The 68719-nt window shown below is 42.1% G+C and overlaps 3 protein-coding genes across 4 annotated transcripts; 2 read left to right on the top strand and 1 right to left on the bottom strand.

Moving 5' to 3' along the window:
• Positions 1–8829: 8829 nt before the first annotated feature.
• On the bottom strand, positions 8830–17538 carry LOC120063555 (low-density lipoprotein receptor-related protein 1B-like). Its single transcript, XM_039013912.1, has 23 exons — positions 17493–17538; positions 16860–17018; positions 16475–16690; positions 16100–16333; positions 15428–15643; positions 15069–15305; positions 14569–14784; positions 14205–14431; positions 13800–13929; positions 13454–13644; positions 13167–13353; positions 12776–12988; positions 12480–12666; positions 12012–12213; positions 11716–11880; positions 11358–11558; positions 10568–11108; positions 10366–10485; positions 10092–10199; positions 9775–10008; positions 9176–9536; positions 8936–9038; positions 8830–8853 (listed from the first exon to the last, which is right to left on the bottom strand). The coding sequence occupies exons 1-23, from the start codon at positions 17536–17538 to the stop codon at positions 8830–8832; spliced, it is 4518 nt and encodes a 1505-aa protein (XP_038869840.1).
• A 4328-nt stretch (positions 17539–21866) lies between these two features.
• LOC120063104 (mothers against decapentaplegic homolog 2-like) lies at positions 21867–42703 on the top strand. 2 transcript variants are annotated; one of them, XM_039013271.1, is made up of 11 exons: positions 21867–22031; positions 29673–30081; positions 35550–35639; positions 35923–36116; positions 36314–36448; positions 36550–36624; positions 36789–36842; positions 37032–37244; positions 39658–39795; positions 40020–40164; positions 40532–42703. In XM_039013271.1, the coding sequence occupies exons 2-11, from the start codon at positions 29846–29848 to the stop codon at positions 40653–40655; spliced, it is 1404 nt and encodes a 467-aa protein (XP_038869199.1). In that variant the 5' UTR covers positions 21867–22031; positions 29673–29845; the 3' UTR covers positions 40656–42703. The 2 variants fall into 2 exon arrangements, with proteins under 2 accessions (XP_038869199.1, XP_038869200.1); XM_039013272.1 differs by having other exon boundaries at positions 36550–36612.
• A 384-nt stretch (positions 42704–43087) lies between these two features.
• LOC120062692 (immediate early response 3-interacting protein 1-like) lies at positions 43088–48032 on the top strand. Its single transcript, XM_039012750.1, has 3 exons — positions 43088–43247; positions 43409–43510; positions 47264–48032. Exons 1-3 carry the CDS (start codon positions 43157–43159, stop codon positions 47317–47319), a joined length of 249 nt encoding a protein of 82 aa, XP_038868678.1. The 5' UTR covers positions 43088–43156; the 3' UTR covers positions 47320–48032.
• The last annotated feature ends 20687 nt before the right edge of the window (positions 48033–68719 follow it).

The raw sequence follows: 68719 nt of genomic DNA on the forward strand, positions 1-68719 counted from the left end.
TGCAATAGAGTTATATTAGAAGTGCCCATCCAAGAAGGCTCAAGGTCATTGGCCACAGATAAAAGATACTATTCAGTGGAGTGGGTGTGTGGTCCAAGTCTGCGTTTAAGGGTCTCTTTTCCGAGCTTAAAAGGTTAAACACATAGGCCATGCTATAAATCCAGCATGACTTCTGCTGTGTTCAAAACAACTGGAAACTTGTAACTGGGAAATCTCAGACTTCAGTGAGTTCAAGACAACTGGGAACTCAGGGGAAAAAAATAGCTCCGACTGGGAAAATACGCTTTGAACAGTCATCCAACTCCGAATTCCAAGTTGATCTCGGGCCTCTTTTTAGAGCTCCAACCTGAAGATCACTGACGTCATGATCCGACTTTGTTTTTTTCCAAGTTCCCAGTTGTCTTGAAAGCACCATAAATCCAGAGAATGCCAGACTTTGATGACAAAGTTTGATGACAAAATTTGCCCACAAAGGACCACTGCGCTGCCTTCCTGTTCAAGTGAGCACTGCACAACAACGTGAGTCCAAAAATGTCTTGTATGCTGCTGCATAAATTATGTAATATGCCAGGGAGATATGTATACTGTAGCTAAGAAGGTAATACTAAGTGTAGGTTGTGTAGTAAGCTGTTAATAGCCTATGTGCCTCACCCTAATAATTTGGTCCCTTTCCCTCTTCTAACTTAGCCTACTGTCTTCCCAGACAACTGGGAACTCGGGAAAAAAAACTATCTCCGACTGGGGGGGGGGGGGGGGGGACGTTTTGAACAGTCATCCAAATCTGAATTCCAAGTCGGGAACTCGGGCCTCTTTCTAGTCCTCCAACTTTCTGATTTGCAGATCACTGACGCATTGATTTGACCAAATTTTTTCCCTGAGATCCCAGTTGTCTTGAAAGCGCCATGTGTCCTGTCCCTGTCATTCTGGTTGTGCATAATAAGACGTCGGCCGCCCCCAGTGCGCGTAGAAATACAGTCGTGGCCAAAAGTTGAGAATGACACAAATATTAATTTTCACAAAGTCTGCTGCCTCAGTGTCTTTAGATATTTTTGTCAGATGTTACTATGGAATACTGAAGTATAACTACAAGCATTTCATAAGTGTCAAAGGCTTTTATTGACAATTACATGAAGTTGATGCAAAGAGTCAATATTTTCAGTGTTGACCCTTCTTTTTCAAGACCTCTGCAATCTCCCCTGGCATGCTGTCAATTAACTTCTGGGCCACATCCTAACTGATGGCAGCCCGTTCTTGCATAATCAATGCTTGGAGTTTGTCAGAATTTGTGGGTTTTTGTTTGTCCACCCGCCTCTTGAGGATTGACCACAAGTTGTCAATGGTATTAAGGTCTGGGGAGTTTTCTGGCCATGGACCCAAAATATTGATGTTTTGTTCCCCGAGGCACTTAGTTATCACTTTTGCCTTATGGCAAGATGCTCCATCATGCTGGAAAAGGCATTGTTTGTCACCAAACTGTTCCTGGATGGTTGGGAGAAGTTGCTCTCGGAGGATGTGTTGGTACCATTTCTTTATTCATGGCTGTGTTCTTAGGCAAAATTGTGAGTGAGCCCACTCCCTTGGCTGAGAAGCAACCCCACACATGAATGGTCTCAGGATGCTTTACTGTTGGCATGACACAGGACTGATGGTAGCGCTCACGGTCTTCTCTGGACAAGCTTTTTTCCGGATGCCCCAAACAATCGGAAAGGGGATTCATCAGAGAAAATTACTTTACCCCAGTCCTCAGCAGTCCAATCCCTGTACCTTTTGCAGAATATCCATCTGTCCCTAACGTTTTTCCTGGAGAGAAGTGGCTTCTTTGCTGCCCTTCTTGACACCAGGCCATCCTCCAAAAGTCTTCGCCTCACTGTGCGTGCAGATGCACTCACACCTGCCTGCTGCCATTCCTGAGCAAGCACTGTACTGGTGGTGCCCTGATCCCGCAGCTGAATCAACTTTAGGAGACGGTCCTGGCGCTTGCTGGAATTTCTTGGGCGCCCTGAAGCCTTCTTCACAACAATTGAACCGCTCTCCTTGAAGTTCTTGGTGATCCGAGAAATGGTTGATTTACGTGCAATCTTACTGGCAACAATATCCTTGCCTGTGAAGCCCTTTTTGTGCAAAGCAATGATGACGGAATGTGTTTCCTTGCAGGTAAGCATGTTTGACAGAGGAAGAACAATGATTCCAAGCACCACCCTCCTTTTGAAGCTTCCAGTCTGTTATTCTAACTCAATCAGCATGACAGCGTGATCTCCAGCCTTGTCCGTGTCAACACTCACACCTGTGTTAACGAGAGAATCACTGATATGATGTCAGCTGGGCCTTTTGTGGCAGGGCCGAAATGCAGTGGAATTTTTTTGGGGGGGATTCAGTTCATTTGCATGGCTAAGAGGGACTTTGCAATTAATTGCAATTCATCTGATCACTCTTCATAACATTCTGGTGTATATGCAAATTGCCATCATACAAACTAAGGCAGCAGACTTTGTGAAAATATATAGTTGTGTCATTCTCAAAACTTTTGGCCACGACTGTAGGCTACATGGCCTGTAAGAGAAAATTATTGCTCAATGTATTAACAGTGGTGGAAAAAGTACTCAATTGTCATATTTGAGTAAAAGATACCTTAAAAGAAAATGACTCAAGTGAAAGTTACCCAGTAAAATACTACATGAGTAAAAGTATCTAGTTTTAAATGTAGTGGTTAAAAAAATTACTCAATTTGTCATACTTGAGGAGAAGTACAAAGTAAAAGTAACACATCAAATTCCTTATATTAAGCAAACCAGATGGAACGATTTTCGACCACACTCAGACATAATTTACAAACACAGTAGTTGTGTTTCGTGAGTCCGCCAGATCAGAGGTAGTAGGGGTTACGTTATATTGATAGGTGCCATAATTCTGTCCTGCCTGAGCATTCTAGATGTAATGAGTACTTTCAGGTGTCAGGGAAAGTGCATGCAGTAAAAATAACATTTTATTATTTAGGAATGTAGTGGAGTAAAAGTAAAAGTTGTCAAAAAATATAAATAGTAAAGTACATATAAGTACTACTTAAGTCGTTTTTTGGGGTATAAGTATTTTTACTTAAGTACTTTACACCACTGTGTATTAATGTTGATGAAATATTAATAATCATTAAGTCTTATTAAGAAAAATCTACCAATGTATGTGGAAATTTCCTTTGTAGAACCAGTTTATTGGTTGTAATTGTCAATTGGGTAATTGTATGGTCCCGGAAGAGGCAGTGCTTACATGTACCTGTTTGAGCTCCTTTTAGGCTGCGTTTAGACAGGCAGCCTAATTCCGATATTTTTCCCCACTAATTGGTCTTTTGACCAATCACGTCAGATATTTTTCAGAGCTGATCTGATTGTTCAAAATACAAATTGGGGGGGGGGGGGGAATATCAGAATTAGTCTACCTGTGTACGCAGCTTTAGACAGAAACGATTTCTCAACGGTGGGAGGCTGTGCAGTTTTGCTCTCTACCTGTGTCCCTCAGAACAGGTTAAGCCAGATGCAATGTCTTTTGGGCTATTTCCCATGCATATTTGGTCAATCTTCTTGCATGATATGGCACTTTCACCATTGGACATCCAAGACTTGTAAATAAATCTACACTCTAAAAATAAAAGGTTCGCTGCAGGATCCTTCAGGTTAATTTAAGCACCTATACCTCTGCCATCAGTTCGTTTCTGAACCTTTGTCGACTTAAGGGGTGCTTTGAAGAACACTTTTCAGAAGAGAAGTTCGTTTTGGAACCAGCAGTGGACTCGTTCATATAATTAAAATTGAGAACGTTGCTCAAAAGAGGAAGCCTGAAGCGCGCGGTTGGTTGGAGAGACGGGACGGGAAAAGATGACTTGCAACAGATCGACGTGAAAGGTGGGTGAACCTTATAAGATAATAATTAATCAAACTACTATCAAATAATTAAAAGCAATACATGTAATATTTATTTTTCATCAGCTAGCCAAGCTACATTGCCTGTAATGTTAGCTGGTAATTGTAGAACGTTAAGTGTTGGTACGTTGTAGCTAACGTTAGCTAGCTAGATTCAATATTGACAAATGTTAGTCCTCATTTAAACCCATGATACTCTCACCGTCTCATCATTGTGTGTGTGAGAGCCTGAGCCTGTCTCCATACTCTCCTTCTCAATGTGTGCAAAGCTCTTATTCAAAAGTACCCCTTGTTGAGAGGGCTATGTAATAATTCTTCAGTGTTCTTACTTATTAATTCACACTAATAACCTTTTACCACCATTGTGCCTATCCAGACCATAATGTGCTAGCTTGAATTTTTTTCTTCTCACTGCTCCTCTGACCTCGGTCCCAATAATATGTCATGACATTTCTCCTCTCTACATTTTATTTTAAGGAGGCAAGGCATGATAGAGAATAAATACAAAAAAGAACGTCAGCCGCTTGCTCACGTTGCAAAAGTACAGGAAATGCAGAAGAGGTTTGGGAGGTAAGGGGAAAAAAATAAGCCCAGATGACACTGAAAATGAAGACCCAAGGAAATTGCATATAAATAATTGCCAATATTTAGTGTGTCAAAGTCGAACTGCTGATCCCAGATCAGTTTTTAAGAGCATAAATAAGATTGTATGAACAGGTGGAGACCTGATATGGGACATTTAGCCTTTGTTTGATGCTGTATGTATCAATATTTATATTTGATTTTCAGATTGAGACTGGTGAGGATTCATTCAGTCAGAAGTTACATGTTGAAAAGATGCAGGTGGAGTGCCAAAAGAGACCTAAGTTCCCTACAAGGCAAAAATGAAAAGGACTGAAAAATATAAATTTTTCTGAAACAAGGCACCAAGGACATCTTAAAACAGTAACCCGCACTCTATTTTTTTTAGCCATTGTAAGTAGTCAAAAAGTCTGACAGAAATGGTCAAAACTAATGTAACATAGCCAAGTACTGTCATCTGAATCCAAGATATATGATGCATTATAAACAAATTGACTTAAGATTTTCTCAGATGAGAATCAAATCCGGTATGGATGTGGACTGAAAGATTCTGTTTGGATTCTGCACAATGGCTGACAATCATTGCAGAAACTGAGAAGAGGGGTGTGGCTATGGAGTTGCTGAATCTCTACAAGAAGACACTTCACACGGAGGAGGCTCACAATGGTAATTTTTAAAAATCAATGTTACTGCATGTAAAATGTACCCTTAACAGTATGCAGCCGTTCTAATTCTATTGATTGTAATCCAGCCTTTTTATTACACACCTAATTTAAGGTTTGAAGGTCACTGCAGCCATTTTGTGCCTCTTACAGCCACTTGGATCTTCTTTGAAGAGGTATGTCAGACAGGGTATGTATTTCCCAGCAGACAAATAAATAAATGCAAAGTTAGTGCTGTGCTCAATTAAGTTACTGTTTGAAATATGACTTGAGTAACCTTTGACTTTTATTTTTTACTTCTTGCAATATGTAAAATGTCCTATCACTTACCAGAACAATAGAGGGGAATCCCTGTTCAGATGAAAGCCACATCAAGCTCTTCCTGGATGGAGAAAAGCTGGAGGACATCTCCATGGGATTGGGAGTGGCAATGGGGGTCATTTCCTTCATATTGAGTATGCAGCATCAGTAAAAAGCACTAGGCTGTTAATTCTGGGAATTGAGGGGTTAAATTACCAACAATTGTATGAATGGCAAACTTTTTGCTATAGAAGGATAAGGGAAATGAGATTTGATGTTTGCAAGTGAGATGTGACTTTAGTCAATAAAATTAATTGATTAAGTTTGCCACTCAATGTAATTTGTATTTTGTTACAATTCATAAGATTACATAGGACAGGTTCCTACAGGAACCTTAACACCCTAAAAAGGTGCTTTGAGGAAACTTTAAAAGGTTCCTCAGGGAAAAGGTTCCTGGAAGCACCATAAGGGGATCTGCTGGTATTGCAAGCTGAGGAACCTTTTTTTAGAATGTACACTAAGCACATCAACCTGCCTTCTGATTTCATGCCCTATTTTACATCAGTGTTGTAGACCAAATATTGAAAAGAGCGGTCTGGTTGCCTCAGACATTTGTAGTTGAACAAGTCATTACATTTATTTTACTTGAATTGACTTGTGCTTAGAATACCCGACTTGCTTGTGACTGTCCCACCTTCGCACGGCTGTAACAAGACTCTCAGAATGTATTGGTCGGATTTGAGGGTGAGGTATTCCAGATCGGGAGAAAAGGACTTGTTCCTGTATGTTGCGACAATCACACCATGAGTTATAATGAAACACCCCTCACATTTTCCTAGAGTTATTTCTTCCTACCCGTACGATGGATGAGAACCCTGGCGGGTGGGTTGGCTAGACAAATTGAAGAACCACATTTCTGTACAGATTGTCGCAGTTCCTTATGTCCCTCTGAAAAAAGGTCCTTGCACACCTTATTTTAGAGAATTTACATTAGCAAGTAATATAAGCAGAAAGCCTTAGTCCTTTAAAGTCACAGACACCTGTGCTAATGTCATGCATGGTCACTGACACTAACAAATTATGGCCATTCCCATGGATGCGTTACATTTCTTTTGTACCTGATATTCTATAATTTATTGGTGACTGTTTCTACTATGTTGTGAAATTTGTTCTATTGGCTTATGTCCCTATCCTTCTGGGATGTGATTGCCATGTCACTGGTCCAGCCATCAAATAAATACAAATGTTTATCCAGGCGAGCAGATTTAAGGTTAAACAAAACTAGGATGTCTCCTTCAAGCTCACATTTAAAAGGTCCAGTGCAGCTGTTTATTTCAATTGAGTATCTTACTGTGAATAATGGTCAATGAAAAACAATTGCTTCTAAGCAAAGTGCCATTTTTCAAACAGAATTAGTTAAGACTGAGGGGTCTAATTGGAGGTATATGTAACCGGAAAACCAGCTGTTATTGGCAGAAGTCATTGGTCTAGTGATGTCAACTGGCTGTCCAAAAACCCCACCCAGCCAGACAAGCTGAAATTTCAGTGGGTCTAAGCAGCTTACACTAAAGTGCATTCAGGAATACCTTGCCCCTTTAAATTTAGCTTAACTGTTTACTCATGGGAATTGGCAAAATTGAAATGTTCCAAACAGTTACCTACCAGGCCAAACATTACTCTACTTTGTATTTGTTACTGAATGTATCGAGTATTAAAAATGTGGGTTAGGTACAAAGACCAAAAATGACACGGGTGTGAGAGACTATGGTCTCAGTGGCACCACAACGCCAAAGTGTGCAGAGTTAATGTCAATGCTCTTTGACAACTAACCACATTACTCTAACTGGATGGAAAAGTCAATTTAACAGGAAGCGTCTTTATAAAAGCCAACTGAATGTTGTTTTGACATGGGATCTTTGTAAATGGCAGTGGAAACACATGTGAAGGTTGTTTCATGAACTGAAATAAAACATCCCAGAAATGGCCATATGCACAAAAAGCATCTCAAATTGTGCATACATGTTAGTGAGAATTTTCTCCTTTGCCAAGATAATCAGCAATCTGACGTGTGGCATAGCAAGAAGCTGAATAAACCGGTGCACCTTGTCAAAACAGTGCCACAGATGTCTCAAGTTTAGGGAGTGTGCAATTGGCATGCTGATTACTAGAATGTTTACCATGCCACCTCCAGTTTGAGAATTTGGCAGTATATCCAAATCGGCCTCAACTGCAAACCTATTTGTCGTGTGGGTGAGTGGTATGCTGATGTCAAAGTTAGGTGCCCCATGGAGTTGTGTTATGGGCAGGTAAAAGCTATGGACAAAAATGGCATTTTATCAATAGCAATTTGAATGCACAAAAATACCATGAGCCTGAGACCCATTTGAAATCTTATTCCTAGTCATGTGAATTCTAGATTATGGCCTAATGAAAAACCTTTAAATCCTTAGTGTCATCTTTCAAGTCCTTAATTTACAGCATTACCCTTAGGCATATTTTTTTGCCCCATCCCTCCTGCTAATTGGGCAACTTGTCAAGTTCAGAACAGCATTCAGTCAAAATCAATACAGCGCAGAGCCCTGAAGTCATAGCACACTGCGTTCCAATTTAGGCACTGGTCAGTGCCTGTGCCATTTTCAACCTGTATATGGTAGGAGTACAAAAGGCTACATATCAAATGTAGCAACCCGTGGTGTAAAGTACTAAGGACCATCTCACAATTTTACCCATTACATTCCTAAAGACAATGTCATTTTTACATCATACATTTTCCCTGACACCCAAAAGTACTCGTTACATTGACAAGACGATGGGCCAAGACAGCTGTCATCCCTACTGTCTCCGATTTGGCGCACTCACTAAACACAAATGCTTAATTTGTAAATTAATTCTGAGTGTTGTGCCCCTTGCTAGCTGTGAATAAAATTTAGAAAATTGTGCCATCTGGTTTGCTTAATAAAAACTTTGAAATTAATGTACATTTGATTAAGTGCATTTCCATTTTTTGATAAAGTATATTTAAAACCAAACACTTCCTCAAGTAGAATTTTACTGGGTGACTAACTTTCTATTAAGGCATCTTTACTTTTACTCAAGTATGACAATTGGAGTACTTTGCACCACTGCATATAACTTAAACGCCCTTGTTTTATCATTTAAATACTGTTCAAAGGCAAAGTCATTATACAATGTGGTCAGAACCAAATTAGTTATTTTCATTGCCTAAAGGTCAAAAATCAAGTCCACTGTTTACTTGTGTAGAGCTACTCAAAAGGCAATCCCTATGGACCAAAATTGGAAATGTGTATAAAAACAAGCCCATAGAAAATGCAACATCCTTTATTGATTAGGCATAAAATATGCAGTTTAATTAGTTACGCCACAGATGACACCACTTCCTGTGAAATACAAAAAAAATTGTTTTAAGCAAAACTTAAAGCTTATTTGCTTTTAAATACAATTTAAAACAGCCTACTGTACCTCTGAAAAGTTAGTTTCGTCAGGTGAAGGTTGTGTAGAGGGAGAATCTCCAAGTTTCTCCAAGTCAGTCATACTGGTCTGCTTTACCACAGGGCCGGCTCGCCTAGGAATGGAAAAGGAGAATAGATTCAATCTATTGCCAAACAGCTCACATTAGAAAGCATTCTAAACACAAGAAACCTAGTAGATTGATATGTTCAACTAAATGGCAGAGCCATACAAGCAGTTGGGATGGCTTACCTTGTGTTTGCAATCTTCCTCCTGACCACAGCAACAAGGACACTGATAACTACAATCCCAGCACAGAGACCAACAGCCCCATAGATTAGTGGGCCTTGCATGGTATTGGCGAGCTGGTCTTGGCAGGAGTCTCCACTGTAGCCTAGACCACAGGCACAGGAGGTGCCCCCATTGGTCTCCACACACTCCCCATTCCCATTACAGCGCTTCTCGCTACACTGCTGCTTGACATCCAGGTTTCTCACCAGCCCACTGTTGTCCAGAGTGGTAGAGCCAGGATCTGCAGACATGGGAATGCTGGGGCTTGGCAGCAGGGTTGGAGCTTTAGACTGGACTTCAGACTGCCCTTTGAGATGGACACCTGGTGGAGAATATCAGACTAGTTTTGTATTCAATAGAGGTTAGGTTATGACAGCGAATCATGGTCCTGGGAACCCTAATAGCTGCATATTTGTTTGCCTTACTAGACAACTGAATTAAATGAAAGCTTGTGTTAACCACTTGGTGTGTAGCGCTAAGGATCCTCTAGGACCAGGTGTGGGAAATGCTGAGTTACAGCTAAGATCATTAATTTCAGGCATTGCTAATAGAAATCTCACAATTCTCATCCGAGGTGTCGTGGCAGTCAGGATGCCCATCACAGAACTTCTCCAGGGGGAGGCATGTGTGCCCGTCCAGACAGGGTCTACTACCAGCTGGGCAGTGCTGGTCTAGGGCACAGTGTGTGGCATTGACTGGTCGATGGCCATGGGCACACCTACATGTCCTACCACCAGGGACAGCCAGACACAAGTGACTGCAGTCTCCATTCCCATCTGAGCAGAAGTTGAAACCTAGAAATAGATGTATGAGGAAGAGTAAAATGTGAATAGTCTCAGTAAGTAGAGTAGTGTGCAAATGTTGTGGCCTTTCTTACCCATCTGGCTGGACTTGCTGTAGGCCTTCAAACTGACAACTTCAGTGTTGACCTCAAACCAAAGTGTCTTGATCAGTTGGTCATCTCTATACCAAACTTGGGTCGTGTCTGAAACATTTGATATGTTAACCAGCAATGATAATCCAAAACCATGGTGAAAGAACCATTATCCTTAGTAATACTTTGATTAATGTATCAGAGCCATCTGGCTACAGTAATGTGGCACTGAGTACTGGCAATGGCAGCTGTGTTAATAAAGAATAATCTACATTACCATGGTCTGTCACCCAGAGGAGCATGCCGTTGCTGAGCGCAAATGCAGTAAGGCCATCCCCAGTTGTAAACTCATTGTATCCAGAACCATCAACTCTGACAGAGCCGATCACCCCAGCACCTGGAACATAAAATAAAGTATTCCATCACCACCTATAGATTGACTTAGTGAGGGTTTGTATTGTATAACAATGGTTCCTCACCGATGTCAGCCCAGTAAATCTCCCCGCCATCATTGGTGAAAGTCAGGGAGGTGGGCTGCACAGCATCCTTCCAAACCGGAACTCGCTTCCCCCCGTCCATGTGAGCACACTCCACATGAGCACCTTCCCCCTGCTTGGCCAGGTTGGTAAAACAGAGTCTTCCACTAAGTGGGTGAAGAGCTATGGACTCCAGACTTTCCATATCATGAATTAACACAGCAGTGTGTTCCCCATTGGAAGAGGTGACCTGCAGGCGCGGCTGTTTGGTGCTACTCCAGTATACGTTGAGGGTTATCCAGTCTAGAGCCAGGGCTGTGACAGTGTCCCCTTTAAGTTGCAGGAACTGGCCACGAGGCACCAAGCTGGTCTCCTTCAGCTTGAAGAGGCCTACAGAAGACTGGCCAGAGTCAGCCAGGTACAGGATCTTGTCTCGTAGGGTGTAATCCAACATGGCTGCCTCATTGACATTGGCAAGAGGTAGGGAGAGGTGCTCAGGCCAGGTCTTCAGGCCCACAGCACTGAGCATGGTCTGCAGGTATATCTAGAGACACATACATATGTCTAAGTGCATGGTGGTGGAGAAGTTTGTCGTTTACTCCTGAATAACTGCACACAAGTAGCACGCAAAGCCAATCGGGCTTCCAGACTCAAAGTACAGGTTACTACTGAGAGCTTACATGTTACCAGGCATTCCTAAGAGCTTTTCATTTGAGAGGACAGGGAATTTGATTCATTAACATGTAGCATTGAATATAGTGCAGTGGGTAAACCTGAGTGGGCAGAGTCCTACCTGTGTCACAACAGTTGGAGACAACACCAAGAGGAAGGCAGAGTTGACCAGGTTGGAGCAGTTGAGGCCATCATCCGCTAGGAGCAGACCAGAGGGACACTTGCAAACCCCTTTGGGGCCAGGGGCCAACACACACAGGTGAGAGCAACGAAGTTTCTCACAGGGACTATCAGTGCTTGTTTGCAGCAGTGGATGAATGACCTGCACCCCCAGATACATGCAAATCATTAAGCACACATTTGAATACAAACATGTTCTTTGTGCAATTACAGCAAACCCATGAGATTGCCATCTTATTTTAGGTGAAAAGAAAAATTGCTTACAATTCACACATTGAAATTGGGGAAAAGATACTTGCTTTGAGTCCAAAGGGTTGTGCAGGTCGTTTTAGTATAACTTGGCGGTTCTTTCCAGTGATTTTATTAGCCCCTTGAATAGTTCCCCTCTTGGTGTCTGACCAGTAGAGCAGGTCATTGAAAACTGTGACCGAGAACGGGTTGGTGGTCTCCGTCAACTGCAGAATCTTCAGGAGGGAAAGGAACAGATAGCGGACATTGAAATATGGCTATCCAACTCTGGTAGGATTTCATTTTAAGCACCATTACACGACAAGTCTGATCTAGTCCTATGCAAACAACCATCCATTTGTAGTACCTTGATGTCCCCGCCATCCAGGGTGGCTGAGCCAATGCACCCAAGCTTCTTGTCTGTCCAGTAGAGCCGCTCCCCTATTGGGTCCACAGCCAGACTGCCTGGCCAGCTGAGGCTGTGACTGACCACCACTCTCCTCTCAGACCCATCCATTCCTGCCCGCTCAATCTTTGCCTCATTACTAATCTCTGACCAGAACATGAGCCTGCAATTAAATCCAAATCAATGTTTATTGCTGATTACTGAAAAGGTCTGTCTCCTGAAAACACAATACATATTCATTAAATAACATGAGCCTACAATTGGACAGCGGTTAGGTTGACACCAATTCAATAAGACCCCGTCCCTGATCAAGATTGTTACGCAGCATGTATTAATTTAGTCAAAATCACCCTTCTCCAAACAAATACAAAAGCACTAGAATGTTTGGGTGGGTGCTATTCATCGGTCACAACTACAAAATATACTTGCCCCTTCTGTGGCAGGAGTGCCAGAGAGAGAGGTTGTTCAAAGTCCTTGTCAAGAATGACAGTGAGATCCAGAGCCCTCGTAATGGTTGAGTTTAATCCAATAGCAATAATCCGACCACCTCCAATGCCATCAATCCAGTACAGGTTTCTCCCTACCCAGTCAACAGCAATGCAGTCAGATTTGATGCCTGTAGAGATCAAAATGTGTAACAATAAGTGAACAAATAACTTTGCCCTGTTGTTTTCAGTGGCATTTACAGCCTCAATTGTTATGCTTAATTTAACCATAATACTAACCTTTGAAAAGGGTTCCTCGTTTTTTTTGGTCTAGAGAGGACCACTTTATGCTCTCTGAATCCAGGCTGACCCAGAACACCCTCTGATCCCTCCAGTCATAGTCCACAGACAGGATGGCTTTCTTAGCAGAGGACACCAGGACATCCAGACTACTGCTTCTCAGCCCAACAAGGAACAGGTCTGTCTGCACAGAGGCCAGAAGATACGGCTCACCTGTGGGAAAAGAATGTGGGTTGGTATAGACCTACTGTGTGACGTATACGAGTACTTCAGCCAACATACCCTGCATTCCAAAAGTCAGTTCACTGTCGTGCACATTCATCCAATTTTTTTTTTTTTTAAATCAAGCAGAGGGAATTTCCATGATTGTCACTAAGCCTTGATATTTTACCCATGATCTTGCAGCGGCGGCCATCAGATTCCAGCAGGTAACCAGGGTTGCAGTGACAGTGGAAGGAGCCCTGAGTGTTTACGCATGAGTGGCTGCAAACAACTTGTCTACCACCTTCACACTCATCAATATCACCACAGGACACTGCATCCTTGTCGAGCTGGTAACCAGCCTTACACCCACACCTCTTTATGGGAGAGAAACAGAATCGGTAGAGGTGGTCAAAGACAATGCAGATAAGTAAAAACAAAGCAGTCTCAAGTTGAGAGCATTTCCCCATTACTCACTGTTCCCTGTGGTGTGCTGTAGCAGTTTTGGACACATAGGGCTTTGTCTGGACACTTGATTTCGCAGTCGCCACCCTCATCAGAACCATCAGCACAGTTTCTGACCAAGTTACACACCAGGGCTGTGTCCAAACACTCCGACATACTAGCACACTGGAACTGGTGAGAAGGGCATGTTTCCACCTGACCACCTGTTAAAAGATGTACAAAAACACCATACTTAGTCGATTTTTACTAATGTCTGAATAATTGAAAGGCTTATTAATTTACTATTACAAATTCAGTTTCAACATAACAATCCAGTAATTAACAAATCCATAGCTAGAATAAGTATCTTTTTACGTACATCCTGCCTCGTCACTTTCGTCAGCACAGTCCTTTGTTCCATCACATCTCCATGCTTTGGGAACACATTGGCTCTTTGATGTACAGGCCCACTGGAACTCCCCACACTTCAATTGGAACATCTTGCAATCCTGAAAGAATTCAATATACTGTATTCTATCCAAGTTGAGCTACAAGCCTCGTAAATACCACTGCGCTATCGTATAGCGAACAGCCGTGCAAGCTCGTGAGATCAGGTGGCTTGAGGCTATCCTAAATCAATTAAGAGTAATAAGGCTGTAACCATTGAACTCAATTCTACAAATCTCTAACATTACCCATCCTGCCTGTCAGTTTCTGCCCCCTTGCCAACTCCTTATGGAATTGTCATGTGAAACAGACTTGCACCCAGGCCAAATATCCCCACCTTTTCATCAGAGCCATCTTTACAGTCCTGCTCCCCATCACAGACCCACTCCTCCAGCAGACACTCCTGGCTGTGTGGGCAGCGGCGGTTGGTGCACTGGGGGGGCTTGGTGCAGCTCTCCTCGTCAGAGTGGTCCCAACAGTCAGGATGCCCGTCGCAGCGCATGCTTATAGATGCGCACTGACCACTGGTGCAACGGAACTCCCCACTGCTGCAGCTCTCATCAGCTATGGGTAAAGGGGACCAAACGGCAATTTCTTCAATTGAACTTCCTCTAAAATCAAGCAGTTTGGACAAAATTTGACAGTTTCAACATGGCCCCAGTTCTGCTTAAGTTTAGTGGTTCCTTGGAAATGAAACTAACCGCAGTTGGCCTCGTCGGTGCCATCCAGGCAGTCCCTCTCGCCATCACAGAGGAAGGTGTCAGGGAGGCAGCGGGTCTTGTCGTCACAGTGGTGACCACAGCCCTCCATGGGCTTCAGGCAGTGCATCTCATCAGAACGGTCCTGACACTGGGCCACCCCGTCACACACCTGCCTCTGGTCAACGCACTTCTTCCCATGGGCACACTGAAACTGGCCTGAACATACAGTACAGTTTAATAGCAGTCAATGAAATGGTGACCTGTGAGGAATATTTCTAAGACGGAACTCTAAACATGCACACCATGCAGTGGTCTATGCAACTGTTCTGTGTGTACATGTTCAATAGGTTTGAGTGAATTCCAGGTAGTTAAAGGTTACACTGAACATGTATTACTAGAGCAGTACTGTCATGAACAGAATAAAAGCACGGGGAGGAATATGCTTTTCAAAATGTCAAACTACTATCCATGTTTATTTTTTTATGTTGACTGATTCTTACCACTTCCACATTCTAATGAACACCCTTCCTCATCGGAGCCATCTTTACAATCTGCCTCTCCATCACACACATGGCTGTAAAGCACACACTCAATATTGTTCTGGCATGGTTTAGTGCCAAAAGTACACTTGATGGGTGCTGGTGCCGACATTGAGGTGGCATTCCCTTCGTTGTTGCCGTCATAATCTTCAGCAACAAAATAGCGATGATTTTTATGATCATCAGTGGAGTCTGAATCTAAGGGTGAAATACTGACTTTAGTATCAAAGGACAAGAGGCAATAAATTATAGCGCAACTTGTGTATAGATAAATAAGGACCATGTTTAACAAAACTCAAGCGCCAGTGAGGGGGCATTACCACAGTTGGCCTCGTCGGTGCCGTCTAGGCAGTCCCTCTCTCCATCACAGAGGAAGGTCTCAGGGAGGCAGCGGGTCTTGTCGTCACAGTGGTGAGCACAGCCCTCCATGGGCTTCAGGCAGTGCATCTCATCAGAACGGTCCTGACACTGGGCCACCCCGTCACACACCTGCCTCTGGTCAATGCACTTCATCCCATGGGCACACTGAAACTCACCTGAACATACAGTACAGTTTAAGAGCAGTCAATGACAATGGTGACCTTTTAGGAATATTTCTAAGAGGGAATTCTAAACATGCAGTGGTCTATGCAACTATGTTCTGTGTGTATATGTTCTATTGGTATTTGAGTGAATGCAAATAAGCTAGATAGTTCAAAATATTGCTACAGTAAGCATGTATTACACAAGAAGCACTGGTCCCCACCTTCTGCGGTTACTGTACCACCAACTGAATTTCTCTGCCTGAAGTACCCCCTCATGTGCATTTTACCAGTAGGCCTATGGTCTCATTAGTCTTGAAGTACCCCCTGTGGATAGGCCATGTAAAACCGAGGGAGCCTAGTAGCCCTGGTTGGGAACAACTGCACTAGAGCAGTATTGTCTTATACAATAAACCAGGGGGAGGAACATGCTTTTCAAAATGTCATACATTTCTATGCACCGGTTCTTACCATTTTCACATTCTAATGAACAGGTTTGCTCATCTGAGCCATCTTTACAATCTGCATCTCCATCACACACATGGCTGTAAAGAACACACTCAGTCTTGTCCTGACATGGTTTAGTGCCAAAAGGACACTTGAGGGGTGCTGGTGCAGACATGGTGGTAAACCCTTTGTAGTTGCTCGATTCATTTTCAGAAACTTCAACATCATGATGATTTTTATGACCATCAGAGTCTGAATCTGGGGAGAGTGTGAAACTGACTTTAGTGTCAAAGGACAAGATGCAATAAATCGACATGCATTTACATAAGTTGAAAGATGTAATAGGGACCATGTTTAATCAAAACTCAAGCAATAGTGACAGTAAGGGGGGGGCATTACCACAGTTGGCCTCGTCGGTGCCGTCCAGGCAGTCGTTCTCGCCGTCACAGAGGAAGGTTTTAGGGAGGCAGCGGGTTGTGTTGTCACAGTGGTGCGCACAGCCCTCCATGTCCTTTAGGCAGTCCACCTCATCAGAACGGTCCTGACACTGGGCCACCCCGTCACACACCTGCTTCTGGTCAATGCACTTCTTCCCATGGGTACACAGAAACTGGCCTAAATGAATGGATGAAACACTACTTCAAATGTTGGGGGGGGGGGGGGGGGACAGAGATGTAACTGAAACTGATGATTTTATTGATGTAAAGATCCTGGAGCCCATCCTTCCTTGAGGAAATCACTGATAACACTAGATTGGTGAAAGCAATGGAAATCGAGTGGAAACCTTTAGTGCATGTGACAGTGCAGTCCTCCTCATCAGAGCCATCCCTACAGTCGACTTCTCCGTCACACACATGCTGGTAGAGAATACACTCAGAGCCATCCTTGCAGGGTTTAGTGCCCAGGTTGCATTTCAATGGAGTCCGCACAGCTGCACGCAAAACTATTTGGAAGTAAAAAATAAATTATTAATTCTCTAAATATGAGATGTCTGAACAATGACAAAGGAATTAAAGGTAATCATTTCTGTGAATTACAATGTGGATTGTAGAGGGCGGTCTAGTCACAAGTTTTGGTACAATTATTGGGCATTCACATACTGTTAGACATATCGGAAGTTGAGTTACAACTGGAAAGTTTCACTTGAATGACTAAATCATAATTACAAGTGGGAAACAGATTTTTTTTTTTTAAACCAAAGTTGAGAACTGACCTTTCACCTCAACCAAAGACAACGCTATTGGCAATTCCAAACATCAGTGTTGATAACGTAGTTAGCCAAATGTATTATTAGCAGCATTGGCTACTTCATGAAGCTAGCTAAATTCTTACTGGTGGCAGATATAGTCCAACGCCAAAAACACAAGCTTAACGGATTGGTGAAAGCCGTCAACCACAAGCATGCCCCATTACTCACCTGAGATCTCCAAAATTGCTATACACAGAAGCAGATAGAAAGCCATGCCTGATGAATGCAAGATGACCAAATAATGCATGTGCTCAGGTCAAGGATTTTTATAATGATGCCAGGTGATACTAATTGAACATTGAACCAATCAGTGAGGGTGAAGGAGCTCTATGAGGCTAATCTCACATGGACAGATGACAATTTTTGTACATTTTACTACTAAAAAACAAGATTACAATGTCTTTGTTCAATGTCCGATTACAATGGCCTCCGACTAACTGATCTACAAATTACCTTGCATCATAAATAACAACTCATTATTATTTGTAGAGCAGTCAGTCATTCACAATTTACCCATGGATACATTGAGGTTTTGATCCTCTCGAACACGGCCTATGAGGACGACTTGTGGAGTGTGGGAGAATCTCAATTGCATTTCCTTGATTCCTTGCATCCTCTCTCCTCACCTCCTTCTAATGGGGTTTGAGAAGGAGGTGAGGAGAGAGAACGCGAGGAGGGAACACGAGGAGGAATCAAGGAAATGCAATTGAGATTCTCCCTGTGACCCAGTAGTCAACATTGGCTTCCTCTCTTTGGCAGTGTTCGAAAGGATCAAAACTAATGTATAATGGATAAATTGTGACTGACTGATCTTGAAATTAATAATAAGTAGTTAGTGATGATGCAAGGTTCTTTGTAGATCAGTCAGTCGGCAGTTGCCTGCACTGTTGGCTGCAATATTGAACGCCCAGGGCTTGCCTACTTTAAAGGCGATTCTTTTGACATTGCAGCTGACTTTAAAGGTTAGTCGAGACTGACTGACTGATCTACAAATCACCTTACATCCTAAATAACTACTCAATATTATGTGTTGATCAGTCAGTCAGTCTAAATTTACTCATCATGGTTTTGATGCTCTCTACATTTTGCTTCCGCCCATCCTGGTTTTCGACATCCATGCAGATGAATGGAAGGAAATGAGGAAAGGAAGCCACTTAGACTATTAAGATGATACCATGGTGGTGAATCCGTGGCCCTGTTTGAATACTTTTAAAATTGCTTCTTTCATCCCTTCCTTGATGTGGTCACGGACATATACTAGTGGTGTGGGGGCTGTGCTTTGGCAAAGTGGGTGGGGTTGTGTTTGGCCCTGTCCGGGGGTATCGTCGGATGTGGCCACAGTGTCTCCCGACCCCTCCTGTCTCAGCCTCCAGTATTTATGCTGCAGTAGTTTATGTGTCGGGGGGCCAGGGTCAGTCTGTTATATCTGGAGTATTTCTCCTGTCTTATCCGGTGTCCTGTGTGAATTTAAGTATGCTCTCTCTAATTCTCTCTCTCTTTCTCTCCTTTCTTTCTTTCTTTCTCTCTCTCTCTCTAGGAGGACCTGAGCCCTAGGACCATGCCTCAGGACTACCTGGCATGATGACTCCTTGCTGTTCCCAGTCCATCTGGCCATGCTGCTGCTCCAGTTACAACTGTTCTGCCTGCGGCTATGGAACCCTGACCTGTTCACCGGACGTGCTACCTGTCCCAGACCTGCTGTTTTCAACTCTCTTGAGTCAGCAGGCGCGGTAGAGATACTCTGAATGTGATCGGCTACGAAAAGCCAACTGACATTTACTCCTGAGGTGCTGACCTGTTGCACCCTCGACAACCACTGTGATTATTATTATTTGACCCTGTTGGTCATCTATGAAAATGTGAACATCTAGGCCATGTTCTGTTGTAATCTCCACCCGGCACAGCCAGAAGAGGACTCTCCACCCCTCATAGCCTGGTTCCTCTCTAGATTTATTCCTAGGTTCTGGCCTTTCTAGGGAGTTTTTCCTAGCCACTGTGCTTCTACACCTGCATTGCTTGCTGTTTGGGGTTTTAGGCTGGGTTTCTGTACAGCACTTTGAGATATCAGCTGATGTAAGAAGGGCTTTATAAATAAATTTGATTTGATACTGTAATAGCGTGCTCAGCCCCTTCCTGTACTCCCTGTTCACCCATGACTGTGTGGCCACACACGTCTCCAACTCAATCATCAAGTTTTCTGACGAACAAGTGTTAGGCCTGATTACCAACAATGACCAGACAGCCTACAGGGAGAAGACCCTAGCGGAGTGGTGCCAGGACAATAACCTCTTCCTCAACGTCAACAAAACTAAGGAGCCAATCGTGGACTTCAGGAACCAGCAGAGAGTACGCCCCATCCACATCGACAGGTCGCAGTGGAGAGGGTGAAAAGATTCAAGTTCCTCGGTGTGCACGGACAACCTGAAATGGCCCATCCACACAGACAGTGTGACGAAGAAGATCCTCACGAACTTCTACAATGCACAACTGAGAGTGCCCTGTCGGGCTGTATCGTCTCCAGAGGATGGTGCGGTCAGCCCAACGCACCACCAGGGGCACACTCAGTGGTGTAGTGGAGGGTATATGCAGGTATACACACTTATTTTTCAGTGAACATTGCGTATACTCACATCTTAATCCCCACGATGCATATCAAAGTAGTGTAGTGGAGGTATATGCTGTATCAATTAATAAGGCTTGATTTGATTTATTAGGTTACCCATTAGCCGATGCCAAAACCAACAGCTAGTCTTACTGCGGTCCGACACGTAATGAAAATTACATTACAAACAGAAGAAAAGATGACAAACTGATGGAACAGACTAGAATGTTTAGCTTAAAATTTGATAAACTATTTCTTCACATTTTAGGCACAGCAATGTGCAAGCACAAGGTGGTAAGCCTACGCACCAATGTTCCAAAATGCAATTTGGGGAAAACACCTTTCTAAAATGTGCACCGCACATGCGAGCGGTTTCATGGACAGAGATGAAAATATCCATTTGAAAATTAGAAAGAGGTGAGATTAAAGATGCAACAACTATCATGGTTACTAATATGAATAGGATAATGCCTTTCCCAGCTAAACAATGAAAGGAAGAAAACCAACAGAACAGGAAAATAATTAATCAGAAACCTGTGAATTTCTGAGTCAGTTGACAGCCTCATTTATCTGTTCAATAGTAGGCCTACCAATAGCTTACCTGCACAGTACGGCTTGGGTTGGCCTGACTGTGAAAGACCAATATGGGATTGATCATTTTCAGTCATTCAGTGTCACTGTTTCTCACAACATTTTCACACAGGGTGCCTTTTCTTCAATGGGTGGCCATTTGGAAATGTTTTGTCAAAATTTGAGTGTACCCACTTCTCCAGAAACCACTAGGCACACTGCCTGCCCTCCAGGACGTCTACAGTACCCATGTGTCACAGGAAGGTCAAGAAGATCATCAAAGACCTCAGCCACCCAAGTCACAACCTGTTTACCCCACTACCATATAGTAGGCGGAGACAGTACATGTGCATCAAAGCTGGGACTAAGAGATTGAAAAACAGCTTCTATGTCCAGGCCATCAGACTGTTAAATAGTCACCACTAGCTCCTCTGCCCAGTATCCTGCCCTGAACTTAGTCACTGTTACTAGCCGGCTACCATACAGGGTACTCTACCCTGCACCTTAGAGACTGCTGCCCTATGTACATAGTGATTGAACACTGGTCACTTTAATAATGTTACATACCCACTTCATCTGTAAATCCTATATAACTACTGTTGTACACACCTTTCATATTTATATACTGTCCATACACACCATTATATACATATATATTTTATATCCGGGCTCTGACATTGTTTGTTTTGATTTCTTAAGTTGTTTCTTTTATTTTGGGGATTTGTGTATTAATGTTTTGTACTGTTAGGTATGGTGCGTTGTTGGGAGTTAGAAACATAAGCATCGATGCACCTGTGGGGGGGTACAGGTTAGTCGAGGTATGTGTAGAACTATGCGACCAATACAATTTGATTTGATTTAGGAAGAGCTTTGAAACCTGCCACTCAGATGTGTTAGATCAATGATTTCAACGGAGGAATGAGAAATACACAAGGCGTGGTTGCTACTTTCAAACAGAAACATCATATAAAGTTGTTTCATCAACCTGTTATCTAAAGTAGCCTGGATTTATTTTTCGCATGAAATCTTATCTTTGAGTAACCAATTGTGCATCATTTCAAATTAGGGGATGCCGCTACATGCAATATTTCTTTCCTCAGCTCTATTCTTTATGTAATATGAGAAAGGTTTATCAGTTATATCAATTCATATAAAAGTATGTATCGCAAGCTAGTTCCTCACTGACAATGTCAACGACAGATTCGAAAAATAACCATGCTGTCAAATAAACAAAAAAGATTGACATTGCTGTAGGCCAATCCGATATGCTAAAATAATATGATTGTCTTGTTTGATCCAATCAGGAGGGATTAAGATTCTGAATTCAGCTAGCCTACTAGGGTGTCTTTCTTGTTCAAGTCTAACTAACTTGTGAGGCTAAGCTGCTAGCCAGGTATCAGACTTGAGAAAATACAGCAATCTTCTCGTCGAGATAGCGGCTGCATTTATAGTTGGGTTTAAAGGAAAGGTTCCCCCCTTTGTCTACTGCATATATCGTTACACGGAGAAGAGCTCGAGATTCTCATCATCAAGGGGTAATGCAATGCTTTTCATTTTCCCTCGACTTTTGTTTTGTGTGATGTTAGCTGCTCAGGTTTTTTACATTTGGTCTACCTATCTTATGTATCACTTCAAGTGTTAATATAACATGTGATTGTTATTCTAACTGGCAATGGTGGTGGTGTATCATGTCGCCATCAAATCATTGTTTCATTATAGCATACGTTAGCAAACTAGCTAGCTCGTCATTTAGCTAACGTTAGCTGCATTGAGTAAGCCTGGGTTAGCTAACATTGGCTAGCTAGCTAATTGTTGCGCTGAGTCTTGTTGTAGCACAACAATAGGAATTGGCGATAATGTACTCCAACCATACAGGTTACGTACTCAATAATTTCCTTAGCTTTTCATAGCTACATTATCTATGAATAATCAATTGTTAACTTGGCTATCTAATTTGACTAGCTATATAATAACGTTAGTTGATTTACTGCTGATAAAATGGCCATTAACCAACCGGCCTGGAAGTGCTAGCTAGCTAACGTTAGCTATGGCCCGGATAACTAGCTAGCCCCTTACCTTAGCCGAGATAGCTAGCTTGCTACTACTTGTACCTACAATAAATAATCTAACCAGCATTGGAGTTTATGAATTAAACAGTTAATCACTGTAGCTAGCTAACCACCCAGTAAATGAAGATGTGGTATTATATAGAATCCACCCGCACTGTTAGTATTTAAATATTATTTTTGTACATGTGTATATTCGCAAACAATGGTAGCTATGATGTTAACTTGTTGCTATAGCCAGCAGATCCGACCCACTTGCTTACAGATGCACTAGGGTTGGACAGCATTCCTGTGTATATTAAAGGGGAATGGAAACACTAGGCTTTAGAACACCAGTTAACTAACTGTAAATCGCCATAGTGGCATTGTGGCATCACTGGCAGGTTTTCCAAAACTGTCTGAAAGACCATGAACTCTGCGTGCATCACAGAACAAAATTGCTAATATCAAACAGTATATGAAAACATGATACATATTTTGAAAGCTGAGAAACAGCCCTTTCAAATGATATGACGTACAATAGCACCACATAAATCAAATGGTAATCGGTCAAGACAAAACATGTGAACATCTATCTTATACGAACATCTACGCTTTTCCCCCAAACTGCCATTTACACAACATCCTAATGAAGATGGAGGAAACACTTGAGAATATTGAGTCTAACTTATTTTGTAAGGATTGAAACTCAGAATAGTAATACACTACATGGCCAAAAGTACACTACTGTTCAAAAGTTTATGGCCACTTAGAAATGTCTTGTTTCAGCGTCAACAGTGAAGAGGCAACTCCGGAATGCTGGCTTTCTAGGCAGAGTTCCTCTGTCCAGTGTCTGTTCATTTGCCCATCTTAATCTTTTATTTGTATTAGCCAGTCTGAGATATGGCTTTTTCTTTGCAACTCTGCCTAGAAGGCTAGCATCCCGGAGTCGCCTCTTCACTGTTGACGTTGAGACTGGCAGGTACTATTTAATGAAGCTGCGAGTTGAGGACTTGTGAGGCGTCTGTTTTTCAAACCAGACACTCTAATGTACTTGTCCTCTTGCTCAGTTGTGCACCGGGGCCTCCCACTCCTCTTTCTGTTCTGGTTAGAGCAAGTTTGCACTGTTCTGTGAAGGGAGTAGTACACAGCGTTGTACGAGATCTTCAGTTTCTTGGCAATTTCTCGCATGGAATAGCCTTCCTTTCTCAGAGCAAGAATAGACTGACGAGTTTCAGAAGAAAGGTCTTTGTTTCTGGCCCTTTTGAGCATGTAATCGAACCCACCAATGCTGATGCTCCAGATACTCAACTAGTCTAAAGAAGTCCAGAATTATTGCTTCTTTAATCAGGACAACAATTTTCAGCTGTGCTAACATAATTGCAAGAGGGTTTTCTAATGATCAATTAGCCTTTTAAAATGATGAACTTGGTTTAGCTAACACAATGTGCCATTGGAACACAGGAGTGATGGTGGCTGATAATGGGCCTCGGTACGCCTATGAAGATATTCCATAAAAAAATCTGCTGTTTCCAGCTACAATAGTCATTTACAACATTAACAATGTCTACACTGTATTTCTGATCAATTTGATGTTATTTTAATGGACGAAAAATATGGAGGACAAAAAAAGCCGATACCGATTAATCGGCCGATTTATTTAAAAAAAAAAAAAACTTTTTTTAAATATATATATATCATACACACACACATTTTTGTAATAATGACAATTGCAACAATACTGAATGAACAATGAACACTTATTTTAACTTAATATAATACATAAATACACACACACGCACACAGCTCTGAAGTGACAATGATACTGAAGAGTCTGCTTAGGAGACAAATACTCTCAACTGTTTGAATAAAAATAGAGTTTAAGTTACCTGTGATGAATGTTGAAAACAAAAACTTAAATTTCTATATGCAGGAAATCCTATTTTAATAATGGGCATGGTAAGAATTGACAACCAAAGTACGAGTCATAGCAAAATCTAGCAAAATCTGAAAAGCGGTTCCTTCATTTATTCCATAGGATATTTTTAGATTCACTTAAAATAAGGTCTGTGTTTCGTGTAGGCTTACATCACCGTGCCAATTTTATAACTGTGTAGATATCCATAGGACAAGGTAACTCTGATCAATATTGGCTAAATATAAGCGAAGATACTTTTTTTTGTAGAGTGGATTTATGAAAATATGTTGACAAACGTTACCTTATCCTAGTGAGATTTACACGGGTATCAAAACGTCGAGGCGGTTTAAGCCTGCACGAAACACAGACCTTATTTGAAGTAGATCAAGACATTCTCCATGGAAGACATGAACGGTAAAATAACGAAGGAACCCTTTTCAAATTCAGCCGCAAGTTTTTACAGGAATTATAACGCGTCGACTATTTCTCTCTAAACCATATACCTTTGACTAATCCGTAAACTATCACCTCGAAAACAAAACGTTTATTCCGTTCCGTATTTTATCTAACGGGTGGCATCCATGAGTCTAAATATTCCTGTTACATTGCACAACCTTCAATGTTGTCATAATTACGTAAAATTCTGGCAACTTAGTTCGCAAAGAGCCAGGCGGCCCAAACTGTTGCATATACCCTGACTCTGCGTGCAATGAACGCAAGAGAAATGACACATTTTCACCTGGTTAATATTGCCTGCTACCCTGGATTTCTTTTAGCTAAATATGCAGGTTTAAAAATATATACTTGTGTATTGATTTTAAGATAACCATAAACATCAATGCCTAAGTACACATTGGAGCAATGACAGTCATTGATTGATTGTTTTTTATAAGATAAGTTTAATGCTAGCTAGCAACTTACCTTAGCTTACTGCATTCGCTAACAGGCAGGCTCCTAGTGGAGTGCAATGTAATCAGGTGTTAGAGCATTGGACTAGTTAACTGTAAGGTTGCAAGATTGGATCCCCCGAGCTGACAAGGTTAAAAATCTGTCGTTCTGCCCCTGAACGAGGCAGAACGTTCCTGGGCCGTCATTGAAAATAAGAATGTGTTCTTAACTAACGCCCAAAAATACCGATTTCCGATTGTTATGAAAACTTGAAATCGGCCCCGATTAATCGGTCGACCTCTAATATATATATATATATATATGAGGGAGAGATGGAAATATTGTCATTCTCAATGGATTCTGAAAAAGGTTACTTGCTGTTTTGAGGTGAAACATTTTGAGAAGCTCCACAGCTCACTGGCAGTGGTGAGTTAATTAGATCAGAAATACTATCAGAGCTCCCCAAATGGGCCAGGTAGGCTAGGCCACTTCTGTATGCGTAATCAGGTGCTTACTCAACATTGACATAAGCGCACCAAATAAAAGACAGTGAGTAAATTGACAACTCTTAAATGGAATTAAATAAACCAAAACTTGTTTCTCCAATGTAGCATAGGTTGTGAGCTCTGCAAACAACGTGTCCACCCCGGCAATGGGAACAGTACATGACTGTAACAATATATTGAATGCATTAAGAGAAATTACCTTAGCCAAACAAACATTGAAAATTTAGAACAGTAAATGTACTACTGGTGTGCCAGCCCCACGGCCTCCGCACTGAGACATGCGTGAATCAGGCATGAATGTATTAACAGAAATATCCATAACCAAAGAAACATTGTAGATTAGAAATTATGGGAATTAAATGTAGGCTACTACTGATATGTGTAATGGGGATAGACATTAAAAATCAAAGGGCGAACTATTCACACAATTTATGTTCTGAAATGCTGAATGAGCACGAAATGGCGGGAAAGAGTGCATTCTGGAGAGAGATGTGCCTTGTGCATCTTAACCACACTCCCCTTCTTCTGGGACCGTGGTTTCCCTGCAGCCTCAATCAATTAGTCCACTGAGAAAAAAACATCTATGTTGCTACTTCTTGACCCCAAAAAATGTAGTCTTGGCTGACCAACAGCATATCAACCAAACAATCGACCAGTGGACTAATTGGGGTCAGCCCTTGAACCCCTATTATTTCATAGTCAATGTAACTTATGTGATTTGTTAAGACATTTTACTCCAGAACTAATTTGGCTTGCCTGAACAAAGGAGCTGTGACTACATTTGAGTAATTACTTTGTATTCATTTTTTTTTTTAATTAAATGCATTTTTATTTCACTTTGACAGAGTATTTTGAGTAGATTGTTGACACACAAAAAGTACAATTTAAATACATTTTCATCCCACTTTGTAACACAATACAATTTGAAGAAATCCAAGGGGTCGGAATACTTTTGCAAGGTAATAGTACACAACAATAATACATCATTGACCGTTACCAGCTAGACCAGGATGATTTAGTTGCAAAGCTGACTACCAGCCTGAGCTTTCAAATGTCATAGCTATTAGCTAGTTTTCATCATAGGGGTTAGGCTACATTCATTCTTGCAATCAACAGCCAGCAGGTTTACTATTCTTAGAAATCATATCACATATAAACAGACATCTTATGATCTAGCTAGCTAATAATTATATGGGTATTATACATTTTACTGGTAAAATAGCAATCCTGCAGCCCTCTTAGTTGTGGCTGGTAAGCTATCTGCTGTAGCTAGTTAGCTACAAATCGAATCAGACACTAGCCAGTTAATTTTAGCTCTTAGCTAGCTAATACTAATGGCGACAAATGTTCTTCAAATTGTCAATATGAGAATTTTATTTTGTACAGTTATCAATGTCTACATTAACATAAAGACAAAATGAGCTAAATCAAGTAGACTGGCTAACTAGCTACCTTGTTTTTGGCTGACTGTCAAAAGTTAATTTCACAGACTCATCTTATCAATCAGAAAGATATATATGTACATATTATAATTACTAACATAAAAACAAATTGTTGTCCTGATCTCAAAGCTGTCAGTTGTGAGAAACCTTTCAGGTCCAGTGGAGGCGAGGGCCCTCCTGGTAGCAGCATTCATTCACTTTCAGTCCCCGTACCAAAACTCACAATTTGCTCAAACCTGCCAATAACGCAATTGGCGTCAATCATTACTATGGCAATTCAAGATGGCGCTACCCACACATCAAATAAACGTTCAATATAAAAATACTAAAAAGAAACATGAAAAGTGTTGGTTTTATGAGCTGAAGTAAAAGATCCCTGACTGCAGTTCGGTGTCGTAATGGACTTTAGTGGACAAATGCTCACCTTCGATAGACACTGGCATGCTAGAGAAGTGTGCTCTTCATGGGTGAATCCTGGTTTGAATTGTACCCGACATCCAGCCAACTTGACACAACTGTTGGAAAGCTTTCGGCACCTTGTAGAGTCCATGCCCGACAAATTGAAGCTGTTCTGAGGGCAAAAAGGTGGGGTGCAACTCTCCATCGATAGACACTGGCACGCTAGAGAAGTGTGCTCTTCACGGGTGAATCCTGGTTTCAACTTAACTGGGCAGACGGTGTCGTGTGGGTGAGTGGTTTGAGGATGTCAGCATTGTGAGCAGAGTGCCCCACGGTGGGGTTGTGGTACGGGCCAGTGTAAAATTGCATTTTATCGATGGCAATTTCAATGCAAAGGGATACTGTGATGAGATTGAGGGCCATTCTCGCACCATTCATCCGCTGCCATCACCTCATATTTTAGCATGATGATGATGATGATGATGATGAGGATGCATGGCCCCATGTCACAAGGATCTGTACACAATTCCTGGAAGCTGAAAATCAAACAGCCTGAGCAACTCTATGTAAAGATGTGTCGCCCAGCATGAGGCAAATGGTGATCCACAACCCTACTTTTTTAAAGGTATCTGTGACCAACAGATGCATATCTGTATTCCCGTTCATATGACATCCATAGACTGATTTTCTTATATGAACTGTAACTGTTTTTGAAATTGTTTTTTGTTCAGAGTATGTTAGTGTATGCACATGTTTAGTATTAGTGGATGGAATATTTCTATTTGCTTGGCTTTACTTCCTACGGTGTTTCCATTCCCCTTTTAAGACACCACAGAGCCAGCGCGAGATATGGCTCGGAAAAAGTACCTCAATCCAGGGATGTACTCCGAATTGTCCCATTATCCCAACTGTTATACCGAGAAGATTAAACAACTGTTTTCCGAGCCATATCTTGTGCCGGTTCCGCAGTGTCTTGATATACACTGTGCCAAACATTAAAAACAGATACTTTTTTCCATGACATAGACTGACCAGGTGTAAGCTATGATCCCTTATTGATGTCACTTGTTAAATCCACTTCAATCAGTGTAGATGAAGGGGAGGAGACTGGTTAAAGAAGGATTTTTAAGCCTCGTGACAGTTGAGACAAGGAATGTGTATTGTTGCCATTCAGATGGTGAATGGGCAAGACAAAATATTTAAGTGCCTTTTGAACGGGGTATGGTAGTAGGTGCCAGGCGCACTGGTTTGTGTCAAGAACTGCAACGCTGCTGGGTTTTTCACGATACACAAGGGGTAACTGTTGAGCAAGAATGGTCCACCACCCAAAGGACATTCATCCAACTTGACACGCGGACATCCAGCCAACTGTGGGGACGCGTGCAGCGCCTTGTAGAGCCCATGCCCGACGTATTGAAGCTGTTCTGAGGGCAAAAAGGGAGGGTGCATCTCAATATTAGGAAGGTGTTCCTAATGTTTGGTATACCCAATGTACACAGGAAGGCTGTCTGACCCTAGTGCAGCTGTATGCAAGCGGGTTGGATCTGCTGCCTAATGTAACTGCAGTTGTTGCTGATAAAAGGATGTGATGGTGGGATTAGCTGACTAAACTCAACTCTGATTTTATGGGTGGTCTTGAAAACTAGTTGGATAAATCCCTCATCCACCATAGCCGATTAGTGTGGGCGGACTGGAGCTCCGATGTCGTATTTTTAAATTTATTTCAGCACACAAAGAATAGCCCGCTATTACACTAAACTTCGGAGCTCCAGTTCACCCACACTAGTCGCTGCTCAACTCCATCATAAATTGTGGGGTTGAGTTTAATCGGCTATGGTGGATAAGGGATTTAACTCGTTTTTCAAGACCACCCATTCACTTTGAAAAGGACCCCACACACAATTGAATGCATTATCACACATCACAATCTCTTTAATCAGACATTCATTACTGAATTCCTGTTTGATTTTCCCCTCAGGTGTTATCTCTTCTGCACATATCTAGCTCATCCTCACACCAGCCCTGTGATTCCTCACGAAACAGAGGGACCACACCAGAGAAAGGGCCAAACTGTGCCTCCCTTCCTCCAGGTCCCCTCTGCCTCCCGAGTGTGTTTGAGTTCTCTCAAGAATCCTCCTCGCTACACCCAAAATGTCCTCCATCTTGCCTTTCACCCCTCCGGTCGTGAAGAGGCTCCTGGGGTGGAAGAAGTCAGCCAGCGGCCCCGGGGGAGCAGGGGGTGGAGAACAGAATGGCCAGGAGGAGAAGTGGTGTGAGAAGGCTGTCAAGAGCCTGGTTAAGAAGCTGAAGAAGACTGGACAGCTGGACGAGCTGGAGAAGGCCATCACCACACAGAACTGCAACACCAAGTGTGTCACCATCCCCAGGTACGTAACCCCATGCCAGGTAACACAGAGCTCTGCTTACAGTCGTTGTATGGTTCTTTGGAGTGAACAGTTGACCATGCATCAGAAACCTTTGTATGGAGATGATTATATACGGTGTATTTTACCTGTGTATTTACTATCAGCTAACCGTCTAGTGGCCTCCTCTTTCTTTAAACAGCCTCTCTAACATACAAGGTCCTTAAACATAGAGGTCTTAACTCCCAAATTATTTTTATCTTTCTGTCCTCCATTGAATCTCAGAAATGGTCCTACAGTTAGTTTTGTAAATGCTGACTCAGCACCCCACCATGTACTTATGCCATACTTTCAAAGTATTCATACCCCTTGATGTAATTCCACATGTTGTTGTGTTATAGCCTGAATTGAAAATCGATTAAATCTATTATTTTTTTCTCCTCATCATAGCATGCCACCACCATGCTTCAAGGTAGGTAGGGTGTTAGACAGGTGATGAGCTGTGCCTGGTTTTCTCCAGACATAGAGCTTTGCATTCAGGCCAAAGAGTTCCATTTTTGTTTCATCAGATCACAGAATCTTTTTCCTTATGCTCTGTCTTTCACATGCCTATTTGCAAACTACAGGTATGCTGTGCTGTCATGTGCTTCTGTCTAGCCAGTCTCCAATAAAGACCAGATTGGTGAATTACTGTCGACTCTTGTTCTGGCAGGTTCTCCCATCTCAGCCAAGGAACTCTGTAGTTCTGTCAGTGGTCATTGAGTTCTTTGTCACCTCCCTGACCAAGGTCCTTATTGCCCGGTAGTTCCATATTTTTTCCATTTCCCAATGGAGACCACTGTGCTCTTGGAAACTTTCAACACTTTAGAAATTGTTTTATACCCTTCCCCAGATATATGCCTCATCACAGTTCTATCTCAGAGATGTACAGGCAGTTCCTTATAGTTTCTGCTCTGACATGCACTGTCAACTGTGGGACCTTTTATATAGACAGGTGTGTTTATTTCTAAATCATGCCCAAACAATTGAATTGCCCACAGGTGAATTCCAATCAAGTTGTAGTGACATCTCAAGGAGGAGCAAAGGAAATTGGATGCACCTGAGCGCAATTTGGAGTGTCATAGCAAAGGGTGTGAATACTTATGTAAATGAGATATTTCTATATTTCATTTTCAATAAGTTTGCAAAAATGTCTAAACATGTTTTCACTTTTGTCATTGTGTGTAGATGGGTGAGAAAATACATTTTCAATTCAGGCTGTAACAACAAAATGTGGAATAAGTCAAGGGGTATACTTTCTGAAGGCATTGTATGACATTTGTCTGAGAATGTAAGGTAATCAGCCAGTTAACCTTGATGTCCTAGTAGAACATGTTCTCTGGGTATGTTGTAAAATACCCTTTTTATTTGTTGATGACCTGCTTAGAACAGTTCAGATGTTTGTATGTTTATTAGATACTGAGTAAATTTGTATAGATCTTGTTGACAGGTGGAATCAATATTGTGTAAACCAATAGATGGTCTTGCAAAATGTATTGCAACCAGGGCTCGGAAGTTCGACCATTTTGTTCACAAATGCTCCTAAATGTTTTGCTGTGCGACCAGACATTCTATTTTGGGAGCACCAGTGCGGAGGGGAAAAAATCTCCCAGATAGTAGTTGCAATGATTCAGCTTCGCTGTACCGTTATTTCCGAGTGCCCTAGAGAAAAAAAGACCGCCAATTCGTACCTGTCATTACTACAGTGAAAATGGCTTGTTTCTAGCTCAAACAATATATGACCGGTGGAACGTTTTTTTTTAAATTCCTATCGTGCATTGGCGGGCTGCATTTTACATTCATTAACCATGTCGTGGGCCGTACCAAAACCACTCGTGGGCATTTGTTTGCACCTTGTTCAATCATGTTACTTCATTAGGTAGCTAGATAGCGAACAGCCTGGTTACTTTACCAGTATATCCAAATATTTGGGGGAACAAATAAAGGGATAGTTTCTTCAGGAGATCGATGAATGAATGACTGATCTCTTGCATGTCGTCACTCACCAACCTGGCGCTCTTTAAACCCTCTAAGATCGATGTCTGCGCCCGTGCGGAAATCGGCGACGTCATCACCTTTTTATTAAATACAACCCTGTGTTTACGCTACACATTTCCAGGTTTTTGCTTGGGCTGCGTCTCAATCCGTGGAACCAGCGATGGTGTCAGGCTTCTGAATCTGCGGTAGTTTGGCGCGGTGTTTGTCAGACATGAGACGATGCCAAAAAGTTACTGTTCACTAAAACATCCGTAAAGTCGTCCGAGTGGTTTGAGCTAGGATTCCACTATCGAAAACTGAGATTCTCAAGAACACAGACATGTTGCCTGTTTTGCTATACGACGCCCACAAGCTTCACAGGACAAGTGTGACGTCAGTCCCTTCGGTGTGCTAACTTTTTGATTTCTTCTCACTAATGTCTGTAAAGTCAATGGTTTGAGCTCACTAGGGTTGGGTGATTATTACAATTGCATTGTCTATCGATGATGTTTGACCGCTATCATTGATGGTGACGACATTGTGATGATACAAACGATCGTTTAGCATATTTGAGCTTGACTGCACGCAGTCGGGCAGCGCAGCGAGAACACAGCAGGCCGCCATGCCAAGTGGCCAATTCCCTAATTGCCATAGCCTACATTTTCAATACATACTGTAAGAGCTAGACTACTAACATAATGCAAGAGAACAATGTAGAAAGAGCGAAGAGCACCAAAGCAGCGACAAATGGTCAGATGAGGCCTAACGTGTGTTTTTTCTCTCTCCAAAGTCGGATGATCGTGGGCCTTTTGCAGCAGACACGTCGTTGTCTGGCTTATCGTTTTAAAATCTTAATTTTCTCCCCGTTTTGATTTGAACGTGACTTGTTGGCCTAGGCATAGCCAACTCTTTCATGATCAACCATCGACTGAATCTATAGGCCTAACGGAGTTGCATCCCAAAGTTCTTTGCTAATAGCCTAAATAAGAACATAGTATAGTAACAAGGAGCGAGAGAGAACAAACAATTGCAAGATGAAGTAATCGAATGGGAAGTTTAAACAGACCTGATACGTTTCTGCTTTGCTTGACCAACGTGTAGGCAAAATAAATTGTGCCGTCGGAAAATCCCTCCTTGCAAACCAAACAGCCAATAATATAGGCCTACCACAGGCTACTGTCAATAACAATTTCAGTAAAGGTTACTTTGACAGTGTTTATTCATATTCTTGAATTGCACAACGTGCTTGGAAAAACTCTTGCAGCAGCACTTTCATTAAGTGTGAACAATTTTTTTTATTGGATTTGTCTCACAAACAACTTTAATTTGAATGGCTTACAAATGGTGCATTTATATAAAAGTCAACAACAATCAGATAAAATCTATTATTTAGCCTATTACATTCTTTAACAATTGAATGAACATTGGGCTAAAAACGAATAGTCCTATTATCCTTTTTGCTTATCAAACTGTAAAAATCCTAAATATACAATCGGATAAAACAAATAATTTGTAACATTCTTTATAACAAGGATCACCAGCATGTTCTCCCCCATAGTAGCTAACTCTGCAGGATGATGGAGGTTTGTAGTCCTTTGCCCTGATAATCTTTTTGCAAATTCTGCAAGTGACTTGGGTCAGGTCTGCTGGCTCACCTTCCTCATTCAGCCTGAAACTGAAGAACTGCTGAAAAGGTGAACACGTAGTTTTCTTTCCCACCAAGTCAGCCATCGTGCGAAGGAAGCCTATACTATAGTTAAATTATGCACCAAATCACAGTTCTAATATAACCAATGTATCCTTTTCTATTGCCTTCTTCCCGCCCCCAACAAATTAGATAGATATATAAACGATACAATTTATTTATCAACGATGTTTGGACCGGACGATGTGTCATTGCAGACACTGTCCAATCCCAGAGCTCACACCCACAAGCTTCACGAGACTTTTCTGAAGGTAACCCGGTACCGGCTGGTAAAAAGGACTAAAAGTTAATAGAATTAGAATATGCCCAAACGCGATCCAGATTTTCATACCGTTACCGGGCTATACGGTATTACCGAATGTGCACACAAGGGGTGCTATTTCAAAACGACACACAAAACAAATTGGGCAACAGGGATCTTGATCCATGAGGAGATTGAATGCATCTGCTGTAACCAAGAAACTTGATCTCTGGACATCTAGCCACTTAGATAGCAAGCTAGCAAACCAAATGCAAAACTGGAGCCCTCAGCCGGACATAATTTATTTGACGCTAGTTCTAAGCACTGGCGTAGCACGGTTTTGAAAATCATACCGGTATTCGATATATCGCACAAGCGGCATATTTCTCAGATATAGGGCAGACACTTCAAAACATACTTCCTTTTGATTAAAAAAATATACATATGTTTTGGCATGCATGAAAGTTATTCAATGTGTTTCTATGGGCTAATAGCAGTAAGGCCAAATTCAATGTTTCATCAAATAATTGTTTTTATATATCAGTTTATTTTTTTATATACCTACAGGGTTTCTACCGATTTTTTTAAAATTTATTTCGAGCCCTGATTGGCGAGTTGCAATCTACATGTGCCATGCTTATCATGTATTAGAGGGAAGTTTAGAACCTATTTCAGAGCCCTTTTAGGAACACAACATATAGGCTTAGCCTATAGTTTAGATTCAGTCCCACTTCTGAGGTAGGCTAGATCAGCTCTGAATTCTGATTCTGGATATTGTATCAGAAGCAAATATCACATCATATTTCGCCATTCCATTTTTATTTAATTTCTAGAGTTAATTTTCTGATCATTCCTTTCTACGTGTCCATTAGAATCACAAAGTGAATTGTAGAGGGTGGTTAAATGGAAATTTACTTTTTTTCCAAGGTTGCGCCCTCCTTTTCTTTTAGTCCCATTGTGTGTCTTCTGTGTTTACTTGAATGTCCCAAGATAAGTTAAGTGCTTCCAACCTACACGGCTGTGGTGGAAAAGTTTCACAGTTTTTCAGAATATTTGGTACAATGCCACAGTAACATTAATGTTTTTTTGTCTTGCATACTGTTTCTTTGTATATACTACTATACTCCAGAGGCGGCTGGTGGGAGGAGCTGTAAGGGGACGTGCTCGTTTTAATGCCTGGAATGGAATTAATGGAACAGTATCAAACATGGAAACCACGTGTTTGACTCTGTTACATTAATTCCATTCCAGACATTACAATGAACCCCTACTGCTATAGCTATATAGCCTCCCACCAGCCTCCACTGCTGTATTCCCATCTTATGCCGTTTTTCTTTATTCCGTCAAAAGGCTTCTCTTATTTGGCGTGTCTTTTTTCAGTTCCTGACTGAAAGAATGAAATACCTAATTGAAAATGACTCTAATAAAAGAGGCCTTTTAATGTTTACATTACCCATACTGGTATTTCTGAATGACTCATGCCCCATGTTTATCATTTGTTTTTGTTTTGTTTGGTTTTTCTGTGCACAGCAATTGCTCTGAAATATGGGGACTGAGTACACCAAATACGATAGAACAGTGGGATACCTCAGGCCTATACAGCTACCCTGACCAAACCAGGTGACTATCTATCCTCAACTGTCCTGTGCTACATACTGTTGTACAACCTTGATGTGGGAAGTAATCATTCCAGGGGGGTGAGAGACATTGAGAACACAAATTCCATTCATGCCTCTATCATTCATACCTCATCACTCCCCTCTTCCCCTCTCCACACCCCCACCTTTTGTCTTCCTGGCCACATGCATCTCCATCTTCTTTTCCTATCGTTTCATCCCCCATTTCTTCCTTCCCTTACACTTTCAATTCTCACATCTATTTCCTCCATTGTCCATCCTGTCAGATCCCTGGATGGGCGCCTGCAGGTCTCCCACAGAAAGGGTCTTCCTCATGTCATCTACTGCCGCTTGTGGCGATGGCCCGACCTGCACAGCCACCATGAACTGCGTGCCATCGAGGCCTGCGAGTACGCCTTCCACCTCAAGAAGGATGAGGTCTGCATCAACCCCTACCACTACCAGAGGGTGGAGACCCCAGGTAGGTTGTCTTTTGAACCAGTGGTGTGTGTGCTGACTTGTAGGTGCCATAAAAGCCTATGTTAACAGTTAGTTCTGCGATTCTTTCTGCTGGCATGAGACATGAAAAAGGATGGGATAAGTGGGAATAGTCTTCATTGATATTTTGTAAAGAACTTTGAACTTTGTTTGACATTTGAATAATCTTCTCTCCTCTAGTTCTGCCTCCTGTACTTGTGCCAAGACACTCGGAAATTCTAACAGAACTGCCCCCATTGGATGACTACACTCATTCCATACCTGAGAACACAAGCTTTCCTGCAGGGATCGAGCCTCCAAATAACTACATACCAGGTTTGTGCATCTACCATGAGTTGATATCCAAATGGCCTTCATGATAACGATGTATCAGGTTCAGCTCATCAGTATTTCCCCCCCCCCCTCTGTTACTATAGAAACACCACCACCTGGATACATAAGTGAGGATGGGGAAGCCAGCGATCAACCGATGAATCAAAGTATGGACACAGGTATATTCCACTTACCTCAAATAGGAAGTTCTAACATAAAATAAGAAAGAAAACAGTTGTCAAACTGTCAAGTTTTGATTTGTTGATTAAATATCTTAGTGGATTCTTTGCAACAACCATGCGACTTTACAATTACATTTTTTATTTTGTATTTTTCATATCAGGTTCTCCTGCTGAATTGTCCCCTGGCACCCTCTCACCTGTCAATCATAGCATGGGTAAGAATAACTGTCTCTCCACGTCTGTCTAAAGCATCAGTCATTTATCAGTCACTTGTAATCTGAACAAATTTGACAACATTCATTGAGTACTATTTAGACAGCCCAGTGCCTACTCTGGAGATCATTGGTCTCCTCCCGTCAACATGTGTAGTTGCTTTTTATAATGACATCCCCCGTGTTTTTCAGACCTGCAGCCGGTGACTTACTCTGAGCCTGCGTTCTGGTGCTCTATAGCCTACTATGAGCTGAACCAGCGTGTTGGAGAGACATTCCACGCTTCGCAGCCCTCTCTGACCGTGGATGGTTTCACCGACCCCTCCAACTCAGAGCGTTTCTGTCTGGGCCTGCTCTCTAACGTCAACAGGAATGCCACTGTAGAGATGACCAGGAGGCACATAGGTACAACGGGCTACGCCACAAGAGGCACACTATTCCTTATGTGGTGCACTACTTTTGAAGGCTCTGGCCAAAAGGAATATGGTGCCAATTCAGATTTTCACAGGATTTGTTCTGTAATTTAACACACATGTTTTGTTAGTGCTGAGAGATTAGTGCTTTTTGAGTTCAGTTCTATTATTTTTTTAAATTATCTTCGGTTTCGATAATTAAAAAAACAAAACATTTAAATGTATTGTGAAATAATGATTTTGAGCTTTTTAATGGAAATGCCAAAGCCCAAAATAGTGAACTTCAATTTCCAAAACATTGAAAATATTCCATTGTCTCTGTCAGGTCCACATTGGGTAGACGTCAATAGAAACATATGAAATAATATATTTGTTTTTCGTGATATCCAATTGCGATCCAATTACGATCTTGTCTCATCGCTGCAACTCCCCAACGGGCTCGGGAGAGACGAGGTCGAGTCATGCGTCCTCCGAAATCGACGACCTAAATCAGCCTGCAGGCGCCAGACCCCACAAAAACTGGCGCAATGGATTATGGTCATTGTAGTTAATTACCACATTTCTGCACTGAACTAGGTTGAATATTTGCGTAATGAAAACTACAGCTCCCTTCATCCCAGCGTAGTTCTTGACTTGATTTCTCTCGTGAATTATTTGATTTCTCTAAAGAAACGATGTGTTGGACTCACAAAAAAAACTAGAACTAAATAGAATTAAAGTAATTGAACAGCACTATGTTTTGTAGCTGAAATACTCATGCTTATTTACACTGAACAAAAAATATAAATGCAACATGTAAAGTGTTGGTCCTATGTTTCATGAGCTGAAATAAAAGGTCACAGAAATGTTCTGTACGCACAAAAGGCTTATTTCTCTCAAATTGTGTGCACTAATTTGTTTACATCCCTGTTAGTGAGCTTTTCTCCTTTGCCAAGGTAATCCATCCACCTGACAGGTGTGGCATATCAAGAAGCTGTTTAAACAGAATGATCATTGCACATTATAAAAGGCCACTAAAATGTGCAGTTTTGTCACACAACATGCCAGCAGCATACCACCCTCCATACCACTGCTGGCTTGCTTCTGAAGCTAAGCAGGGTTGGTCCTGGTCAGTCCCTGGATGGGAGACCAGGTGCTGCTGGAAGTGGTGTTGGAGGGCCAGTAGGAGGCACTCTTTCCTCTGGTCTAAAAAATATCCCAATGCTCCAGGGCAGTGATTGGGGACGCTGCCCTGTGTAGGGTGCCGTCTTTCGGATGGGACGTTAAACGGGTGTCCTGACTCTCTGAGGTCATTAAAGATCCGATGGCACTTGTCGTAAGAGTACGGGTGTTAACCCCGGTGTCCTGGCTAAATTCCCAATCTGGCCCTCAAACCATCACGGTCACCTAATAATCCCCAGTTTACAATTGGCTCATTCATCCCCCTCCTCTCCCCTGTAACTATTCCCCAGGGCGTTGCTGTAAATGAGAACGTGTTCTTAGTCAACTTACCTGGTAAAATAATGGAGAAATGTAAAAAATTAAAAAATGCCACGGATGACTGCTGTTTTAAGTGCGCAATTGGCATGCTGACTGCAGGAATGTCCACCAGAGCTGTTACCAGATAATTGAATGTTAATTTCTCTACCATAAGCAACCTCCAATGTCGTTTTAGAGAATTTGGCAGTTTGTCCAACCGGCCTCACAACCACAGACCACATGTATGGCGTTGTGTGGGTGAGCGGTTTGCTAATGTCAACGTTGTGAACCGAGTGCCCTAAGGTGGCGGTAGGCTGATGGTATAGGCAGGCATAAGCTATGGAAAACAAACACAATGGCATTTTATCGAAGGCCATTTGAATGCACAGAGATACATTTTCGTGCCATTCATCTGCTGCCATCACCTCATGTATCAGCGTGATAATGCACGGCCCCATGTTGCAAGGATCTGTACACAATTCCTAGAAGCTGAAAATGTCCCAGTTCTTCCATGGCCTGCATACACACCATACATGTCACCCATTGAGCATGTTTGGGATGCTCTGGATCGACGTGTACAACAGCATGTCCCAGTTCTCGCCAATATCCAACAAGTTCGCACAGCCGTTGAAGAGGAGTGGGACAACAATCAACAGCCTGATCAACTCTTATGAGAAGATGTTGTGCTGCATGAGGCAAATGGTGGACACCAGATTTCTGATCCACGCCCCTTTAAAAAAAAATATATATATATATATATATATATATACACACGGTATCTGTGACCAACAGATGCATATCCGTATTCCCAGTCATGTGAAATCCATAGATTAGGGCCTAATGCATTTATTTCAATTGACTGTTTTCCTTATATGAACTCTAACTCAGTAAAATCTTGGAAATTGTTGCATTTATTTTTGTTCAGTATATTTTGCATTATTCCACAGGAAGAGGAGTCCGGCTGTACTATATTGGCGGTGAGGTGTTTGCTGAGTGTCTCAGTGATAGCGCCATCTTTGTTCAGAGTCCAAACTGCAACCAGCGGTATGGGTGGCACCCAGCAACCGTTTGCAAAATTCCTCCAGGTAACTTAGACAAACACCATCTCTTAGATTTCCGATGTGCTCACTCCTATAATCATTTCATAGTATTACTAATATGTTTTCTGTTATTTATTATGTTTAGTTCCTACTTGTTTCCACAGAAAATATAATATTGATAGCAGGGAGGTTCTGCAGGCTTTACTTATGTTCTAAACAAAGTCCATACATGATTCCCAGCTGACCCTCTCCTCCCCTCGCTCCCTCAGGTTGTAACCTGAAGATCTTCAACAACCAGGAGTTTGCAGCACTCCTGGCACAGTCCGTAAACCAGGGCTTTGAGGCTGTGTACCAGCTCACCAGGATGTGCACCATACGCATGAGCTTTGTCAAAGGCTGGGGGGCTGAATACAGGCAAGCATGATGACTGACTATTACAAGAATACTTTTATTCTTGCAGTTGTACACATCTAAGTAGTTAGTAGACGATGGATAGTCGGAGGAAGACGGTAATATTAATGTGCTCATTGGCATATATTAAAAAAATAACATTGTAGCTTGTTAATGGTCCGCTTTTCTGGATTTATAGGAAGTTTGGAATGTTTAAGGAGCTGGAGGGGTATTCAAACGTTACTTGTCCCTCTTCAACAATACCTCTGTTACAGGGCAAGAAGTAAAAAAAGTTCAGGCTAACCTTGGGTTTTGGGTGATGTTCCTGTGCTTGCATGCTGAGTGATTTCACTAATTTCGCTTTGTTGTGGTCTTTTTTTTTGTCTCCCAGACGGCAGACTGTCACAAGCACTCCCTGCTGGATTGAGCTGCATTTGAATGGACCCCTGCAATGGCTGGACAAAGTGTTGACTCAGATGGGTTCCCCTTCTGTACGTTGCTCCAGTATGTCATAATCCTAGAAAACGACCCAAATAGTCGCCCACTCAAAGATCATAAAATTCGAACTTGAGTCCCATCGTGAAAAAAGCTGCAGAATACATTTCTGCTGTAACATACTTCATAGTATTTGTGGCCTAGTGCCATGTCCCTGTCTAAACGCACACACGCCGTGAGACAGACTTTTCAGAATATAATTTGGCACTTTGTTACCCATCTTTGTGTTGCACCTTGTTAAATTGCTTTTCCCCAAATCCTTAATATTAGATCTATTTGTGGTACAAATAAAGTGTATATTGGTTTTAAAGTCCAGGGAGGAATTGTTGTAGGCAGGGGAAATACCAAAAAATATTCTACACATAGTTTCTCAGTAAGAGAATGCTTGTATAAGTAACACAAGCGTAAATGCTAAATATATTCATCCATCTTTTTGACCATGAGGTAACTTTTCTCTGGGAAACATGGATACATATTTTTTTTGTCTGGGGGAGTTAGCTTGGTTAAGAAATTATGATGGCCTTTGTTGCTTTCTCCTTTAAGGGAAATGCTAAATTATGTTTTTAAATGTAATTGCTTAATTGACGTAATTAACTCTTTTACTCTTTTGTCAAAATATTATTATTATTATTTTTTTAGATGTGTGTCGTTGTAAGACACACATCTTAATGGACATATAGGAATGTTTAGCAAAAAAACTAAACAAGCTGCAAAATCAATCTGGCTATAGTTGACATTAATTTGAGCTCGTTGTCATTATATGGCATCCTCAATGTTATTATAGGTAGCCTATGTTTCATTTCCACCACACACAGCCTCAGAATGCAGGCTAGTAAGTCCTGAACTTGCTTAAGTTTGGATGCACAAAGCAGGGACCAGAGAATATCAGTTCTAAAAGCTTTTTCTCATGTTTCACTGGGTGTCTAAGTCTCACGAGGTGAATTATTGAAAGGTTATTTCACTTGGAGAATTAAAGGTATCAGTGAATTTCATTCTATATTGTGTTTAGCCTATATCCCCTTTCTTTTGCTACTTTTTTGTATTCTCATGTATTTTTATATATAAATATACTTAAATGTTCTTCTGTCATTCACTTTTTATTAGTTAATATTTTCAAGACTGCCTGTTTTTAAGTGACATGGCTCGCAATCTATGGAGAGCATGGATCATTCCAGTTTATTTTTTTTTAAAGGTTAGACTTTAATCTAATTCCAAAAAAATACTGCCCCACGTAATGTCAACAGGTATTTTTTCAACAACAAAAAAAAGTACACAAATCAAAGCTTAAATGCCTGTAACCTGATATCTGTTTTCCTGCAATGTATGGTTAGGTTATGTGACTCAGAGGCATGTTGTATGAACTTTTCTTTGACTCATTCATCTCTTCACTCTTGGAAGCCATTTGGTGCTCAATAAAGGATAAAAGGTCAACCATAAAACAGTGATTTTATTTTTCATATTTTTTTTTATTTTTAGCTAAATGTTACAGAAACTTGGCAGTATTCCATGTTCTTACATGAGAAATTAAACTGCACACTGGGACATAGATTCTGTATTTGTGTATGTATTTGTTCTTGTCTATAAAATACAGTATGTACAACAAGACTGAGCTTGCAGTATGCCATTGTCATTTTGTGGCTGTTGCAAGATTTTTTTAACATCTGTTTTCTCCCTTCTCCTTTATTGATGTTATTAATCTGTTAACCTTACGGCACTAGTGATTGTACTTTGTAAGTGCAACTACTGTAGTGAGTTTGAATTTGGGGAACTGAACCATGTGTTAGGGTCCAGTGTTGAAGCCTTGTACCATTGGCCTACAAGATATGAATGTGAAGAGTACATAACAAATCTGAAGTGGACCAGACGTGCATAACAGTAGAACAGTAATATGTGTATTTAACAGTAAACTATTTGCAAAGCAGTCAGTATAGTAGTTGTCACAGTTGTTTTACCAGTAGAGGGCGTTATTGATAGAGCAGGGTTTTTTTCTGACCATAAGCTTCTCAGGCGTGTGGCATATTATGCAGACTTCATAAAACACTAATAAAGATTTTTATTCTCATGATGACCATGTTTCTGTCATCTTTATTAACACGAATGTTTTCCACTGATCTCAGTCTACAGTGGCGTCCTCAAGTTTACCTTTTCTCATCTATAGAAATGACATTGGACCGTTATAGTAAATAGTTGAAAATTGAGTCTTTGATCATATTAAATGAGAGCCATTCAATTATATGTCTATGTTTACATCCCTAGCCTCCCAGGAATATTCGTTTTTGGACAACGTTTTCAAGCACACCATCAAATCAATAGCTACCCCTTTGGCCATGAGTATGGATTATTATTATACATTATTGGTATTACATTGGCCGTTTACTGTGTCACTCACTTTTCAGGAAGTCACGCTTTCGAACTGCTCGTTCAATTCGTCCTTCTCATGTTGCCATAGCTGCATTTAGGCAACGTCACAAGAAGTACGTGGAGCTGCTAAAGTTAGCTAGCTAATACTTTACAGATATCAATGGCGTTTACATTATATTCCCTTATTCAAGCGGTGATTTTGTGTGTTAATGCGGTCGCCGTATTGCACGAAGATAGATTTTTAAGTAAAAGTAAGTGGCTGTGCATATTGTTGTTTAACATTACTTTCAACAGTGTTTTGCTAACGTTAGCTAGTTACACCAGTAATACGTGGAAAAGCTTGTTTATTGATACAATGATATCTCTTATGGCCTAGTGTTTGCATATAATATAGCATTTTCCCCCCCTCTAGTTGGCTGGGGTGTGGACCAAAGTGTTGGTGGATTTGGTGATGAACCAGGCATCAAAGTGCAGCTAATGAACCTTGTCCGCTCTGTGAGGACAGTGATGAGAGGTATGACCATATAGATGGATAGAGGACTTTAGAAAAGATATGTGTGCGTGTGTGTATATATTATAACTAACCCAAGATTCACTACATGATCAAACTATGTGGACATCTGCTCACCTGCCCCCCCTCCTGGTATAACAGCCTCCACTCTTCTGGGAAGGCTTTAAACTAGATGTTGGGGACTTGCTTCCATTCAGCAACAAGATGTTGGGTGATTAGTCCTGGCTTGCAGTCGGCATTTCAATTCATCCTAAATGTGTTCGATGGGGTTGACGTCAGGGCTCTGTGCAGTCCAGTCAAGTTCTTCCACACCTATCTCGACAAACCATTTCTGTATGGACCTCGTTATGTGCACAGGGGCATTGTCATGCTGAAACAGGAAAGGGCCTTCCCCAAACTGTTGCCACAAAGTTAGAAGCACAGAATCATCTAGAATGTCATTGTATGCTGTAGCCTTAAGATTTCCCTTCACAGGAACTAAGGGGCCTAGCCCAAATGATGATAAAAAGGTCCCAGACCATTATTCCTCCTCCACCAAACTTTACTGTTGCCACTATGCATTGGGGAAGGTAGCGTTCTCCTGGCATCCGCCAAACCCAGATTCGTCCGTCGGACTGCCAGATGGTGGAGCGTGATACATCACTCCAGAGAACACGTTTTCACTGCTGCAGAGTCCAATGGTGCAGAGTTTTACACCACTCCAGTCGACGCTTGGCATTGAGCATGGGAATCTTAGGCTTGTGTGCTGCTGCTCAGCCATGGAAACCCATTTCAGGAAGCTCCCCACGAATAGTTATTGTGCTGACGTTGCTTCCAGAGGCAGTTTGGAACTCGGTAGTGAGTGTTACAACAGAGGACAGACGATTTTTATGCGCTTCAGCACTCGGCGGGCCTATTCTGTGAGCTTGTGTGGCCTACCACTTCACGGCTGAGCCGTTGTTACTCCTAGACGTTTCCACTTCACAATAACAGCACTTACAGTTGACCGGGGCAGCTCTACCAGGGCAGAAATTTGACGAACTGACTTCGGAAAGGTGGCATCCTATCAGGGGTGAAAAATCCTTCCAGATGCTTCAGATTTATACATCCGGTGAAACATCTGGCTCCTTGTTCTATCTGTGACTTTAGTGCCCAAAAGCTTGTTTTAGACTGAGCAGCGCCATTGATTACTTTCACCATTTTGAAGTAGTCAACTGGGTGGGACTTCATATGGGTTGTAATGATGTGCAGTTGGTGAATGATTTATGCTTTTTGTACTGACTCGAGAGTCATAATTAGTTTTTCTGAGTGACCTGTCATTTTAGTTGTTCGTTTGATCTGCTGGCCATAATATCAAATCAAATGTATTTATATAGCCCTTCTTACATCAGCTGATATCTCAAAGTGCTGTACAGAAACCCAGCCTAAAACCCCAAACAGCAAGCAATGCAGGTGTAGAAGCACGTTGGCTAGGAAAAACTCCCTAGAAAGGCCAAAACCTAGAAAGGAACCAGGCTATGAGGGGTGGCCAGTTCTCTTCTGGCTGTGCCGGGTGGAGATTATAACAGAACATGGCCAAGATGTTCAAATGTTCATAAATGACCAGCATGGTCAAATAATAATAATCACAGTAGTTGTTGAGGATGCAACAAGTCAGCACCTCAGGAGTAAATGTCAGTTGGCTTTTCATAGCCGATCATTAAGAGTATCTCTACCGCTCTTGCTGTCTCTAGAGAGTTGAAAACAGCAGGTCTGGGACAGGTAGCACGTCCGGTGAATAGGTACGGGTTCCATAGCCGCAGGCAGAACAGTCGAAACTGGAACAGCAGCACGGCCAGGTGGACTGGGGACAGCAAGGAGTCATCATGCCAGGTAGTCCTGAGGCATGGTCCTAGGGCTCAGGTCCTCCGAGAGAGAGAAAGAGAGAATTAGAGAGAGCATACTTAAATTCACATAGGACACCAGATAAGACAGGAGAAGTACTCCAGATATAACAGACTGACCCTAGCCCCCCGACACATAAACTACTGCAGCATAAATACTGGAGGCTGAGACAGGAGGGGTCAGGAGACACTGTGGCCCCATCCGATAATGGGCCACACTGTGGCCCCATAATAAGTCCCACAGCATGATTGATACACACTCAGTGGCTCCAGAGACGTTCTCCGACCAACAACTGTCTGTCATATATGCGCACAGGAAAATAGATCATGCTGAAGGCAGCATAGATAAGAAAAACTGATAATTAATCGCATGGTGCAATAATTATTTAATTAAAGCTGCAATATGCGGAAATCGCTCCGCCATTTCCTGGTTGCAAAAGTTCTAATAGTTTTCCTAATTTCAGTTTATGTGACAAAACAAGCAATAGTGCAGAGAATCATTGTACCGTCTAAACCGCTATGAAATATATTTTCAATAACCAAAAATATTTTAATTTCAGCTGTTTGAAGCTGGTGTACAAAACCGAAAGTAAGACACAAAAATGAAACTTAAGGACAGGAAGCATAGAAATAGAGTACATAGAACAGATGTACTGCTTCTTAGACTGGCTTTCAATGAGAATGACGGATTTATAACTCACATTTCTATGTGAATTTGATCGGGTTGCGGAAAAAGTTATGATGGACACAGCTTTATAAACAAACTTGAACTCGAGAACGAATCGTTTGAGGTGCTGCAGTTCGCTAACGATATTGTGCTTATCACCCTCACAGCAGTCAAGGAAGGCGGAGTTGGCATAGAATCAAAGGATTGTTCACAAGATGTAAACTATATTTCCTTTCCTAATCTTTATTGAAAACAGAAATAAATCTGTACAATGAGCACTTGTCTTTTAAGTTCATCGTAGTTGTTGGTTAATTTTGTTTAACTAGCTAGCGACATTTAGCCATATTGGCATAGGCGTGACAAGTCAAAACACCTCAACTAGACATGTTATCACTAGCAAGATACAACAAGCTGAAACGAGCCACCTGCAATTCCCCACATTGCAACTTGTTTTAATTTTTAATAGTTATCTGATCATCCAGAATCATACCACACAGAATTTCGCCCCATTGATGCCCGGGCATCATTTTCGTGACGTTGTAACTTAACCCATCTATGGGTTAAGGAAGGATCACATAATTCCATCAGGTTGCCAGGAGGGATCAGGCAATGAATTATACTAGTCAGAAAACATTCCATAACTGCGGGTGGCAGTAAATTACCAACCTTTACTTTATACCTGTTCAAACCACACATTCTACGTGGCACTGTGCACCCTCTCCGTTTGTTTGACAGCACAAAGTAGTAGTAGAAAAATATAATTGTTGTCGATAGTTAACACAACCACAAAGTCATAAACTCTTCCTATTTCTACAATTTATCTTCTTAAAATCTGACTTTAACCTAACCCTAACCACACTGCTAACATTGTCTAACCCCTAACCTTAAATTAAAACCAAAAAGCACATTTTTGTTTTCATAATTTTTTTTTCCAATATAGACAATTTTGACTTTGGCTATGTCATCTAGTGGAAGCCCTTCAAAATGGAGATGGCTTCAGTGGCGCTGCACATGCTCTCACAGACCCCATAATTCGACAGATATAATGCGATGTCCATCTAAAAATCAATACCATATTCAAATATTAAAAAATATATATATTCTGCATTCATACTGTTGTTTTCTTAAATAGATTATTCTTGTTTTCCTCTAACAATTTGATGTTGACTGAACTGAGACTGGTCTGACTTTGGCATTATTCATAATCTTTACTCTCTCATCTTGCAGTGCCCTTGATTGCTGTCAATTCTGTCTGCATTGTGTTGTTGCTGCTTTTTGGCTGAAGAGAAGACTGGACTGAATTTGGACGCTGAACTAAGAGAAGACACTTTTAGGGGTCAGGGGGATGTCACCCTGGCACCTGGAGGAGGGACCCTACATGCACCAGGAAGAAGAGTACACCCACACGTTTATGTATCTCAGAGATTCAGCATTACATTTGATTTCCTTTATTATTATTATTCCTTACCTCATTTGTCAAACCTGTTGGTCTTAGGTCAGGCTAAGTGACAATTCAGATGCAAGAACAATCTGGGTTTACTACATTCGCAGTTTCTTTTACAGACACCTGTTAGTCAATGTTATAGCACAAGGCAGTTCAAAAGTGCCTACGGTTGCTTTTGGAAGATTTCTTCATTGTAAAAGGATCATTTACTTTGATCTCATGATTCAACTTTCTCCTTATTTGAAATTGTGGTTCGTCGCAGTTCTGATGGTATATTCTATGTCTGTTGCTTTTAACATATTCCTGGATAAAAAGTTAAGTGTACGTAATTTGAACAGACCGACTCAAACACCATTAGTCGGGAAATGTCATATTTTGTGTCCAATGCAGACAATTTTTTATGTATAACTTTTTCTAAGTAACTTTCTATGAATTACTTGAAAATAATAAAGATTATTATTTTTTATTTTTTTATCTACCACTTTTGAGATTGTTCATAACCCAACATTAGCTAAAATAAAATAAAATAAAATGCAGAAACACTCATCCAGAGTTATTTAGTAGTGCATTACATTATTTTTTGTCCAAGAACACACTCCCTACTTACACAACTTTTCTTTGATCATGGCTGTGTCAAAAGCACATTAAGAAGACCAAGGAGACCTTGCTCAAAATATATATTTGCTAAATGGCTAATTGTTTGCATGTAAACGAAATGAATCCTTCCTATGGCAAATCTGTAAAAAAAAAAATGTTTGCAGTACCCTGTAAGAGTGGCATCAATCAGTGCACCCTTGAACTAGCTGCAAACTTGAGCACAAGGGCGACCAAATAAGGTGGGTGCTTCTCACTAGGTTCTTTTAGCAACACGGGTGTATTTACATACACTAGTGTTGCTTTCAATTGTATAACTGTCGGTGGGCAGGCCGGTTGGTCATGCCGACGTTGGAGGTGTCATAATACCTGTCAAACAGGGAAATGGTTCCAATCATTCATTTTTCCCATAGGGGATTTTAGAAACACTTCAAATAAGGGCTGTGTTTCGTGTAGGCTTACCCTGGCGTGACGTTTTGATAACCATGCAAATCTCTCGGACAAGGTGACTTTTACCAATATAAACTTGGGAGTCACACGATGATTTGTTGTGTGGTCCACTCCGACTCGGGAAAGCAGATTACACAGATTAAAACAGATTAAATAAATTATGAGCTTGATGCTCCTTTCCAATTAACATTCAGGGTCTTATTCTGGTGACATGATGATTGATGCTTGGCTGCCCTTTGACAAATAAAAATAATCTTGCTCTTTTGACCATAATAATCTCATCACACAGTACCTGCGAGCTGTTAGCTAGAGCACATGTGCCAAGACTGGAGTGGGCACATTCGCTATATAACATGTTTTTTTGGTGACAAAACCATCAGTAGAGTTGAAAACAAGATGGAAACCCATTGTTATTTCGGAACCGTGGAATTTAACTGCAAAATAATTTTTTATGTGCGTTACGTCATCACGCACATCCTTTCCACTGGGCACAGACGTCAATTCAACGTCTATTCCACATTGTTTCAACGTAATTTCATTGAAAGGACGTGGAAACAACGTTAATTCAACTAATGTGTGCCCAGTGGGTTTTAACTGCAACAAGTCAATTTGATGGAAGCACATGTTTTTATTCATGTTTGACTGACAGACCTCAAGCTAGATTCCATGCTACATGTAAACTGAGCAGACTAGCTAATGAATTAGATAGGATTACGAGTAGATTTACAGGTTTTCAGATACAAAAACTACAGTCATGCTGATGGACTAGATCTCCCTCCCTCTCTCTCGCTCGCTCTCTCTCTCTCTCTCTCAATTCAATTCAATGGGCTTTATTGGCATGGGAAACACATGTTTACATTGCCAAAGCAAGTGAAATGGATAAACAAAAGTGAAATAAACACTAAAAAGTGAACAGTAAATCTTACACCCACTCAAATTCCAAAAGAATAAAGACATTTCAAATGTCTATATACAGTGTTGTAGCAATGTGCAATCAGTTAAAGTACAACAGGGAAAATAATAAATATGGGTTGTATTTACAATGGTGTTTGTTCTTCACTGGTTGCACTTTTCTTGTGGCAACAGGTTACAAATCTTGCTGCTGTGATTGCACACTGTTTTATTTCACCCAAAAGATATGGGAGTTTATCAAAATTAGATTCGTTTTTTTTTTCAAAATCTTTGTGGGTCTGTGTAATCTGCGGGAAATATGTGTCTCTAATATGGTCATACATTTGGCAGGAGGTTAGGAAGTGCAGCTCAGTTTCCACCTCATTTTGTGGGAAGTGTGCACATAGCCTGCCTTCCCTTGAGAGCTAGGTCTGCCTACAGCGGTCTTTCTCAAAAGCAAGGCTATGCTCACTGAGTCTGTACATAGTCAAAGCTTTTACTAAATTTGGGTCAGGCACAGTGGTCAGAAATTCTGCCACTGTGTACTGTCTGTTTAGGGCCAAATAGCATTCTAGTTTGCTCTGTTTTTTTGTTATTTCTTTCCAATGTGTCAAGTAATTTTATTTTTGTTCGCTCTCTCTCTCGCTCCCTCCCCACTTTCAGTCTTTAGGCATATTTGTATTGGGTTCTGCTGCCATGTCCCCCAAGGCAAGGGGTTGATAACAAATCAAATCGCATTTGTCACTTGCGCCAAATTAAACAGTTGTAAACCTTACAGTGAAATGCTTACTTACAAGCCCTTAACCAACTATGCATCATTTTTTTAAAGATTTTTTAAAATAAATAATTAAGGAGCAACAATAAAATAACAGTAGTGAGGCTATATACATTTTGTTAAGTTACAGCCTCATGCTAAAATGTATTAAATATTTTTTTCCTCATCAATCTGCACACAATACCCCATAATGACAAAGCAAAAACAGGTTTGTATACATTTTTGCGAATTTATAATAAATAAAAAAAATTTACATAAATATTCAGACCCTTTACTCTGTACTTTCTTGAAGCACCTTTGGCAGCGATTACAGCCTTGAGTATTCTTGGGTATGATGCTACAAGCTTGGCACACCTGTATTTGGGGAGGTTCTCCCATTCTTCTCTGCAGATCCTCTCAAGCTCAGGTTGGATGGGGAGCAATGCTGCACAGCTATTTTCAGGTCTCTGAAGAGATGTTCGATTGGGTTCAAGTCCGGACTCTGGCTGGGTCACTCAAGGTCATTCAGAGACTTGTCCCGAAGCCACTCCTGCGCTGTCTTGGCTGTGTGCTTAGGGTCGTTGTCCTGTTGGAAGGTGAACCTTCTCCCCAGTCTGAGGTCCTGAGCACTCTGGATCAGGTTTTCATCAAGGATCTCTCTGTACTTTGCTCCGTTCATCTTTTTCTCAATCCTGACTAGTCACTCAGTCCCTGCCGTTGAAGAACATCCCCACAGCATGATGCTGCCACCATCATGCTTCAACGTAGGGAATGTGCCAGGTTTCCTCCAGATGTGACGCTTGACATTCAGGCCAAAGAGTTCAATCTTGATTTCATCAGACCAGATAATCTTGTTTCTCATGGTCTGAGAGTCCTTTAGTTGCCTTTTGGCAAACTCCAAGCAGGCTGTCATGTGCCTTTCACTGAGGAGTGGCTTCAGTCTGGCCACTCTACCATAAAGGCCTGATTGGTAGAGTGCTGCAGAGATGGTTGTCCTTCTGGAAGGTTTTCCCATCTTCACTGAGGAACTCTGGAGCTCTGTCAGAGTGACCATCGGGTTCTTGGTCACCTCCCTGACCAAGGCCCTTCTCCATCGTTTGTTCAGTTTTGCCGGGCGGCGGCCAGCTCTAGGAAGAGTCTTGGTGGTTCTAAACTTCTTCCCAGATCTGTGCCTCGACACAATCCTGTCTCGGAGCTCTACGGACAATTTCTTCGACCTCATGGCTTGGTTTTTGTTCTGACATGCACTGTCAACTGTGGGAACTTATATAGACAGGTGTGTGCCTTTCCAAATAATTTCCAATCAAATGAATTTACCACAGGTGGACTCCAATCAAGTTGTAGAAACATCTCAAGGATGATCAATTGAAACAGGATGCACGAGCTCAATTTCGAGTCTCATAGCAAAGGTTCTGAATACTTGTGTAAATAAGGCATTTCTGTTTCTTATTTTTAATACATTTGCAAACATTTCTAAAAACCTGTTTTTGATTTGTCATAATGGGGTATTGTGTGTAGATTGATGAGGTGGGGAAAATGGCATCAATTTTAGAATAAGGCTGTAATGTAACAAAATGTGGAAAAGTCAAGGGGGGGTCTGAATACTTTCCGAATGCACTGTATATAATGGAAAATATTACAATAGCTTTTTGGTTGATAGACAAGTCTGAGAGCATTCACTTTGAGGTATCTTACATCACTTTTCCAGTCTGAGGTAATTCAACTCAGAGAGAGTGCTCTCAGTCAGGCCAACTTGTAGGCCCCACTAACCCCAAATTGGACATCGAATCAGTTAATAGGGGCCTCCTATGTTTAATTTTAAACATCTATATATAGATTAGTCTCAATGCCTACCGTTAACTTTGTGCCCTGTTATACAGTGAGTGTAGAAAACATTAGGAACACCTTCCTAATATTGAGTTGCACCCCTTTTGCCCTCAGAACAGCCTCAATTCGTCAGGGCATGGACTCTACAAGGTGGCGAAAGCATTCCATAAGGACGCTGGCCCATGTTGACTCCAATGCTTCCCACAGTTGTGTCAAATTGGCTGGATGTCCTTTGGGTGGTGGACCATTCTTGATACACAAGGGAAACTGTTGATCGGGAAGAACCCAGCAGTGTTGCAGTTCTTGACACAAACCAGTGTGCCTGGCACCTACTACCCTGTTCAAAGGCACTTAAATATTTTGTCTTGCACATTCACCCTCTGAATGACACATCATCTTTGTCTCAATTGTCAAAAGGCTTAAAATTCCTTCTTTAACCTGTCTCCTCCCCTTCATCTACACTGATTGAAGTGGATTTAACAAGTAACATCAATAAGGGCTCATAGCTTTCACCTGGATTCACCTGGTCAGTGTGAATCCAGGTGAAAGCTACACTCAGTGTTTATATGCTACATTCGTTCATACCTCATAATGCTCTCTACTAACCCAGGGCCCTGTGTTTCTAACATGACATACCTGTTTTTAAAATGCTTTAAATCAAGAAATTTGAATGACACTAAAAATAAAAACAACAATCTGAGGATTGTACTGGACCCTTTAGCCCCAAAAAAGAAAGAAATGGGAACAGTTTGATGAAAAAGCTTGAAATAAAAGTTACAGTCCAGGTATATGACATGATCATAACATCCCTGTAAAACATGAACATTGCAATGAATAAAAAGCCAACCAAAGATAGAAATTATAATGAGAGGTACGTATATGTTTTGTATTATTTAACAGAAGTCTTCATAAATCATATAAGGGAGAGAGACAGAAAGAAGAGCCAGGGAGCAGAAGTGGAGGGGTTACGACCTTTGAAGATTTCATACAGAAGAGTCTAGGCGAAATAGAGGAAGCATATATCTGCACCAAACACAGACAAAAGTCTCTTCACTACCACTGTGAAAGGCATGACTGTAATGCGTCTGTGTGTCGCTGGTGCAGATGAGGCAGGCGCAGGACAGCAGATATGACTAATGAAAGCAATTTACTCAACAATAAAACAATACACGTCAAATAAACCAAGGCCACTATAACGGACCTCACTAGAACAAACAATGACTCACAAACAAACATGGGGGAACAGAGGGTTAAATAATGAACAGGTAATTGGGGAATTGAAACCAGGTGTGTAAGACAAAGACAAAACAAATGTAAAATGAAAAGTGGATCGGCGATGGCTAGAAGGCCGGTGACGTCGACCGCCGAACGCCGCCCGAACAAGGAGAGGGACCGACTTCGGCGGAAGTCGTGACAATGACAACCCCAAAGAGAAGTCATCTGGGCAGCCTGATGAGACCAGGGCAAACAGCTGTAAGGCCTATGTGTCCTTTGACCTAATGAATGGACCCACCATCATAAGAAAGATGTTCCACACTGGACACAGTAACACGACCGAAGAGCAGAAAAACAACAGGATCCACCCAGACCTGACGTCCCACATTTCATTCCTCGCTGTTGAAGGGAAGGCGTGCCATGAGATTGCCATGAGTGTATCTAATGGAGTGGTCTAAGGCTAGAGGCTTCATGGACATGCAAGATAGGTGCTATGTCAAGAATGTCAAGAACAGGATGAGTCGCTAGAGAGGCATCACAACAGCGATTCTCTGAGTGTGGATTCTCAAGCGAAGACGGACCTGAAAAAACGAGTGTCACGCCCTGGCCATAGAGAGGCTTTTATTCTCTATTTTGGTTAGGCCAGGGTGTGACTAGCATGGGCATTCTAGTTTCTTTATTTCTATGTTTTCTATTTCTTTGTGTTTGGCCGGGTGTGGTTCTCAATCAGAGGCAGCTGTCTATCGTTGTCTCTGATTGAGAACCATACTTAGGTAGCCCTTTTTCCCACCTGTCTTTGTGGGAAGTTATCTTTGTTAGCGACATTATAGCCGAGTTAAGCTTCATGGTCGTCTCTGTATGTTTATTGTTTTGTTGGCGACATCATTAAAATTACGCTCACCACGCTGCATCTTGGTCCTCTTCTTTTAACGGCCGTGACAGAACTTCCCACCACCAAAGGACCAAGCAGCGTGGCCTCGGGTTGATGTCACCTGAGTCAGCTCTCCATACTCGTCCTGAGGGGCGTGCTAGCCGTCTGGTGAAGACTGTGTCAGCCCCACGCACCAGACCTCCAGTGCGCCTCCACAGCCCGATGAGTCCTGCGCCGGCTCTACGCACGGTTTCCCCAGTTCGCCAGGAGAACCCAGTGCGGCCTGTTCCAGCTCCCCGCACGTGCCGGGCTAAAGTGGGCATGCAGCCAAGAGGAGCGGTGCAAGTGCTAAGCACCAGAGCTCCAGTGCTTCCCCACAGCCCGGTTCGACCTGTGCCTGCGCTCTGCAGGTGCCGGGCTAATGTGGGCATTCAGCCGGGAAGAGTGGTGCCAGGGATACGCACCAGATCTCCAGTGCTCCCCCACAGCCCAGTCCATCCAATGCCTCCTCTAAGTACCAGGCCTCCTGTATGTCTCCCCAGCCTGCTGGGCCCTGTGGCAGCCCCATGCACCAGGCTGTCTATACGTCTCCTCCCACCAGCGACAATCCCCAGTCCGGAGCCTCCAGCGACGGTCTCCAGTCCGGAGCCTCCAGCGACGTTCTCCAGTCATGAGCCTCCAGCGACGTTCTCCAGTCCGGAGCCTCCAGCGACGGTCTCCAGTCCAGGGCCCGCAACAAGGGTGCCCAGTCCGGGGTCGGCGACGAGGGTCCCCGCACCAGAGGCGTCACCAGAGTGGGGGGAGCCAGAGGCGGAGGGGGGTCTACGTCCCACACCAGAGCCGCCGCCGTAACGGAAGCCCGCCCGGACCCTCCCCTTTAGAGTCAGGTTTTGCAGCCGGAGTCCGCACCTTTGGGGGGGGGGGGGTACTGTCACGCCCTGGCCATAGAGAGGCTTTTATTCTCTATTTTGGTTAGGCCAGGGTGTGAATAGGGTGGCCATTCTAGTTTCTTTATTTCTATGTTTTCTATTTCTTTGTGTTTGGCCGGGTGTGGTTCTCAATCAGAGGCAGCTGTCTATCGTTGTCTCTGATTGAGAACCATACTTAGGTAGCCCTTTTTCCCACCTGTCTTTGTGGGAAGTTATCTTTGTTAGCGGCATTATAGCCGAGTTAAGCTTCACGGTCGTTTCTGTATGTTTATTGTTTTGTTGGCGACATCATTAAAATAAAAGTATGTACGCTCACCACGCTGCACCATGGTCCTCTTCTTCAGACGTCCGTGCCAACGAGACATTGAGCATCGACTGCTCCTCATTCTGCTCCTCTTTCTTCAAAATCAAGAGCAGAGGCAGAAGATGGTGAAATGTGGTAAAAACCTGTTGTTCGTGGATGCGTCCTATTCTGGTGTATAAACAAAATGGTAACACTTTACAAGAACAACATTCATATTCATTCAACAACAGTGAAGAGACGTTTTCAAGATGCGCACATAGAGGGTCAAACGAAAATGAAAGCCTGTGTGACAGCCTGTGTGGCAGAGGCACAATGTGTTACGGATGTGGTGCAGAGCCACTACTTTCTGGGTTAACTTGCTTAGACCTGCATTTCTTTTGCAGGCCACACTGCATATGGCTATGCCATCTACGCACTAGTTGTCAGGGATGAGGGTGGGAACGGCTTTCCTGTGGCAACTTTCATAACGAGCCACAGAAAATGTTGCATTCTGCTTGAGGAAGATCGGGAATGCTGCGCAGGAATTTGAGACCAGGTATTTGTTCTGCATTACAATGAATGACTGTAGATCTACAGCACATGTAGGCTAACTACCGTGCCTAGAAAATCTGTAGACAGTGTGTACGTGTGCAATGTGAGTGATTTATTATTATCTTTAGTGCCTTTATGGTGGACAAGGACGTGAAGGAAGTGGGGGCTACAAAATAAGTGTTCCCAAATGCCCACATCCTTCTGTGCTGGTATCACATCTAGCAGGTAATTATTATTGTAAGATTTTTTTTAAAGAACACTTTTGACATTAAACATGTTCACTTTTAGGCTAGGGTAAAAGAATACACTGAATGATAGCGTTATCTTTCTGCAGGCTGTAAACCGGTGGATTACAACAAAATCATCTGGCATTACAGGAATGGACCGTCTGGATGACTGCATCACATACTGGAAATACTGTAATGTTTTTCTGTCAATACACTTTACAGGATAAAGACTTTGAAGACACTTCAACAACACTGGAGGAAGTGCTTCTGTATCCCTTTGTCCTGGCCTACCTGAGGAAGTACTGGCCTACCTGAGGAAGTACTGGCCTACCTGAGGAAGTACTGGCCTACCTGAGGAAGTACTGGCCTACCTGAGGAAGTACTGGCTTCCTTGTGCCATGAGAATAGCAACACCAAAAATCTCAAGCTATTAAAAGGCATTACTGTCTATTCCATGGCCATTTTAATTCATGTTGAAAAGCTATCCATTGATTGTGGACAAACAACAAACCAGTCAGGATCATATACTGTACCTGTCCACCCAAGCAAAACCCCAAATATAAGGAATTATTCCTCCATTGTTAGGAATTTCTGTTGTCATTCAAGTCTTGTTATTTAAACAAATGATTTAACACTAACATGCTGATCCCTGTCAGTCCTTGTCTTTGAATTATTGTTTTGTGTATCATCACAGTCTTGGAATAACATATTACTGTATGTTGTAGATTCTTCCTACGACTAAAATATCAGTTCCTGAAAGGCACAGCCAGCCGGAGATTTGACGATTTCCTGAAACTTCTAACGCGTCAAGTCAATGGAGGATGGACATTACTGCCTCAATTCTGTTTGACTGCCAGAATGTGCATTGCAGTGCTCAGTGCTCAGCTATTCACTCTCTTATTAGTTGGCCCCGTCTGCAGTGCAGACATTCATCTTTCATCAATTTTAATCCTTTCAATCTCATCATTCGATTATTGTTAACATTTTGTCAAATGATCACAATAAGTGGATTGTTTGGTTACGTCAAGCAAAGTATTTACACTAGGTAGTTTGGGTCCTGGATGCTGATTGTCTGAAAGCTGTGATATTTCAGACAATATACCACGGGTATGATGCAAAAATACTCTATTTATGTTGGTAACCGGTTTATAATACCAATAAGGCACCTCAGGGGGTTGTGGTATATGGCCGATATAGTCGGAAGTCTGAGATTTCCGAGTTCCCAGTTGTTTTGAACGCAGCATTCCTCCATACAATTGAAAGCAACGCTAGTGTATATAAATACACCCGCATTGCTAAAAGCACCGAGCTTCTTATCAATTTTCTGAAAATTGGAAATATTCTGATACATTTTTTCATTGCTGGGCTTCCAGCATGTGCCATATATTTTCTTTATACAAACATTTAATGCTTTTATAAACTACTCAAAGCTAATGTCGTGTTTGACAGTCATCAAAGAATTTTTTGTTTCCCCACCTTTTTTGCTCTTCTTAAAAAACAGGGCCATTTATGCTCCTGCGATGGTGATGTCAAAGGCAGAGTCTCTTGACAGTGTAGCAGTCAAATTTGGTCTAGGGATATGATTTCATTTCATTATAATCATAATTTCAAACAGCACGCTGCCTACTAAGATGGTTGTTTATTTGTTCACGTTTGGAACAATTATCTTCAATGTGCTGATATTGTTTCTCATATACACTACCGTTCAAAAGTTTGGAGTCATTTAGAAATGTCCTTGTTTTTGAAATAAAATAAAAAATATTGTCCATTAAAATAACATCAAATTGATCAGAAATACAGTGTAGAAATTGTTAATGGTGTAAATGACTATTGTAGCTGGAAATGGCAGATTTTTTATGGAATATCTACAGTTGAAGCCGGTAGTTTACATTCAAAGTGCTGTTCCATCTCCTCCTGATCTATTTCAGATAAGAAATAACAACAAGACAATCACTGAACCCATGAGACCCTGCATCACTTAGTGGCACGCTGCATCACTTAGTGGCATACTCCATCACTTAGTGGCACGCTGCATCACTTAGTGACACGCTGCATCACTTAGTGGCACGCTGCATCACTTAGTGGCACGCTGCATCACTTAGTGGCACGCTGCATCACTTAGTGGCACGCTGCATCACTTAGTGGCACGCTGCATAACTTAGTGACACGCTGCATCACTTAGTGGCACGCTGCATCACTTAGTGGCACGCTGCATAACTTAGTGACACGCTGCATCACTTAGTGGCACGCTGCATCACTTAGTGGCACGCTGCATCACTTAGTGACACGCTGCATCACTTAGTGACACGCTGCATCACTTAGTGGCACGCTGCATCACTTAGTGGCACGCTTACAGAGCCATATATAGAGATATGATGTACTGTGTATATGGTGCAGCACACTTAGTGATGGAATCCCAGAACAAACAACATTGCTGGTTGCTAGATCCTGTATCCTGATATAAGCAGCCACAACTGCAGTGGTAGAACACGCCAAGGAATGTGCCCCAGCTATGAAAAATACATGGTATTATCTTTATAGTCTTACCCTCACACTGGTGATAGGTCAAGAGGTGACTTACTATCTGTAGAGTGGAGAGATCTGCTCAGTTGGGAGTTGGGAGGAGGCCAGACAGAGCTGGGTCAGGTTGGGCTTGGGAGAGGGGGTGAGGGGTAGGTCCATCTCCATCTGAGTAGGCAACACCAAGTGATCTGATAGGAGGGGGGTGGAAATTCTAATAATTCACACATTGATTTGGTTATACCATATGTCGATAATACATTGTACAGTGTATGTAGCCATTTTGTTGATTTATTGACTATTGACACAATGAGAATATACAGTAAAGTGAGATCTACAGTAAAGTAAGATCTATAGTAAAGTGAGATCTACAGTAAAGCGATAGTTTTGTACCTGATGACTTGAGATCCAGCAGGATTTCATTAATCTCACAGTGAGAGTCATTGACTGGCAGCCTTGGCACTTCAAACTGGGATGTGTCCACTGACTCCAGTGCATCTGAGGGAGTTGTTGAAAGAAAGAACATAAAACAGGTTGTTATTGGTAAGGAATATTTCTTCTCAATGACTTAACTGGCTAAAGGTTAAATAAACAGATGACACAGGACTTTGCGATTAGCCTCAATCACAGTCATTCTACATGGTAAATGCTGTTCCTAGATATACAGTACATAGGTGTACAGAGGCCCATTATCAGCAACCATCACTCCAGTTGCAATGGCACGTTGTGTTAGCTAATCCAAGTTTATCATTTTAAAAGGCTAATTGATCATTTGAAAACCGTTTTGTAATTTTGTTAGCACAGCTGAAAACTGTTGTTCTGATTAAAGAAGCAATAAAACTGTCCTTCTTTAGACTAATTGAATATCTGGAACATCAGCATTTGTGGGTTTGATTACAGGCTCAAAATGTCCAGAAACAAAGAACTTTCTTGTGAAACTCATCAGGCTATTCTTGTTCTGAGTAATGAAGGCTATTCCATGAGAGAAATTGCCAAGAAACTGAAGATCTCGTACAATGCTGTGTATTACTCCCTTCACAGAACAGCGCAAACTGGCTCTAAACAGAATAGAAAGAGGATGGCGGATACCAGGAGAACGCTACCTGCCTGAATGCATAGTGCCAACTGTAAAGTTTGTTGGAGGAGGAATAATGGTCTCTGGGTGTTATTCATGGTTCAGGCTAGGCCCCTGTAGTTAACGCTACAGCATACAATGATATTCTAGACGATGCTGTGCTTCCCTCTTTGTGGCAACAGTTTGGGGAAGGCCTTTCCTGTTTCAGCATGAAAATGCCCCCATGCAGAAAGCGAGGTCCATACAGAAATAGTTTGTCGAGATCGGTGTGGAAGAACTTGACTGGCCTGCACAGAGCCCTGACCTCAACCCCATCGAACACCTTTGGGATTCATTGGAACGCCGACTGCGAGCCAAGCCTAATCGCCCAACATGGACACATCAAAGCCAGATGAAGTGAAGACACTAGATATCAATGTTCCCTGGACTACAGGGCTGAAGTTTTTGTGGGCTTTCCCTACTACTCTCCACATTTTCTCCTCCTAACTTCCTGCCAAACTCTCTGGCTACAGATATCCCCATCTCTGTCACCACCCAGTTCAAGAAGCCGTTGTTAGTACCAGGAATAGTGACCATTTTGTTTTGGGAGAGTGCACGAGTGTAATCCTCTCCAGTGTGTCAGCTTCCAAATGGAGCAGTACGGGAGGAAGATACCTCACATCGTGGTTCAAATCTGCAGGACTACAGTAGAGAAAGTGAATTAAAATGATCAGTTATGACTTTGTATAAATATCATGTAGATGAAAGTCGTAATAATAAGGGTATGAATTTGTATGAATCTCATCTTTGGCAATATGTGGCATCATGTGGCATAGGCTTTATGGTACAGCAGGTGTTTTACACAAATGCATCTTCGATCCAAAGTACCCCAATACTGCTACCCTGTACAATAAATATTTGCATCAAACAATAACTGAGGTGTAAACGCATTTTCTGTGTCCTCCTCTACAACTCCAATGCTGCTATGTTCACAGAAGCGGCATAGGCTACAGGGAATGGAGACGTTTGAATATTTTATATCCTTGTTCGTTGCCTTCGTGTATGTGAAAGTATTTCCTCTTGTATTATTCATTGTAAAACATTTGGTTATAGGGGACGAAGAGAAGGAATTGTCATGCTTCCCTGCACTAGTGTGATGTTTCTTAGAGGGGGAGACTGTTCCTAACGTGTTCTCCCTGAGGTGTAGACAGGGTAGATATGTAGAGGAACATCAACAGTATTGTATCATGGAAATGCTTTGTAGAGATCCATTAATTAAACTATACTAATGTTTAATGTTAGTGTCTCTACTCAAACATATTTTCTGAGTGGAGATTAGATTCTGGATTGTATGTAAATGTTCAATAAATATAAATACAATTAATTGCAGTTTCAGCTAATGTGGTAAAGAAATCATCTTTATTGTGAGTGGATTAGGGGGCGTAAAACCAATATATTGTCTGCACGCCCATAGAGATGTAATTCTGCTGTTGTAGAGTTGGAAATACCATCTTTAAATGATGTGATCAGAAGCTCAGATCTCTTCCGCCTTACTGTATGTGGTAGTCGTGTGAGTGTAATCAGTGGAGCATCCCATGACTGCCTATCCTTGCACAGAGAGTAAATGTATTTTCTGAGTGCATGAGATGAGGGAAGGAGAGGGGGGGAGGTTGTGAAGAAAGGCATCTCTGTTTGTAGACCTTCATATCACGGGAAAAGTGAACCGCGCCTGACAATATTTACTGTCTGACTGCCCACTGATCAAATCCTGACAATATGTCCTACATGTGATGTGACGTGATTTACATTAACCCCCTGACATCTTGAAGAAGAAGCTTGAAGGAGGTTTACTGCTCAATGGAGGACTACACAACTTTTGGTAAAAGAAAATTATAATCACTTTGTCTGTAGCTCTTGTACATTCTGGAAACATTGCTCAGCGATTGTTGTTGAATGGGATTGACGAAACAGTAAATCATACTGTACCTATAGCTTGATTGTAGGTAACATAATGGCATGTTTGGTCTTACTACAGCTTATTAGGCTGTGTAGCAAAGCTTTGAATGAATCATACTTGTGTTTTTTGTTGCGATGAAAATACACCTAATTCCCCATTTTCTTATTCCCCACTCAGTGACAACAAAGCAGCATTTGCACTTCATGTATCATCATGCAGAGACAGATGGCTGGATTCTGGAACTATTCAAGGACATATGAACATGACTATCCACTATTTTAATAAAAGTAAGTCCAAAAATGAAAATGTATTTAAAATCCATGATTGTGAAACCAAGCAAATTAGCTTTGATTTCGTTATACACAATCAGACTTTGTGCAACTGTTTCTGACTTGAAATGCAAGCCAAAAAGCACACTGATGCTTTACCAAATGGGTGTTCACTGGGAAATTATTGGGACCCCATTTTCCTTCCACATTTGTCTTCACAGTCAGATGTACCATGCCGGTGTGAAAGTACACTGAACACAAATATAAACGCAACATGTAAAGTGTTGGTCCCATGTTTCATGAGCTGAAATAAGAGATCGCAGAAATGTTCCATATGTACAACAAGCTTATTGCTCTCAAATGTTCTGCACAAATTTGTTTACATCCCTTTTAGTGACCATTTCTCATTTGCCAAGACAATCCATCCACCTGACAGGTGTGGCATATCAAGAAGCTGATTAAACAGCATATATCATTACAAAGGTGCAGCTTGTAATGGGGACAGTAAAAAGCACTCTACAATGTGCAGTTTTGGCACACAACACAATGCCACACAGATGTCTCACGTTTTGAGGGAGCTGCAATTCTCATGCTAACTGCAGGAATGTCCACCAGAGCTGTTGCCAGATAATTTAATGTTCATTTCTCTAAATTAAGCCTCCTCCAATGTCTTTTAGAGGATTTGGCAGTACCTCCAACTAGCCTCACAACTGCAGACCACATGAATGGTGTCATGTGGGGGAGCAGTTTGCTGATGTCAATGTTATGAACAGAGTGCCCTATAGTGGCAGTGGGGTTATGGTAAGGGAAGGCATAAGCTACAGACAACGATCACGATTGCATTTTATCGATGGCAATTTGAAGCACAAAAATACCTTGACCAGATCCTGAGGCCCATTGTGAGGCGGATTTTTTAAAGGTGTCTGTGACCAACAGTTGCATATATCTATTGTCATGTGAAAACCATAGATTAGGCACTAATACATTTATTTCAGTTGACTTATTTCCTCATTCGAACTGTAACTCAGTATAATCAATGAAATTGTTCCATGTTAAGTTTATATTTTTGTTCAGTATAGATTTATTTTCTTACAGATATGGGACACAAGTGGCACACGCAGTTTTTTTACACTACTAAAAATTACATAGTAGCCTCTCACGGACGATATGGCTGATGTTCTCCGCAGGTGCCAACAAGATAGGCCACTGTTCGCTCAATTAAGTTACACATTTTGATAGGCTAACTAAAATACTTATTGGAGTCTTTTCATTGTCATCTCTTTACAACTATAGCCAATTACTTTCCAAACAGTTTTTCCACGATTGTATTTTTAAATATTGCGATATGCCTGGCTGGGTCTCTCTGATTTTCACTGAAAATTGTAATTTAACAATCATCTAGTCGCACGCTTCCCAAATTGCGGGCCCTTCCGAATGTAGGTTATGCCATTTCAACCATAAAAAAAAATAAAAAAAGCTAATCCTCTGTGGCCAAATCATGCTTGCTGGTGTAGTAGCCAATTTTTTAATGATTTGTATTTATTTACGTATAGACAGGAGTAAGCAAATTAGACTATATACTTTTGGCAATTCATTTTATTTAGCTTCCCCAGCCGTATGGACACGGTGCCTATGCCTTTTGATGTGGCATAAACAACCAGTCATGATGTTTTCATCTGATTGTCAAACGATCACTTAACAAAGGCGCGCCCGCGCACATTCGTTCACTCACAAAATAATTTCAGTATCCAACCCCCAACAGTGCACTGTGCACCCGCAATTTGATGAATGGAAAGGGACATCAGTTACAAAACACCTACGTGTAGTGTAATGGAATTCTGCGATTGTCATTAGGGCTACACTTGTAGCCTTAATTGATGCATCCACTGTTGTTAACGCTCGCCTCGGTCTCGGCCACTCATCTCCACCTTGTCCGCGGATGTTTCTGCCTCTGCACCTTGACAAAATGTAAGTGTTCTCCTCAAACCATAAAGCAATTTGGAGCGTAATACCATCCGGTTTCCAGTAAATTGTCACAGTTATCATGCGGCTGACATGCAGTAATGTTAAATAATGGTGTAATCGACTCTAGTTTTTTGGGCATGTTGTATTAATTGTGATAGGCTCACGTTTTACCAGTATGGCGTACCCCCACTATGTATTTTACCCGGGACGCCATACCGGACCATACCGCCTTACTTTCATCCTTGCTTAATAGTCTCTTCTGTGGATAGCAGAACCTATTGTTAAACTACTGTACTGTATGTGCAATGTCACAGCATACCCCCTTACAATATAATGCAATAATTGTGTAATTTCAAATCAGATTTTCATTATTGATCCATTTTCCCTCGACCACTAAGCCTTTTTTAAATGTTGTATTATTAATTCATGGAGTCCCCATTCTGTAATGCTTAGAATTCAGTCATGTGTAACAGGACCAATCCTTTAAACTATGGAATGCATTCCAGTTAGTGTGTCTGGAATGGCAGAGCCCTGCTGATGACTAAAAGCCTGGGCTATGTCTGGTTGGATGATAGTGTGGTTTAATGCCCCATCATGCCCTGCCCACTGGGAACACACTGGCTGAATCAACATTGTTTCCAATTTTCAATGAAATGAGTTGAACCAACATGGGATAGAAGTTGAATTGAAGTCTGTGCCCAGTGGCTAGTACCATTCTCCCTCAATTTAGATTATGTAAGGCTTTTAGGGGCCAACGGTAGAAGGAGCAAAGTTTGCATCATCCCATTACAATAATTTCAATAACATCTATAAATAAATTGTTAGACTAACAAATTCATATCCTGAATAGATACTTTGCCGAGACATGTTCTTACTAACAACTGCTCACTGTGTGTGTGTGGCAAGGTAGTGTCTTATGAAGCTGCTACTTTTAGCAACTGTCCCTCAGTTACTCACACTGTCCTCTCCTGAAAGGGTTTAGATCCTATGGGAATTTCAGTTATTTTTGCCTCTTTTAAAGTACTCACTTCATTAATTTATCTTAAAAGGCCTATACCAAATGGAAGCATGTTCCCTCTTTGTACCACTCAGTTTGTTATCATAATTACAATTTCACACGCTCCTGAATGGACGGTTTTGTTTGATACAGTATTGTGTGCTAAACTAATTTAAAGGTTTTAACCAGTCCACACTGGATAAATCAGAAAAAAAGTAATTGAATAAGAGTTTTATTGTCTTTCACAGGTGTTCACATAATCGCTAAGCATGGTCTCTGAGGACAACTATCACAACGTTACAACTGGTAAGCCTGGAGCTCTTTTAGCTCAAGTGAAATAAAGATGTCTAAGTTATGTTATGACAAAAGGGTGGTGATGATAATTCCCTTTTCTATTTCAGTGCAGCGCACCTCAGAGAAGTGCATGAAGAAACAAAGGAAAAGCGAGACTAGCGCCATCCACCTCTCCTCTCTAGTGGTGGAGGGCGAAAGGAAGCTTGATGCAAGCAGTTTGACAGTTTATGATGACGGCCAGAAGGTGAAGGTGGTGTATGAGGTATACCCTGGTGATGTCCGCATCATGGAGAATGATGCCCACTCCCAAAGACTGTTCCAGGTCACCAGCAGAGATGGTGGAGGAAAGGTGCCCTCTCCATCGGACGTAGTCACCAACGGCACGGGACAGAACGACCTACAGGACCAGAATGCTCCAAAGGTCTGTAACGTAATGTTGATTTGTGATGCCTCCAGCAGCCAGCCCTGCTCTGGGCCTGAGGACAACTCAACAGACACACACGAGACTCTAACAGAGACTTCAACTATGACCTTTGTGGATGCACACACCATTGATGAGTCTGGGGAGACACACAGCCTTCTCTGTGTAATGGAGGTACACATTAATAAGGAGTTTGTCCTCATTGATGATGATGATGACGGTGACATGTCCCTAAGAGAGAAGACTGTCACTAACATGTCCATCATGGATGGTAATGCTGCAGACCTGGTCTGTGGCAGACGGCTGTCCATCTCTACTGACACTTTCTCTGAGTGTAAAGAGGAGAGTGTGGCCCCGGAACCCACTTCACAAGCAGACACACACACTAAAAAGCAGGCCTGTTGCTTCTGTTCCATTCTATGATCATTCTATCTGTTCCTTTTTATGACCATTTCATCCGTTCACACTGTATCAGAGGCAGAGCACATACTGTAGTAAATTTTAGTTTTTGTAATTTTGTATGAATTTTCTATCAATCAATCCCTATTGTCTTCAAAAGCTACCCACTACTCTGCACAAAATGAGTTTGGTAATGTTAAAATTATGGTTATTTGTCATGTCATGTCACTGCACAGTATTTGCATCGATTTTGCGTTCTTATTTACAGTGTTGGGTAATACGAAATAAAGGTGCATAGTGAAATAATCAGCATTTCTCTTAGCTACTTAGGAGCACTTTGAATGCTTCTTGAATCAAACACTGATCTGAATAATAGGTTCTCTACAGAAAGCCTTTGAGTGTGTCACGACTCCCGCCGAAGTCGGTTCTTCTCCTTGTTTGGGTGGCGTCACCGGTCTTCTAGCCATCGCCGATCCACCTTTCATTTTCCATTTGTTTTGTTTTTTCCATTTGTTTTGTCTGTGTGGTCGCGAGAGTGCTCGGGGAGGTGTTAAGGGGTTTCCGTTGGTGCTACTACGGTGGAAAGTCCAGACCAGGTCTCCACCGTGCGCATTCCCCCCGAATATTCCGTTTTGGCTCTCTTTTTGACTCAATTACCACCCCATCGTCGGGGGGATTGTGCGATAAATCTCCTGGTAGACGCCGCACTTCCCAGGAGTCCCGTGTATCCCCTGTCACAGGCGGAGACAGCGGCTATGGAAACATATGTCTCCGAATCCCTGCGTCAGGGGTACATTCGGTCCTCTACTTCACCCGCCTCCTCGAGTTTCTTTTTTTGTGAAGAAGAAGGAGGGAGGTCTGCGCCCATGTATTGACTATCGAGCTCTTAACCAGATCACTGTGAAGTACAGTTACCCGCTACCTCTCATAGCCACAGCGATTGAGTCAATGCACAGGGCGCGGTTCTTCACGAAACTAGATCTCAGGAGCGTTTACATTCTGGTGTGTATCCGGGAGGGAGACGAGTGGAAGACAGCATTCAGTACCACCTCAGGGCATTATGAGTACCTCGTCATGCCGTACGAGTTGATGAATGTTCCGTCAGTCTTCCAAGCCTTTGTGGACGAGATTTTCAGGGACCTGCACAGGCAGGGTGTAGTGGTGTATATCGATGACATTCTGATATACTCCGCTGCACGTGCCGAGCATGTGTCCTTGGTGCGCAGGGTGCTTGGTCGACTGTTGGAGCATGACCTGTATGTCAAGGCTGAGAAATGCTTGTTCTTCCAGCAGTCCGTCTCCTTCCTAGGATACCGCATTTCCACCTCAGGGGTGGAGATGGAGAGTGACCGCATTTCAGCGGTGCGTAATTGGCCGACTCCCACCACGGTAAAGGAGGTGCAGCGTTTTCTAAGGTTTGCCAATTACTACCGGAGGTTTATCCGGGGTTTTGGTCAGGTAGCGGCTCCCATTACCTCACTGCTGAAGGGGGGTCAGGTTCGGTTGCAGTGGTCGGCTGAGGTGGACAGGGCTTTTGTTCACCTAAGGGCCCTGTTTACCTCGGCTCCCGTGCTGGCCCATCCGGATCCCTCTTTGGCGTCCACAGTGGAGGTGGACGCGTCCGAGGCTGGGATAGGAGCGTGCTTTCTCAGCGCTCAGGTACGCCCCCGAAGCTCCGCCCCTGTGCCTTCTTCTCGAGGAAGCTCAGCCCGGCGGAGCGAAACTATGACGTGGGGGACCGGGAGCTGTTGGCTGTCGTCAAGGCTTTGAAGGCGTGGAGACATTGGCTTGAGGGGGCTAAACACCCTTTTCTCATCTGGACTGACCACCGCAATCTCGAGTACATCCGGGCAGCGAGGAGTCTGAATCCTCGCCAGGCAAGGTGGGCCATGTTTTTTACCCTTTCGTACAGACCAGGTTCCCAGAATGTCAAGGCAGACGCACTGTCCCGGCTGTATGACACAGAGGAGAGGCCCATGGATCCCACCCCCATACTCCCATCCTCCTGCCTGGTGGCGCAGGTAGTATGGGAGCTGGACGCAGACATTGAGCAGGCGTTACGTGCAGAGCCCACTCCCCTCCAGTGTTGCTGGAGCCGCGCGTCAAGGGGGGGGTACTGTCACGACTTCCGCCGAAGTCGGTTCCTCTCCTTGTTCGGGCGGCGTTCGGCGGTCCTCGTCATCTGTCTTCTAGCCATTGCCGGTCCACCTTTTCATTTTCCATTTGTTTTGTCTTGTCTTCCCGCACACCTGGTTTACATTCCCTCATTACTTGACGTGCATATAACCCTCTGTTCCCCCCATGTCTGTGTGTGGAATTGTTTGTTGTAAAGTTATGTGCACTTCAGACTGGTTTGCGACGGGTTATTTCAACCCGTATTTTGTTGTTCTGGGTGCAGTTTGTTTTGCCTCATTGAAGTGCTCCGGTTGTTACCTATTTCTGCTCTCCTGCACCTGACTTCCCTGCAGCCAGTTACGCACCGCTTACAAAGTGATCATGTGTTGATTTCCATTTATGTTCTGCTTGCTCTTCTTCACTTTAGATACACTTTTAATACTTGTACTTTTTGTACTAATATGTGTCCTTTGTTTACCGTACATTCAATAAACTTCACATTTTTTGCATTCCTAAATATTGTAATCAAATGTCTTGAGAAAAGTCATCTGAAGTAGAGGTCCATGCCTGCTCTATACATTCTGCGCCTATCTAGTTACAATGTTGTGTTCTCACACATTGAATCCTCCTCTGTACAGTATATGTGGAGAGACCC

This window comes from Salvelinus namaycush, chromosome 18 (genome assembly GCF_016432855.1).
Source record: "Salvelinus namaycush isolate Seneca chromosome 18, SaNama_1.0, whole genome shotgun sequence".
NCBI classification, from domain to species: domain Eukaryota; kingdom Metazoa; phylum Chordata; class Actinopteri; order Salmoniformes; family Salmonidae; genus Salvelinus; species Salvelinus namaycush.

What these genes read in the sequence shown, in the direction of transcription:
- LOC120063555 (XM_039013912.1), bottom strand. Translation starts at nt 17,538, where the DNA reads ATGGCTTTCTATCTGCTTCTGTGTATAGCAATTTTGGAGATCTCAG. An exon ending in AGCAATTTTGGAGATCTCAG is followed by an intron (nt 17,019 to 17,492) that starts GTGAGTAATGGG and finishes ACTTCCAAATAG; the next exon opens with TTTTGCGTGCAGCTGTGCGG. An exon ending in CGACACCTCGGATGAGAATT is followed by an intron (nt 9,537 to 9,774) that starts GTGAGATTTCTA and finishes ATTCTCCACCAG; the next exon opens with GTGTCCATCTCAAAGGGCAG.
- LOC120063104 (XM_039013271.1), top strand. Translation starts at nt 29,846, where the DNA reads ATGTCCTCCATCTTGCCTTTCACCCCTCCGGTCGTGAAGAGGCTCCTG. An exon ending in CCAGAGGGTGGAGACCCCAG is followed by an intron (nt 36,117 to 36,313) that starts GTAGGTTGTCTT and finishes TCTCTCCTCTAG; the next exon opens with TTCTGCCTCCTGTACTTGTG. An exon ending in GAATCAAAGTATGGACACAG is followed by an intron (nt 36,625 to 36,788) that starts GTATATTCCACT and finishes TTTTCATATCAG; the next exon opens with GTTCTCCTGCTGAATTGTCC.
- LOC120062692 (XM_039012750.1), top strand. Translation starts at nt 43,157, where the DNA reads ATGGCGTTTACATTATATTCCCTTATTCAAGCGGTGATTTTGTGTGTT. An exon ending in AGATAGATTTTTAAGTAAAA is followed by an intron (nt 43,248 to 43,408) that starts GTAAGTGGCTGT and finishes CCCCCCCTCTAG; the next exon opens with TTGGCTGGGGTGTGGACCAA. An exon ending in TGTGAGGACAGTGATGAGAG is followed by an intron (nt 43,511 to 47,263) that starts GTATGACCATAT and finishes CTCATCTTGCAG; the next exon opens with TGCCCTTGATTGCTGTCAAT.